At 34.0% G+C, this 72,089-nt stretch overlaps 3 protein-coding genes across 4 annotated transcripts; all 3 read left to right on the top strand.

The window, feature by feature from the left end:
* Nucleotides 1–14,122: 14,122 nt before the first annotated feature.
* Nucleotides 14,123–48,382, top strand: LOC127117865 (uncharacterized). Its single transcript, XM_051047988.1, has 35 exons — nucleotides 14,123–14,507; nucleotides 14,974–15,141; nucleotides 15,402–15,491; nucleotides 16,431–16,567; nucleotides 16,680–16,770; nucleotides 17,167–17,249; nucleotides 17,381–17,487; nucleotides 18,457–18,609; nucleotides 18,903–18,967; nucleotides 20,516–20,603; nucleotides 20,689–20,767; nucleotides 21,827–21,935; nucleotides 22,870–22,929; nucleotides 23,786–23,904; nucleotides 24,680–25,049; nucleotides 25,116–25,303; nucleotides 25,403–25,472; nucleotides 26,557–26,704; nucleotides 26,802–26,971; nucleotides 27,218–27,568; nucleotides 28,166–28,333; nucleotides 28,446–28,739; nucleotides 30,508–30,684; nucleotides 30,926–31,189; nucleotides 32,005–32,103; nucleotides 32,190–32,374; nucleotides 35,252–35,587; nucleotides 37,610–37,763; nucleotides 37,868–37,978; nucleotides 38,090–38,257; nucleotides 41,921–42,026; nucleotides 46,735–46,893; nucleotides 46,980–47,092; nucleotides 47,172–47,231; nucleotides 47,890–48,382. The coding sequence occupies exons 1-35, from the start codon at nucleotides 14,310–14,312 to the stop codon at nucleotides 48,073–48,075; spliced, it is 5,424 nt and encodes a 1,807-aa protein (XP_050903945.1). The 5' UTR covers nucleotides 14,123–14,309; the 3' UTR covers nucleotides 48,076–48,382.
* Nucleotides 48,383–54,963: 6,581 nt separating this feature from the next.
* LOC127117864 (uncharacterized) lies at nucleotides 54,964–57,879 on the top strand. The gene is made up of 6 exons (XM_051047987.1): nucleotides 54,964–55,172; nucleotides 56,527–56,589; nucleotides 56,665–56,734; nucleotides 56,863–56,903; nucleotides 57,097–57,156; nucleotides 57,512–57,879. The coding sequence occupies exons 1-6, from the start codon at nucleotides 55,107–55,109 to the stop codon at nucleotides 57,563–57,565; spliced, it is 354 nt and encodes a 117-aa protein (XP_050903944.1). The 5' UTR covers nucleotides 54,964–55,106; the 3' UTR covers nucleotides 57,566–57,879.
* Nucleotides 57,880–58,422: 543 nt separating this feature from the next.
* Nucleotides 58,423–61,297, top strand: LOC127117863 (hydroxymethylglutaryl-CoA lyase, mitochondrial). Of its 2 annotated transcripts, XM_051047984.1 has the most exons (9): nucleotides 58,423–58,588; nucleotides 58,957–59,151; nucleotides 59,373–59,577; nucleotides 59,701–59,880; nucleotides 59,973–60,053; nucleotides 60,127–60,290; nucleotides 60,359–60,495; nucleotides 60,580–60,695; nucleotides 60,811–61,297. In XM_051047984.1, the coding sequence occupies exons 2-9, from the start codon at nucleotides 58,982–58,984 to the stop codon at nucleotides 61,063–61,065; spliced, it is 1,308 nt and encodes a 435-aa protein (XP_050903941.1). In that variant the 5' UTR covers nucleotides 58,423–58,588; nucleotides 58,957–58,981; the 3' UTR covers nucleotides 61,066–61,297. The 2 variants fall into 2 exon arrangements, with proteins under 2 accessions (XP_050903941.1, XP_050903943.1); XM_051047986.1 differs by lacking the exon at nucleotides 58,423–58,588 and having other exon boundaries at nucleotides 58,839–59,151.
* Nucleotides 61,298–72,089: the final 10,792 nt, after the last annotated feature.

Genomic DNA, 72,089 nt, shown 5'->3' with positions numbered 1-72,089 from the left:
CTGCATGATGTTGATGCTACGCGTGAACCATTGCCATGCTGCTGTGTGTGTATGTTGGAATTTATTTGTAAGATGATGAACTTGCTGGAAATATCATGAAGCTTGCCCTGCTGTATGTAAACCTTAGGGCTTCTAAAACAGAAAACATGAGCTGCCTTTGGCTCGTCACTGTTCCATTGGCTAGTGGCCAATAGGAACATTTCCTGAGGCGCCCTGAAACGACACCGTTTCAATTAGTGAGACAGGAAATTACAGCATTGCCACCCGTTGACTTGTGTTTGACCATTAATCATGCTATGTGTTTCATACTTTGTTCAATTATTCATCAAAGTTCAACAATTCGTTTCTTGCTCATTTTAATTCCAAAAATTATGAAATTTTTTCCATCATGTTCACAAATGAGTCTAATATTTAATTGTGAATTTTAGTTAATTTTTCATGTTCTGGATTTTAAATGATAAATGATTTTCCAACATGTGTGCATAAATGATACCTTGTGCCATTCTCTTTGTGAAATACTTATGACATATCCAATGAGCTTGAAATTTTTTGTGGGGAAACTAGACACATTGACCTTCATTTCCATATAAAGTTTGTGGATTTCTCATTTGTGGTTTGATAGATATGAATTTTTGAATTAGGGTGTGACAATCTGTGTCACACCAATGATATGCAAATGTATGATTTTTGTTCACATGCTTCCTCTTATCCAAATCACTTGAAATTTTGCATGAATGATCCTTTGCATGTCTAGTTTGTGTATGAATTTTGTTGGAATTAATCATGCTGTTTTCCATTTAATTGTGAATGTTTCTTCCACATGTGGTCATTTGTTGACTTTTTGTGCTATGCCTTGCCAAATCTTTTGTGAAATTCTCAAATCATATTGTATGTCCATGAAATTTCATATGTGACAACTAGACTCTTCAAGCTTTGCATTGGTGTAAATTTCATTCATTTATCTTCTGTTTTCAAATTGATATGATTTTTTGAAGTTGACCCATGCTTGTTGACTTTCACCATGCTTACTTGAATTTGATTTGACTTCATGAATTTCATTGACTGCCTTCCTCTCATCCAAATGCCATGAAATTTGACATGTATACCATGTTAGATGTTAGGATTGAGTGTGATTTATTTCATGATTTTTTGAAAATGTTTGAGCTGACTTTTGGATGAAGTCTTTGCTGTTGACTTTTGTATGCCTCCTTTGCTATGCTTTGCATTCTTTGGCTTGTGAAATGACCATGATGCATGATTTGGTTATGAATCCAATTGAGAATGCTTCTTGAATGTTTATACTTGGTTTGGGTTGACTTTTTCTTGCTGCCTTGACTTTTTCTTTCATCTTTGACCCTAGGCTAGTCCTAGTGGTCTTCTGAGCTTATGTTGAGTTCATCTGTTTCAGGTTAAGCATCAATGCCTTGAGGATCATTCTAATGTGCTTGATTTGAATTGTTTATATTGTGCTAACATTTTGTTTTATAGGTGACTCACATGCTTGAGTCTTTGTGCCTTGCACAATTGGTCCCACTGTGTGACTATTGGTTCATTTCCTTTTGGTTTTGACTTTTGACTTGTTTGCTAATAAGTTTGACTTTTGCAGGTACTTTAGTTGCCTAAGTTCTTTGAACTTGATTGCTTGCTTTGCTTTTTAGCATTTGCTTTGAGGTATAAATACTTCTTCTTCATGTAGTCTGGAGACCCGGTCTGTTATTTGACCGGGCAAACTGTCTGAAGTCCTCCTTAAGAGGCAATGCCTGTGTTTGTTTATATTTGTCCTAAGCAGGAAAAGTCCTTCAAGTAAGGCAATTGGTGGAAGGTAGGGATAAGCAATCTATCCCCCACTATTCAGTGTGTCCTCTCTTTGCTCCCAGTACCTGGTTGAAGCAATGAGATAAATACCCAAGATCTAATCGAGTCAATAATGTGGAGAGAGTTCCTACTTTCTGAACTCCCACACTTTCTTTGATGCTCTCTCTGATTTGAGATTGAAGCAATGAGGCACACCCCTCATTTCCTATTCATCTGCTTCACCTGAGCCCCTCAATGGCCAGGTTAAGAGCAACCTTTACCTATTACAGTGGACTTTTAAAGTCAAACCCTCTTGTGTGAGCCCCCATTGTTTGGCTATAGAGTGTGTTGTTTGCTATTCATTGATTGATTGATTGCTTCATATGCATTTGTTTGCCTGTATGCTATGCATTTATCTTCATCATCAATTGCCATTAATGCATGATCATCTCATTTGTTTTGTGATGCTATCATTGTTGTTTGCCCATTGAGGACAATTGTAAGTCCATTGCTTTGGCATTTGTTCCTGTGATATGGAAGGATAGAGTGTAAGGCCTCATTGGTCACTCATATCTTCTGTTTTATCTGTTTGTATGTGAGGATACAGTTGTAAGTCCCTGTAAGTTGGCATCTGTTATCCTGTGATCATGATTTGATCTGTGTGTTTGTATGTGAGGTCGCAGTTATAAGTCCCTGTAAGTTGGCATCTGCTTTCCTGTGATCATAATTTGATCTGTTTGATTTGTATGTGAGGATACAGTTATAAGTCCCTGTAGGTTGGCATCTGTTTTCCTGTGATCATAGCTTGTTCATCTGTTTGTATGAGAGGTTGCAATTATAAGTCCCTGTGAGTTGGCATTTGCATACCTGTGATCATATTGTTGCTTTTGTTCTTGTATGTGAGGATCCATTGTAAGTCCCTGTGATGTGGCATTGGATTTCCTAGGACCATACTGTGGAGTTGACCTAAGTCCAGATAGATTGGCAGTTGACTTTCATATTTCGTCTTTGTTTTTCTTTTGAGGAGATTGGTGTAAGTCCATTGAGTGGCATCTGATATCCATTTCTGTTTTAGGAGACTGGTGTAAATCCATATATTGGTATCCGGTATCCGCTTTTATTTCTTTGCCTGTGGAGATTAGTGTAAGTCCATTGAGTGGCATCTGACATCCCATTCTGTTTTAGGAGATTGGTATAAGACCATTGATTGGCATCCGATATCCGCCTTTGCTTTGTTTGTTTATTATTATTAATTGCTATTCCAAAGGACACACTTGAATCATCTGCTATATGATTTCAAGAAGTGAACCTTCTAAGAAGTTTTACTATCCATCCTTCATCCATTCATCATTCATTACGTCCTAGACTTTTCACACTTTATCTTTTAAACGTGACATAAGTGTTGTGCAAACATCTTCATGTTTTTCTAACTAAAAACCTGGACTCAAGTCCTTGACCTTTTTCCAAACTTCATTTCATAATACTTATTTGAATTGATCTTAATCATATTTTGACTCCATTTTCATAATCATAATCAGTAACTCCAACTCATTCACTTGTTTTGGCTTTGTCCATTAATCTTTTCATACATGAGCTATAGGTTTGATTTATCTTAGTGGTTGATGTTAATCTCACCTTCTGTCTTTAGTGATTGAATTGTAAGTCTTCCTCGCCTATTATAGGGTTAACCCCTCTCTGGCCAGTTGAAGCTGTTCTCACATGGTGGACGTTGTTGTCTGTATAAGGTTGAGTTTTCTCCCGTGGATAACGTAAGACCTGGGGTTTGTGTTTAAAATTGAACCTAACCCACTTTTGGAAATCTTTTAGCCGAACTACGGCGTTTTGATCCTTACCTTTGATGGAAGGTACGTAGGCAGCGGGTTCATCCGTTCGAACACAAAAATAAATAAAACCCAATAACCCAATAATAATAAAAATGTATATTCTTTTCTCATCATCCCAATCATGTTTGCATAATCTTTATGTCATAACAAATAATAATTTTGCATAACAAGTGTGAAAAGGGCTCCCTAGGAGTACCTAGGACGTAGTGGGTGCCTAACACCTTCCCATTGCGTAATTTACCCCTTACCCAGACTCTCTGATCTTTTTATTAGTTTTCTACGTGTAAAACTTCTTAGGCTTTTGTTCGCTTTTTAGCCAATCCTTTGGATAAATAAAAGTGCGGTGGCGACTCGAAATTTTCATGTATCTCTTAGCTTATGATTTAATCGATAGATCATATAGCGACGAATACACCGCTACAATATGGATGAGATATGTCGATCCTTTTGATCTTTTCTTTTAGTATGTGGTATGTTTTATGAGTTTGGTTCATCTTACCAAATCTCTAACAAGCATTAACACCTAAATTTTTATTTCCCGACCTCAGATAGTTGTGACTTCTACATAAGTCCAATTATGATTGCTTAACATATAGCTAAATTTGACCCTAAAGGCATATCATTCTAGTAAGTGAGATTGTAAGTCTCCCATCTTTCATGGTATTATATGGAAACTTGACATTTTTTCCTTCCTTTGGAAGATGTCTTGGTTCAAGGATTCATGTTTGTGAATAAATGGTTGAGTGTTCTCCAAAGAATGACTTAATCAATTGATAAACAAAACTCCACTAACGTCTAATTAACTTTGACTAACACTAATTATTATTAACTTTGCTTTACTTTCAAGTCATTTACTTTATGCAATTCAAAATTCAAGTCATTTACCATTCATTTGTCATTTACATATCATTTTAATTTGTTTATGTTTATGTCATTTTTCACTTTGCTCATTTGATCCATATATTGTGATTGTACATATTTGTTTGTGTATTTTGTTTCTGTTTGTGGCCTTAGGACCTTAAAATACTTAATAAACAACAAAAATCCTAAAAAATGTTTGTGTGTACTATTGGGTTTGATATGAGCTTTTGGACTTAGAATTACGCAGCATTCCATATGCAAAAAGGACTTGGAAAATGTCAACATTTCTGAGACCAAGTTACTGTGATTTGAGATTTCATCTGATGCAAGTATTATGATCCACTTGAGTTCATCTGCTACATGGTCTTGAAGAAACTGTTATTTTGATCTCATGCTACACCTTATTCTGAGTAAAAATCAATAAGTATTTCATCTGATACATGAGAAGACAAAGAAGATTGTTAGTTATGGATTTGTCTGCTTGGATATGGTCATCTTTATTTGATGCCTTGCACTTTATATTGCTAATTGCTTGCTGATTATTGTTTGATTCAAAGTCCAAAAGGAAAGTGGGTTTTCTATATGACATTCTTGTCTGTTGGATTGCATCTCATTGGTTATATCTTTTCAACTCTTAACTTTTAATTTTATGCTTAGGATTAGTCCATTCATCTCCCCACACTTCTTAAATTTCAAAATCTCTTCCCCTTTTCAAAAACTTTCTTTGCTTGTGATTTCAAAACTTAGACTCTTATTGCAAATTAGAAACTTTGACCTTATGCCATTGATTTTTTTAAACTCTTTTCTTAAATCAAACTTATAAATGAACTTAACCATATTGACTTAAAATTTCAAAAGACAAAAAGAACTAACCCTCATTCAAACTTTTGGGCCTTTTGTGCCCCTTTTAAACTTAACTTTTGATTAAAAGCAATCCACTCATTTTGAAATTGCTACCACGAACTACGAGGTTTTGATCCCTCATTTTTATGTTGGTACGTAGGCACAAGTCCGAAGGTCTTGTCAAACACAAAAATATAATTAATGAATTATTTTCTCATCCTCACACTCTCTTTGTTGCAAACATCTTTTATACCAAAAACATATACACACATAAAAAAAGGGCTCCCTAGGAGTACCTAAGACATTTTGGGTGCTAACACCTTCCCTCTGTGTAACCAACCCCCTTACCTGTAATCTCTGGCATTTTATTAGTTTTGATTTGAAAACTTCTTATCTTTGGGTTTTGTTCGTACCTTTCCCTTTTCCTTTGAAAACAATAAAAGCGCGGTGACAACTCTGGTTTTATTGATGTTAAACTTATCCATAGTTTGATGGTCATGAATTTACCGCTACAATATTTCAATATTATATTTGAAGATCTTTAGTGTTATCTATTTCCACCATAATATGATAAAATTTAAATTTCGATGTTCTTATTATCTTCTAAATCTTCATTAATTCATCAATTGTTTATTCATAAGCCTCCATATGATTTATAATATTCACTACCTTTGCAAAGAAACCAATAATAGATATCAACCATTCATTTATAACATCTCATATTTGCACGTCAAAGCTCACATTTTCACTTTCTCAGACCTGTCATCCCATTATATGCTTTCTTGGAAATGTCTCACACACCTTTAACTGATTCTTCTTTAGCGATCATTTCAAAGATGTTAGGATCCACACATTGGCGAGTAATAAAGAAGCCCATTGCATCTTTCTTCTTCAGCTCTTGATGGATAATTTTGTGTGCCTCCGTTGCATTTTTAGCTAATGGAGGAATACCATATCTCACAATTTCAAGTACATGTCAAAATATGAAAAATAACCTTCACTCACACACACCAACAATCATTATTCTCTCATTCAAATTCTAGAAGGTTTGTAAGGAATTATCTATTCGTGATTTGATTTGTCTTGACCATGAATATTATTTTCTAGATAAGAAAACATGCTAGACTGTGCTATACCCGTTTGTTGAATGAATAACACACAAATTGATTTAGTGAGATGTTAAAAGAGATGAATATAACGAATTGATCAACAACTAAGGGAAATAGTAGAAGTTCCACCATAAGAAATAATATGATTGAAGGAATGTTACGGAATTAAGTGGAATCAGTAATTACAAAATGAGATAAATGGCCACTTATAGTCTAAAAAATCGATCAACTAACTAACCATCATAACTACCTCAAATAACAATTGAACCGATTCTAACAAATAAAACAAGGGTTAATACTAATTCTCTCACTTTTGACCTTCATCGGCCCAACTCATCAAAAAAGCTTATGTGACACTACTTTTTTTATAATTTTTTTCCATTTAATGTAATTTCCACATGCGTATTTCAGTGTGTAAAATGACCCAAATGCCCAAACTAAAAAACAAAACCTGAGAGCTGAGAGAGAGTGAATCATTGTAAGGAAAACCCCTAAATTCACTTTCTTCTTCGGCATTCCCTTGTTCATTTTCGTTTCTTGCAGTCGTCCCGAGCGTTGCGTTCCTTTTTCATTTTTGTTTCTCTTCATTTCCTCATCTCAATATTATCGTTAGTTGTCTCCTCAATCTCCCTATTCATTCAACGAAAATCTCGTAATATTCTAAATCTAGCATGTCTTCAAACGGAAGAATCACTCTTAAATATGGACATAATCTTTTTATGAAGATGTTTGTTTCAAAGTCGAATGAAAATCATGAGAGGAAATACTAGAAGTGCAAGTATTGGGGTAAAGAAGATGAATCTCACTTATTCCATTAGGATGATGCATTTTTTGGTGAAAGAAAAATAACTCTAACTAAAGGAGAAATCATAGAACTGGTGAGGAAAATGGGGGAAGAGTTTGAGAAAGAGATTGGTATTGAGTTATGTGTTGGGAAAAAACAAACAAAACATATATAAAAAAAAGAGGAACACAATCACAATACAAGAACATAACGTGGAAATTCCAAAATCGGAGAAAAAACCACGTCCGTTGTCAATAGACAACCAGAGAATAACATTATGTGAAAATTTTACAACATATAATATACCATTAACTAACCCAGACCCCTAGTATACCCACATCCTCCAAATAAAATATTTAACTACATCTCACAATATTCTAATACAAAAGTATAAGAGAACAAAGAAAGTCAAATACAAACTTAAAGTGCTTTTGACTTATGCATCTTGGAATGAAGAACTTGAATGTCATATATAGCCTTGGACTCCCTCTTTGTTCATAAAACTAAGAGATGTGGGGCTTCAAAAAACATGTATCCTATATATAGCCTTGAATTATCTCTTTATTCACAAAACTAGGCGATGCGAGATTTTTTCAACATGTATATTTTCAACCAACCCCAACAATTTCCACCTCAATTGAAAATAATACATAAGCTTTCATTATCTTCATCGACAATCATACTCAACCATAAAGAGTATCATCATGTATATTTTCAACTAACCTCAATAATCTCCACCTTTATTGAAAATAATGCATAAACTTTTATTGTCTTCACTGACAATCATACTCCACCATAAAGAGTATCAACATGTATTTTTCAACCAACCCCAACAATTTCCACCTTGATTTAAAATAACACATAAACTTTCATTGTCTTCACCGACAATCATACTCCACCATAAATAGTATAGTCACTTTAAGCTACACCGCTCCAAGATTTTTCACATTGTCTACACCGAAAATCATAGTTTTAAAAACTATCATACTCTCTCATGAAGAATATATTTCACTTGAAGATAAACCACCTCAAGAATTTCACATCGACATCACCGACAATCATACGTTTTATCATGAAGAATAAATTTCACTTGAAGCTAAACCACTCAGAATTTCACATTGTCTTCACCGACAATCATAGTCTTAAAAACTATCAGACTCTTTCATGAAGAATATATTTCACTTGAAGATAAACCACTTCAAGAATTTCACATTGTCGTCACTAAAAATCATATACTTAATCATGAAGAATAAACTTCACTTGAAGCTAAACCACTTCAAGAATTTCCATTATCTTCACCGACAATCATAGTTTAAAAAACCCATCATACTCCACCTAAAGAAGAGTATACCTCACTTGAAGCTAAACCACTTCAAGAATTTTCACATGTCGAAAACTAGGTTGAAACATTATGGTGCAACTTCCTTGTTGACAGAAATCTCTTCAACCACTTACACAATCTTGCACCTTGTATAATGTTGATTGTATTAACACATCTTTGACTTTAACTTTCTACAAGTAAAAAAAATTCTTCCATCAATTTTCTCTAGCCCAAACTGCACAGAAAAATTTATGACTCTAACTATAGAACATACTAAGAACACTTATTCCCGGATCGAAACCAGACTCTGATACCATTTGTTGGGAACAAACAAATAAATCATAGAGAAAAAAAGGAGGAACACAATCACAACACAGAAACATAACGTGGAAACTCCAAAAATGGAGAAAAAACCATGACTGTTGTCAATAGATAACCAAAGAGTAACACTATGTGAAAATTATTACAACACATAATATAAGAGTATAAGAGAACAAATAAAGTCAAATACAAGTTTAAAGTGCTTTTGACTGGTGCATCTTGAAATGAAGAACTTGAGTCCAAAATATAACATTGGATTCCCTATTCGTTCATAAAACTAAGCAATGTGAGACTTCAAAAAAATTGTATCCTATATATAGCCTTGGACTCTCTTCATTCATAAAATTAAGCAATGTGAGACTTCTTAAATATGTATATTTTCAACCAACCCCAAAATCTCCACCTTGATTGAAAATAATACATAAGATTTCATTATCTTCACCGATAATCATACTCCACCATAAAGAGTATCATCATGTATATTTTTCACCAACCCTAACATTGTATTAAAAAAATATTTAAGATATGAAGAAAAATGTTAACTGCATAAGGAAGAAGATGAAATTTATAATAGTTGTAGTAACTGAAATTGACGTAACTGTGTAGTAAGCTATTATATATATGTTTTGATGTAACTGTTTAGTAAGCTATTATTTGTAATTTGTTTTGAATGAACAAAAACCTATTATATGTAGGCATAATTGGTGTAGTATAATTGAGTAATTGGTGCATATTTGTTGTATAAATGGTTCACATCTGTTATGACATTGGTGCATAATTGACATATTTAGTATAATTGAGTAATTAGTGCAAATTTGGTGCATAAATGGTGCATATCTATTATGATAATTACAACATTAAATACAATATTTGGCTTAAATTTTGACATTTTTGGAACCTATTTTCTAACACAAATGTGCACGAAATTGGAATCTGTTTTTCAACAGAAATGAGCAAAAAATTGGAACATGTTTTTCAACACAAATGAGCATAAAATTGGAACATGTTTTCCCTTACAAATCTGCACAAAATCATATAACAGTAGATGAACACAATGTGAACCAAATCATACAATAGTAGAAATTCTTAAATATATGAGCATTTAATAGTAAATGTTCTTTAATTGTCATTACATATTGATCCAAAATGTGCGCCTAGTGTGCATTACAAAGATGTTCCCAAAAGTAGCACATATTATGCATATCATATATGTTACAAATAAATGTTTCTTAGATTACAATACAAACTACATAATAATAAGCATTATTGAGTCGTTCTCCTTGAAATATCCTCCCATGATCTTATTTTATTCAGACAAGGTTGCTCATCAACTACCAATGGTGCATATGAAGTTGAATCAGACCCAACATTGTTTTTAGATCTCTAAACATATTTCAACCTATCACTACTTCTCTTAGGTGCATTTGTATTCTTCTTATCAATTTTTTTCTTCTTCTCAACTGCTTTGGCAACTTGTTTCTTCTTATCAACAACTTTGGAAACTTTTTTCTTCATCTTAACTACTTTGTCAACTGCTTAGGGAGCCGCTTTGTCAGCTTATTCTTATGTTTGATCAATTTGTGCAACATCAGGTGTGGGATTGCACACTTAAGATTATGAATCTTGGGATGACTGATCTTTAAAAGTTGTCATCATCTCTTCAAGTAGTGCATCTAAATCCAGGTCATTTATTTCATGCACACTTTCAGCAGCATTGCTACCAAGGCTGTGATTAGCAATTTCTTCAGCTTATACATCATCAATGAAATGAATAAACTTTTCATCAAGTCCTTGTATCTTTCACCAAAGTCTAAATCTATCATAACCCCAGTCTTTAACAAAGCTAACTGCCTCGAAAAAAACTCCACTTATTAGAGTCTCGCCCTTCTACAATGGTTTCACTCCCTCCCTTGTAAAACATGTGTTTGTCATAAACAAAGTTTTCCCCATAGTGAAATATCACACAAAATAACCCCATTTCTGCAATTACAAATATACCCGAAGTTAAAATACGACTAAGAAGTTTAACATTCACAATTTAAGGAAACAACCACATTTTACCTACACAATGAAAGGCTAAATTTGAAAACCTAAAATTTACTGAACCATTGCATGGAGGCCACTACAAATTCAAAAAAGTTATTACAATCGTACCATTTTGTCGCACTACAGGACGAAATGGAAACAAGTAACACGTGAAAGATATGCTTGATGTTGACCGTTGAATACTTTAATGTGTTTCAATGGTGGACAACAATGAACGACGAAGACAAAAGAGAAGGGAACTAAATTTAGGGTTTTTTCGTTCAACGAACATTCACTCACTCTCTCTCAGCTCTCATGTTTTGTTTTTAGTTCAGGACATTTGTATCATTTTACACACTGAAATACACATGTAGGAATTACGTTAAATGAAAAAAAATATTACCACATCAGCTATTTTGATGAGTTGACCCGATGAAGGTCAAAAGTGAGAGAATCTTCAAATGTTGGGGGATTTCGTCAAACTTTTTTTATAGGATTTTTTCTTCCGGAATTAACTCATATAGAAGAGTGAGAATATATATTAACCTATAAAACAATTATTTATTACACAAGCTGCCATAAAACTCATGTGCCAACCTACCACGAAATGCATGTCACATTTAGCGTATATAAGGTCATTTATTTGTGTACCATACAATAAGTTTTGAATTCTTAGTATATATTTAAAAAATTTAAGGATTAAGATTCATGATGAATTTTGCTATAATATTTTTGATATTTGCAAAAAGAGTCTCCAACAATAATGAAATTCCATTTATGCAGACATTATTGCTAATAAATTATTACAAATAAAAATATATAATTTCCTTTCATGTCTGGATGCAATGTTCATTATGAGCACAATGACATGATCCCCACAATAATATATTGATTCACAACATTCACATTTGCCTATAAAAATTATGATATAGTTTTGATGATTCCTTTAGATCCTACCACAATGAACACATGATTACAAAACAACACTAATGTTTTGATACTCTACAAATACAATATGGTGTTACAACTCTTGGATCCATTAAATTTATAACAAGAAAATAAATTAATTTAATCTATCTCTATAAATCTAATGGTCAATATAGTTGACCGGAGAGGATCCTTATATAAGAGACAAGTTTTTGGAAACTTAAGACAATTACGAGCTTTATTGTATTTTAAGGGGAAAATGCAATACAATCCCAAATATCAAATAAGTATCAATGACCATGTTATTAACAATTTATTGGCTTAAGATATAATAAAGATTGAAAATATCATGTGCTTCAACAATGATAATTTAGCCAACATTGCTAACATTTAGATTAATTTGTTTATTTTCTCTAAACTTAAATCCTAAACCATAAAAGAGAAGAGATAATAAATTAGATTTATAGATAAAAGATAATAAATTAAACCCTAATTTGACCAACATTGCTAACATTTATTATCTCAAAACAAAAGAAAAACAATAAATTATATAAGAGACCAACAATTAAAATGACTTAAAATTTTTGACAACAATTCACACTACTCAATAATAAAACAATACTTTTTGTCATAACAAGAGAGACTAAAACCTCGTTAATATGAGTTCATAACGCTTTAAAATCTAATTACTATTTATTTTTCTAAAATTTAGTTATTTGAAAAAAGGTCATGTTTCACACATGAGAATAAGAGGATGTTCACGGCGCGGTTTAGACGATTTTAACGTTAAATATCATTCGAACCGCAAGAGAAAAAAACATGCGGTTTGATTTGGTTTGATTGACTTTTAGAAATAAAATCGAACCAGAACAAACCAAAGCAAACCAATGCAGTTTGAGTTGGTTCGATTTTTTTACAAGATTATTATTGAATCATACATACATATAGAGAATAACATAATTTTGTATTTAGTCATTCATACATTATCAAATAACAACAAAATTCATTATATTTAGACAAAAACTTCTCATTCAATATACAATATAAGATTAGAGAAAATTGGAATAAAAAACATAAAATAGTAGAATAAAAGAATATACAAATATTAAAATAAAAACAAAAAAAAACTACAGGAGATGGAAGATTAGAAAAGATGAAAAAAAGAGAGCATAAGAGATGCAAGATTAAAGAAGAAATATATAATAAAAACGTAATTGGAAGAGAAAACAGTAATATAAAAATGAAAAGATAAAAAAAAAGAACACAAGAGATGATAGATTAGAGTATACAAGGTGAGACGTATATGACAAAGATGATGAGAAGAATGAGCTATATTATTAGGAAAAATTTGAAACGGTTGAAATTAAAATTCTAAGCGTGAGTAAGAAAATATTTGTAAGGTTAAGATATAATGGGCCTGTTTGAAATGCATCTTAAAAACTCTTTTTTAGTTTTTAAAAATTTAAATTTTAAAAACTTGTTTGAATATAATGTTTTGCAAAAGTGTTTTTAAAAACTCTTTTCTATTTTTCAGTTTTTAAAAGTAAAAAAGTGAAATAGTTTAGTTGTGTTTTCCTTCTCACTTTTTAGTTTTTAGTATTATAAAACTTGAAGAAAAAACATAAAAAATTTATAATTTTCATTAATAACATTAATGTGATTTTAAAAGATTAGATTATCAAACAAGATTTTTCATTTTCATATTTTTAAAACAGTTTTTAAAAATTACCTCATCAAACAATTTTTTTTTTAATTTTCTTCTTAAAAATAGTTTTTTAAAATAGATTTGAAAAACAAATTTTAAGAATTAAAATTGGAAAGTGTTTCAAACGCGTTTTGGTTTTGTTTATTCAGTTTGCAAAATATAATCGGGCAAATCGAACAAAATCACATAGTTTTGTTAAAAAATGGTCCAAACACATCCGAATTAAATACGATTTTTTACAATTTCGATTTAATTAATTTAGTGTATGATTTTCTAATGAATTGGTTCGGTTTTGAATACCCATACACGAGAACAATAAAACCATACTCATATTTTCGAGTTCCATATTACCATTTTGATTGTTTTTGAATGCTAATTAAATCTGACTATTTTTTAATCTCAAATACTCAAATATATAACAGATTGTTGTGATAAATAAAACCTAGTCGACAATTTTTTAACTAATATTTAATTTCAGATTTTTCCTAATAATTTGTGAACACTTTAGTCTAATAATAAAGTGAAAATCAAATGAATGATGATCAGAAGAGTATAATAACATACAGTAATTGTGTTTTTACTTGAAGGCAAGAACAAAGACTAGTATAGACCCAAAAATTCAGACTCAAACTATCTTAGAGCGCAAGCAGCAAAGCACCGCACGTTTATATAAACCCCAATTAAAGTTTCATTTCTCTCGACTCACACAGCGCAGAAAGAAGAGTTTCACTTTGTTGCTGAACGACGAAAAGAATAATCAAATCGAAAACCAAAAATGGCGGAATCATCATCATCATCTTCAACAGCACCGGCACCGAGAGCGAAGTCCGATACAGAGATAGAAGAAATGCTGGATCGGATGCTAACTCGTTTAGCTCTCTGCGATGATTCCAACCTCGAACCCTTACTCTCTAAGCTTCTCCCTCTCACCATCTCTTCTCTCTCTTCTCAAGCCATCGCAGTTCGTAACAAGGTACTTCGCTGAATTTCAATTCCTCTATCGCTTTTCCTGTACCGGAAAATGTTCATTATACAATTGTTATCAAGTTATCGAATAAATTAGTATCTATTTCTCTTTTCACGTAGCAATTGCTGAATGAAACGGATAGAAACTATACTTGATAGCAAATTAGGTTTACGAGACATTTTGCTTTGTTACAGTAAGGTTAACGAATTGCTTACGTTGAATAAGTTAGTATCTATTTCTCTTTTCACGTTGCAATTGCTGAATGAAATGGATAGAAACTATACTTGATAGCAAATTAGGTTTACTACACATTTTGCTTTGTTACAGTAAGGTTTTATTACACTTTTGAGTGTAACGAATTGTTTAAGTAGCTGTTTATTGGTTTGAACGATTTATTTCATTCGGTTTAGCTGCGATGAAGAAGTGGTTTGGTATAAGTTTAATGGTTTTGGAAATTGTGTGTTTATGACAGGTTCTTGAGATTTTGAGTCACGTGAACAAGAGAGTGAAGCTTCAGTCTGATATTGGTTTGCCTTTGACTGAGTTGTGGAAATTGTATTCGGAACCTGGTGCTGCTCCGATGATAAGGAATTTTTGCATTGTCTATATAGAGATGGCTTTTCAACGGGTTGATGCAAAGGTTTCTCGATCATTCTTTATTTCTTAGTGTCTGTTTGTTACTTTGTTATTAGTGTTACTTATTTGTGGTTATAATGTGAAAATTGAAAATTGAAACTGATAATTTTAGCACTTGGTTAAAAATTGATAGTACGGCTTGGGCTCTTTTGAAACTTATGTTCTTTTAATAAACTAGGCATGTACACACACATTCACTTTCCCTTATTGAATGCTTATCTTGGAGTTTGTGGAGACAATCTAATGCTCATGCATATTGATTAGGTAAAGGAAGATTTGGCACCTGAACTCTTGATGAACATCTCAAAACTTCCTATTCAACACCAGGAAATTATCCTTAGAATCATTGTTAAGGTATCAACCTTTCCGAATATTTCTGTTATATAGCTAAATGTTGTACACACCACTTCGTTAGATACTGAATACTTCTGATTATTTTGAGTTTTTGTAAGTGGGACTATGAGGACAACGTCTGGTATTGAGTTTGGCCATATATTTTTCTTTTGGTCAATGATTTTATTTATCTATATATTATATTTGGTAATAAATTAAGCAGGGCTTACATACTCCTTCTCTTTCACGCTTAACAGATTATTGACAGCTGTTAACAGCTGTCACTAACAACAGCAGCCTATCGTAAGATACTACAATAAGCAGGTTGTTCATAAAAGCATAACCATATACATACAGAAACGTTCTTATACTCTAACAGAGTAACAATGCTTATATTTATGAGTAGCCGTTATGAACACACATACAAGAATTGAAAATTTGAATGATAAATAGAAATAAAAAGAATGAATCTATCATTGGTCGAAGAAGTATGAGCTGAAAAAGGAGACGGTTCTCCTTCCAAGTGTATCCCCTTTGTACTACAAAGCAAATTATCAGTTCCCAAATGCTAAATAGAATAAATCTTCCTTTAACCTATTTAAGCTAATCCCCTGCTCTTAATATAACCACGTACGTATTTCTATAACTACTTGTAACAAATTGTACAACTTCTAGAGCCCTATCAACATGCTACTAAAGTAAGAACTAGCACAAGCAAAAGTGCTCGCTTACATTAAGTTTTCCTATTTTGCTATCTCCCAATAAACCCTCGCATGAGAAGCTGTGAGAACTTGAGTATTGGCATTAGTTGCAATACATTTTGGCTGGTTTGTGAGAAAAGGAGGAAAGTTTCAAGAAAGGACTCAAAATATCTATCTGCACAAGAATGCTGCTTGTCATTATTTGGGAAATGAGTTATGTTATGACTACTACTTCTATTGAATAGCTTCCTAATTTTAGGTAATCGGTGAGTGCCACTCTGGTCAACTTGCTGATGAAGTTGCTGTGAAGTTTAAAGAAGTGAGGAGTTCTCAAGATAGGGAGCTGTTTATTGAGTTTTGTCTTCATACAATGTTGTACCAGAAGGTCTCTCAAAGGTCTGGAATTGGATTTATACAGAATGGAGCTTGTGATATTTGCATTTGTTTTGTCACAAATTATTTTGATTCATTCCCATTTAATCAAATGGTAGTTTCTGTTTTGTTGCAGTGGTGGATTCCCACCTGGTCTTTCTGTTACTCAAGTCAATCGTGTTACAGGGAAACAACAGTTGCAAAGTAATGAACTTCTATTAAGAAAGGTAATCATGTACTAGTTATACCATTATCTTACCATGTAAAGTTCAGATAGTGTCTCCCTTCACATTTGTTCTCATATGAGAAGGAACACTGTCTAATTTGAGAGCGTCTTGTCTCCATAGGATATTCTGTTCATTTTGTTATATCTTTCTGAAATTCAAGAGTATATAACACAGGACCTGATTCATTATAGGATATTATGGTTTTGTTTGATTCTTGTAGCTGAACATCTAGTGGAAAAGGACAATGCTGATTGTTGTTATTGACTTTCATTTGAACAAACATGCAAACCTGTTAGTGGATACATTTGGATGCTTATAAGTTAGAAGCACGTCCAATTGTGCCTTTACGATGAAAGCTAATATAGGCTGTCTGATTTTGTTCTTTTGTTAGTGCAGTTGGGTATTTTGAATGTCATTCAAGCCATGGAGCTTGACCCCGAGCTTGTTTATCCTTTATATATTGCTGCTTCTGTAGATTGGTATGCTGTAGATCTCATTTTACTGATTTTTTAAAAAAAATTCTTTCTTGCTAATTTATCTTTCTGAGTTATATCTTTGTGGTGTTTTATTTGTGAATGATCACATTTGTTGTTTGATCAATTTACTCAAGTGAAGAGCCTGTGGTCAAGAGAGGTGAGGAGCTTTTAAAGAAGAAGGCCAGTGGTGCTAATTTAGATGATTTAAATCTGCTCAAGAGACTATTTTTGCTATTTAATGGTAAGCTATTACAATGTTTGTTGAGATAGGACGTACACTGTCTATTATAGAGTTACAATATTTTCAGTTTTTCCTTTCAATTTGTTCATGCTTATATGTATATGTGTGTAAATTTCATATAAATCATAAATGTGGGCTTTTCCGATTCTTACATAAATTAACTCCTAAAAATATCCACGTGCTTCAGAGTCTGCTTAGTTTAAATTAGGTTGTTCCTAACTACACTTTTTTTATATGAAAGTGGGTATAAAGTAACTAACTGCTTTTGTTCATGGTTATAAATTTCAAAATAATCAAGAGAAGGCACTCGACCACACTTTGCTCCTAATATATATTTGTTCAGTCCAAAAATTTAAAATCAAGAGAATGATTTAAGCATTGTGATTTTTATGGTATTTATTAGCTATTTTCTTCCAAGTCAAAACCTATTGTGTGTCAGTGCTCTCTCTCTCTCTCTCTCTCTATATATATATATATATATATATATATATATATTAGCTTTGATAGCCTAATTAGCTATTATTGAAATTTCAGCCTTAATTGCGGCATTTGACTTGCCTTCATTGCCAGCCCCCAACACCTTCATTGTGTCGGGTTTGAAGGGGTGAATTTAGTCCCACATTACTAAGAGATATGACCTGTGTTGTGTTTATAAGTGGGGGCAATCCTCATCTTACAAACCGGTTTTGTAGGGTTGACTTAGGGCCAACCACACATTTCTTGAGATGGTATCAGTGTTAATAAGGGATGAATTGATATGATTCAATTCCTCTTAATTGTATATATTTTCCATTCCTAGAATAGACTAGAAAATCAAATAGATAAGATTTGTAATTAATGGTTGTAAATGCTCATGTAAAATTATATGTAGAGGTAATACAATGAAGAATGGTATCAGAGCTCTTACTATATCTTGGAAGTGTTTCCAATTTTATGTTCTTAAGTAATTGACCTTGACGGTGAATATAGGTACTGTTGGAGCTGAAAGTGTTGATTCAGAGTCAAGAGTGAGTCCAGGGAGTCATGCTCTAAAGGCAAAGTTGATGTCTATATTCTGCCGGTCTATTGCAGCAGCAAACAGTTTTCCATCCACCTTGCAGTGCATTTTTGGTTGCGTTTATGGTATGGAAGTGTTTATTTATTAATTATGACCTTTAACGTGCTAATAATTTTTGCTTTTGTTAAAATTTGTTGGACTATTTAATTGCTCATGATTTTATATAGTAAAATGACTTGTGCACCTAGAACAAATTACTGCATTCATCTATTGTGCATAGAGTTCATTATCCAAACTTCAAGACACAAATGTGTATGGATTAAAGATCGGGACTTCCGTCCAAACTTTATTGTTTTGTCCATTCTATTAATTTGTTTTCTGTTTTATCTAAACTATTACATATTCTTGAATTTTATAGGTAATGGTACCACATCAAGGTTGAAGCAATTGGGAATGGAATTTACTGTTTGGGTATTTAAGCACGTGAGTATGATATTACTTGGCTTTTGGTTTTTGTTATAAGTTTCACCTGTAGATACAAATTCTCTTTTTCGCCGTAACATATTGAATAGAAATGGTTCAGTGGAATTGAAGATACTGCATGAATTTTTCAATACAAATTCTGGTTTGAACTTTGAAATGAATTGTAGTATGTTTTTATTTCTTTATTTAGATTAGCATTTTGGTATGCAGTAAAGGAAACAGGGAATGCTAACTGAAAGTTTAACCAATAGGTGTCCCAATGTTATAAAACTTAGTTCGATTGACTTGGTTGGGTTGCTGGATTACTTGAATCCATCGTTGAAGTCGAATTGATATTTGATATACATCACATTTGCAAATTTTATACTTACTAAGCCTCGAGGTTTTTAAACAAATCACAAAATATTATCAATATAAATCCATGTGTTTAAAATTATAGTTATTGAATAATTACACATATTTTGAAATTTTAACTGACATAAAATAATAAATTAGTATGCTGATAAATTAATGGTTAGAAAGCAGATGGTGGGTTTGAGTGCAGTCTTCAAGATTTATAGATGAGGGGTTGACAAACATAGGCTATGATGCAAAAATATCTGAGTCAAACTCGAAGTGCAATGGAAGGAAGGGTGGGTGTGCTCGAAGATCCACCAGTGGCAACAACAGTGAAATTTTTGGGGGGATTATTGATAGGCACCATTAGTAAAAAGCTGTATGTGTGAAATTGTAATGAAGGAACCACTTGATAATGTAACCATCAGACGCCCTATAAATTGGCGGGATTTGCGAGTTGGTTGGAAACTGAATGAAAGTTTGTTGAGGAAAGGATACAGGTGCTATCAAATTCACCCTAGAGTTGTATGTTTTTGGTGGGTTATATTGTAGGATCTTAAAAAAAAAGTTCTGGAGCACTCTTTTTGCATCTGTGTCTGCAGAGTTTCTTTATATTCTTCCTAATATCAGTTGAATCTATCAACTGGTAGCATGTTGTGTTGAGGTGGAAGATGGTGATGACTAGACTTCCTGGGTTTGTATGAGAAGATGCTACTGGGTGGATCGGTAGGATAGGAAGTATGAGAAAATAAAGGAAGCTGTTCTGGAGGCTATGGAAGGCAATGCCCTCTTTTGGATGCAGTTTTGGGAATTTCGCACATCAAATCCCATTCGTAATGAGTTTAAGGAAGCCACGATTAAAAGATTTCAGCTAGCATTGGCTCTAAATTCATAAGGTTCTATTAGGTTTGAGATGAGAGGATTTAGTGCATTGTTGCTTCATAGGAGTCATTTGTTGAAAAGATTTTCATGTGAGCACTACACAAAAAAAGAGAAGTCTTTGTTCTAATTGAATTGAATTATCTTTATTTATGGATGTTACCTCGGTGTGATGAGTTCAGTTAAAGATGAATCTCAACATACCTAGTGAGATGCATTGCAAATGATTTGACATCCTTTTTTGTCCCATATACTGTTGTTATATGGATACTGTTGTCCAATACTGAAGCATTGTTCCTTCATCATCTCTAATATTTGTTATTATAAATGCAGGCAAAAATTGATCAGCTTAAGTTAATGGGTCCTGTTATTTTGAGTGGAATTATGAAGTCTCTTGACAATTATTCTATTTCAGAAGCAGGTTTGCTTAACGTTATTAAAGTTATTTTGTATTTGAATGATATTGTGTATTTTATTTCATATTCAATTTTTAAGTATTAACTCAGATGCCAGTGCTCGGGAGGTCAAAACTTATGCTTTTCAAGCAATTGGACTGCTTGCGCAACGCATGCCCCACCTCTTCAGGTGCCAGCCTCTTTATTTCTGGTGGTTATTGACTTAAAGTTTATTTCCCTTTGGAAAATTTGTTTTTTCTGGAATTTATTTGCATTGGCGGGACCAAAATAGGTTTAGATTGCAAAATGTTGTAGCACATTTGAAATAAACAATTTACATTATATATATGAGTAATTGAACTAGAAAATTGCAGTGTTTAATAATCTAATTTTTTTAGTAACATTGATGATGTGAAACTGAGAGTACAAGAGGTATTTAATATTTTTAGATTGTGATGCCGGTCATCCCAGCTCTGTTAGAGTGTTGCAATACCATAGCTGGTAACTACTGCCAGCTATCTGCCTGGTAGTTAAACTTTCAGTTAGCTTCCTCGTTTCCTTTACATCATACCAAACTACTAATCTAACAATATCAAAGTTACACCACAACACAACAACCAAGTCTTACACCACCACCGCACAACACAATAATATCAAACTTACACCACAGCTAATAATTGATGTTGTTATTGTTGTATGTGCTTAATAGGTTTAAAAATGTTTTTTTTTGCATGTTTCTTATGTTCAATGAATTTGTTCACCTTACAAGCCTATCATAGATAGATTAATATAAGAGTAACCTACAAATTTTGAAAAGAAACCCCAAAAAGGTCTTGATTGTTTTCTGTCAATCCATTTAAGTCAGTTAAAATGTCAAAGACTTGGATTTGTTCTTTGTTTTCCTTGGAGTGTCCACAAATATTTTCTTTAGAGAGATTTCTTCTATGGATTTACCAAGGGATTGGATTGCTCGAGATAATTTTGCCTCTCTCTCTCTTGCCCCTTTGTTTTAGGATGATTTTGTGTTGTTTTTCGATGTATTTCTCATTTTTCAGTTGATATATTTTAAGGGGCCAATGATTTGTCTATAAATATGATTTATGATAGAACATTATGATGTTGTTTGATTCATTTAGCCAACTTGGCTTCACATAGTGGATAATGGTGGTTGTTGTTGCAAACAATTGATTTAGGTCCTATTTAAGTTGTAGTTTGTGGTTACTAATGGAGTTATTATCTGTTCTTTCAGTGAAAAGATTGACATGGCTGCTCGACTTTTTCATGCACTGAAAGTTGAATCCCAGTCTCTACGCTTTGTTGTTCAAGAAGCAACAATATCTCTTGCTGCAGCATACAAAGTAAATTAAATGCCTCTTATGTGAATCTAATGTTATTTGTAATGGAATATTTTGTTATGAAGTTTTAATCGCTACTCTATCCGATGTGAAAGTAGTTGTAGAGCTATGATGATCCGATGAACTTCTTTTGTTTTCAGTGTCAATTGGTTTTAGTTTTAATGGGATAATGGGATGGAAATCACCTGTTCTCTTCTTTCTACGCCTATTAAAAACTGATGTCTACCTTAATTGCATATATGATACGAGACATGTGAATTTATAGTATGTAGAGCTATGATGATCCGATGAATTTCTTTTGTTTTAGGCATCATTTAGTTTTAGCTTTTGTTATAATTATGTAAACTTGTAGATATTCTAGATTGTTAGTATTCCTAGAATATACAACTTCCTAGGTTAGTGCTTCTTCATTAACATTCAAATGTATTTATTGTAACACCATTATAAATACAAATAGTGTGATCTGAGTATAGATACAAAATTTACAGAATTCTATAGTTTTAATGGGATAATGGGATGGAAATCACTTGTTCTCTTCTTTCTATCCCTATTAAAAACTTTAGACCTCAGCAAAAGACATTCCCTCTCTTATTTTTTTTTTTTGTGGGTGAGGTGTTTTGTTTTTATTGGAGATGTTAGAATATAAGTACCAAAGAATGTCTAGATATTATGTTAGTGTATCTTGAGTTATCTCATAACTGATCTTAGAATCTATTGGATCATTAAGAGTAATTTCCATATTGCTCAGTTGTCTTTGACTAGTTTCATATCATAAAGTGAAGTTATCTGAACATTTAATATGTTGAGTGTTAGCCAAGAGTTTCTTTTGGACTTTGTTTCAATTTTCAAAACTTTTATTATGCTCTTCTGAGCTTTTGGTTGATTTGAGACTTTACTCTCCATTTACAGTTTTTTAGTGACTTATCTTGTGTATCAGGTAGCCCCATTAGCCGTGTTACAAGATTTGGAGGTGCTTCTGCTAAAAAATTCTCAAGTGGTATGATACTATTCTTCTCCCTATGGGACTGTTTACCTATATATTACTCTGTTTCTTTTTTATTATGACGGACAAAAAAAATATCACCTTAAAACTTTTGAGCATTTCAAACTTTTTTATATAAAACTATTTGAAAAAAAGTTTCAAAACAGCACTTGCCCGTCTTACATTTGACTTATCATGGACTTATAAGTATTACATGTTACAACTAAATTTCATGCGCACCCTGATTTATCATGAAGAGAGAATATTAGGAATAAATAAATTGGTGAAATTATGAGTAATTAATACAGTGGTATTCATGGAATAAATTTAAATTTAGAGCAGTATTAAATGAAATCAACTATTCCTTCGCCTTGATGAATTAGAGTTTTGTTGTTTATTATAAGGACAAGAGGGAGTATTATATAAGCAGTGTGTTACTATAAAAAAACAATTGCATATTTAGTTTTACATTGCTCAGCATTAGTTGCAACTGGAATAGGTTTATTGGAGAAGCAACTTTGTCTTGAGTTATTATGATATTTAATGCTGTCTTTGGCTGGAGTATAATTTTCAGATTTTTCAATTGAAGCCCCTCTGCTGAGATATGCTTTGGGATAAGATTGATTCAATAACTTCTTTTTGGCGCGCACTTCACATGGTTTCTTTCACTTTCTGGGCTTATTTGATTAAGCATGCAGCAAGATGATAAAATATTTGTTATTATTAGTACCATTGATGTTATTGTTATTTTAATTTCAAGCTTGGCTTTGTCACTTTTTGTTCATCCAAGGAAGATGCCTTTTTATCCTCCTTTTATCCAAATAAAATTTGAAAGGGGTTCTTACAGGAACTTGTTTTGTTGTGCTGACAGGAGGAAAGTGAAGTAAGATTTTGTGCTGTAAGATGGGCAACATCTTTGTTTGATTTTCAACATTGTCCCAGTCGTTTTATTTCTATGCTAGGATCAGCAGATGCTAAATTAGATATCAGGTATAACAAATTCCTTCTGCCATGAGCTCACACGCTATGATGAGTTAAAGCACATTTGAAGGGGTTTTGCTTCAAGGGATTGGGTTGCTTTGCTTCAGTGATATTTTTCTTTGTTGTTTATGTTTTCCTTTTACTTTAAGTGAGCTCACTTACATCCCAACTCTTTAATTATCTTCCCTCTGTCTGATTGAATTTCTTCTTTAAACAAAAAATAACCAAGTCTATTATTGTTGTATAATGTATTCTCTTCATTGAAAAGCTGTAAGATGATTACTTGCATATGTCTTTTCCAAAGTAGGTGCATAATGAGAGAATGAACCCTTTAGACAGTGTTTCTTCATTCAATCTGTAATCAAACTAATGTTTGCCTTGCTTTCACTGTACAAATCACAGTTCTAATGATTTTAAAGCATGGACACAACTATAATATACATTTTTGTTCAAGTTTTGAAATACTGCTTCCTCTAGTAGTATTGCTATTACTGATCACAACTCTTAAAACTTAAGCAGAGAAAAGAACATGCTGATGTGTTAAATTTTAACAAAAATCTAAATTGTTTTAACATTTTTAAAAGTAAAACAGCGATTCTTCACCCTGTAATGCATTTTTTGGCGATGGTTTTGGAACTTCATTCATTGGATAACAAGTGATAACTTTGAGTTTTGCTTGTATCATTATTAGGTTTCTGGGGCGATTTAATTATGAAGTTTCTTGTGATCCAGAGTCAGAAATTCATTTAACTGATTATGTAGCTGTTTTCCTTGTTTGAAACAGAGAAATGGCACTCGAAGGCCTCTGCTTGCTTAAAAATGGAAGTCAAATTGATGATTTTAAGTACCCCAAACTTGGTCTGATGTTGGATTACATTATCCGGCAACAGCCAAAGTTATTAGAGTCCACTAATATTAGAGACCAGAACCTGCTTTTTCCTTCAAACACATATGTTGCCATGATCAGATTTTTAATGAAGTGCTTTGAGTCAGAATTGGAAAAGAACAAGACCTTAGAAGGCTCGCCTGAAATTATATCATCAGTGAAGACATTTTGTTTGCTCTTGGAACACTCTATGTCATTTGAAGGCTCTGTTGAGTTGCATGTCACTTCTTCCAAAGCATTGCTTATAATTGGATCGCATATGCCAGAGGTCTGATGTTACTGTTTCTTGATTGTTTTCTTTGTTGTATTCTTTCTGACACAGTTTTTTTTATAGGTGGTAGCATCACATTATGCTCTCAAAGTTTCATGGCTTAAGCAACTACTACTGAATCATGTAGATTGGGACACTCGGGAATCCATTGCATGTTTACTTGGAATCGTGTCTTCTGCTCTTCCTCTGCCTGCAACATCTGATGTTATTTCGGAATTGACTTCAATTTTCAGCCAAACACATAAGCCTAGGTTTGTGAACTGGTGCTGTAACTTTTAGTCCAGTTTCTGAGAATTATCCCCTTTTGAACCTATTTTGTTTATGCTCATGTTGAATTGATTTATTGATAGATTTGAGACTCAGCACGGTGCGCTTTGTGCAATAGGATATATCACTGCAGATTATTTGTCTAGAGCACTTGTAAGTTTTGTTTTACTTTTACTGCATATTTTTTTAATTAATAGTTGAATTAAATTACATACTATATCATATATATACAAGCTTAGCCTTGGGTCAATTGGCGCTAGTTTAAGCTTTTATTTATTTACTTGTGTATTACTCCATCCGTCTCATAAAAGTGTCTCATTTGCACTTTTTCTCTGTCTCAAAGTAATTGTCCATTTACAATATCAATGCAGCATTTATTATTATTTTTACACTACTATATCCCTATTTATTAACTTTCACGTTATTCAACTACTCTATTACCTATAATTAATAAGAGTATTCTAGTAGATGATATTAATTTTATCATTAAAATCAACACATCTAATCATTTTCTTAAGAACCCCGCATTGCTCAAATATGACAATTTTTATGAGACTGATGGAGTATGTTTTCAATACCTTTGCTCAAGTTGTTTGTTTTATCAAAAACTTATGATTTGTGCAGTTGCACTTTTGTCCTTGAACAACAAATGCCATTTGCAAAAGTGTATCTTTTGCAAAACAAAATTATCAAATGAAACTTAAATATCGGTTTTTGGGTGTTAATAATTCTTAAGATTTGGGTTGAGTGATTCGAGTGTATTTAAACCCATACAAAACGGATTGGAAGGTGAGGATTGCCATCACTTGTAAACTCATTCAATGGGATTTCTTAACAATAATCATGTCTTTGTATTTAATATACATATCTTTGCAAGGTGTTAGTGCTCATTACAATACTTCTGTGCAAGGTGTTAGCACTTAGCACCGCTTAGCTTGCAGCTGTTAGCAAAGTTAGTAATCTTTGTAAGGTAGATTTTTTCACAACCGCCATGGCCAATTTGTGAAGTATGGTGGTACCATGGCATTTTATGGTGGTGTCATACGGAGGATTTTTGGCTTTTTGTCTTCGATACATTCATAGTGTCATAGAACTTGATAAATCTTTAGCCTGTTTATAAAGATGATGTAATGTAAACAGTTCAGATCAGATTTGGTGTTATTTTATTCTCTGACTTTTCAGACTCTTAAAATCTCAAAAATAGTTCTCTAATATTCCACATATAACATCTTGGCAGATGCCAGAAATTTTTCTCCGGAAAACACTTAGATGCCTAGTTGATGTGGTTAATTCTGAAACTTCTGCTCTTGCTGCTGTTGCAATGCAAGCATTAGGTCATATTGGACTGCGTATTTCTTTACCTCCACTTGAGGATTCTAATTCAGGTAAAGTTAGTTCATATATGCTGACCAAATTCTTGTTAGACCATTCATACCCGTGCTGTTGGTTTAGAAATTATAGGAATATCTGATTAATCTGCAGATGGAATTCTCATACTTCTGTATGATAAATTGAGTAAGTTTCTCTTGAGTGATGATGTTAAAGCAATACAGAAGATCGTCATATCCATTGGGCATATATGTGTAAAGGAATCATCATCCTCTCATATAGATATGGCCTTAAATTTGATTTTCAGTCTTTGTCGATCTAAGGTAATTCAAATGCCCCATCATCCTCTTTTATATGATTTGCTTGTTATGAATCAATGGCTTATATCAGAGTGAATGTTCAGTTTGCTGTTTTGATTTTCTCTACATATTCAATTTTTCTGCTTTTTCTTTGGAGAAGTAAGATAATGGTTTTCTTGAATTCCTTGATCTTGAACGAGAACAGCTTAAGTTTTTTTGTGTTTTCATTTTGATTTAAAAAGTGTCTCGTGTATGTAACCATAATTTCAGGCTGAGGATGTTCTGTTTGCTGCTGGGGAGGCACTTTCTTTTTTGTGGGGTAGTGTTCCTGTCAGTGCTGATACAATCCTCAGAACTAACTTCACTTCACTATCGACTGCTTCAAATTTTCTGATGGGAGATTTAAACTCTGCTGAGTCAAAGCAGTTCCCAAATGGACAAAGTGAACATAGTGAAGAATACCATGCTTCTGCAAGAGATGCAATTATGAAAAAGCTTTTTGATGAGCTTTTGTATAGTAGCAGGAAAGAAGAGCGATGTGCTGGAACTGTCTGGCTAGTATCACTTACAAAGTACTGCGGCAGTCATCCTACTATTCAGAAAATGCTTCCAGAAATTCAGGTTTAGAATTCCGAAACCAAAGACGCCCTTGTTTTTCACCTACTACATTTTATTAACATTCCAAACTTCTTTTATTGTATTGTCTTTCAAGGTCATATGCACCGGATTCTCAAGGAAATTTTTCCTTTAACTTAGATATATCTGATGGTTCAGTTGGTATAGTTGTCCAATATTTTTTTCCATATTTATATGCTACAAAAGAGTAGAGATTCTCGGAGAATTTAATGTGAATATGGATAGGAAGATGAGCTAGATTCTTGTGGTTTTCCTTTGGCTTTATTCAAACTTGCGGAATATTGTTAAAGATGTTGACACCAATCATTTCAAAGTTTAATCATAGTGATGAGGATACATGGATTATAATGCCCAAGACAAGCGCATGATCAAGGAATAATAGTCTTTGTTATTATATATGACAATACTAAGCTCATATTCCTAAGATTCAAAGTTCAAACAATTCATAATTTGTCAACCAATGTTTTTTTCAATCAATGGTCATAAAACTCATAACTCTAGTCTTTACGTTTTTCCCTAAAGGGAAGGAGTAATTTTTTAGAGGAGTCAGATCCAAGTTTGACGATTTTAACCTAAATGCAGGAGGCTTTCTCTCACCTTCTTGGTGAACAAAATGAACTCACACAAGAGTTGGCTTCTCAAGGCATGAGTATTGTGTATGACCTTGGTGATGAATCTATGAAACAAAATTTGGTGAATGCACTTGTGAATACGTTGACTGGATCAGGCAAACGGAAAAGAGCAATCAAGGTAACTTTCTAGTATATTTTTAAATTGTTGCTTTAGGGATGAGGCTATTTTTCTTTCTCTTTAATTTTCCTTTTCTTTTTTAAACTTGTATTTCTAAAAATAAATTGTGCAGCTTGTTGAAGATTCTGAAGTATTTCAAGATGGATCTCTTGGTGAAACTGCTAGTGGAGGGAAACTGAACACTTACAAGGAGTTATGTAGCTTAGCAAATGAGATGGGACAGCCAGACTTAATTTATAAGTTTATGGATTTAGCAAATCATCAAGCTTCTTTGAATTCTAAGAGAGCAGCTGCTTTTGGCTTCTCAAAAATAGCAAAGCAAGCAGGGGATGCTCTTAAGCCACATTTACGATCTTTGATTCCAAGGCTTGTACGCTACCAGTATGATCCTGATAAAAATGTACAGGTATGTTTTACCACTGGCTGAAAATCTTAGTGGCAGAAAATCACCGGCTCTGCTTGTACACTTGACCTCACAAATCACAATGACACTATATTCCTTGTTAGTTAACTTTGTTAGCTTTTACTGCATAAATATTTTCTTGTTATTTTGCAGACATGGTAATAAAATTCACCACATCTTTCTTTCAAACTAAAATGTTTTTTAGTTAACTTTTAAATCTAATTAGTGTCACCAAGTCATGCCTCTACCATATTGACACTACAAATTCTTAAATTTCCATTCATCCTTACAAAACTGTCTTGTAAGGTAAGATGTGCCACACTTTATAAACTCATTTCGAGCCTTATCTCTTTTTAATGTAAGATTTGATTTTTTCCACAATAAATCTTCTCATGCCCAACATTATTGAGCTTGGTGCGTGAATAATATTGTAGATGGCCTATTGAAGTTATAAGTTTTAGAGAGGAAAAATAGAGGAAAGGAATAATAAGAACTTACAATATTATTGATACTCCCTCCATCTCATATTACGTGTCATACTTGGAATATTATCTAGTCTCATGATTTGTTATTTTAGATTACAATTGAAACATTATTACATTTTTCCAGTAGAATACCCTTATTTTGTATCTCAACTCAAATAATTACTCTTATAATATCAAAGATCTTAGTGTATATTAGTGTATTTCCATTGATCAGTTTATAATCATAGTATCTTTGGTTATTTCTTATGGCTAGTTTTTACATTAATTATTTTTGTTATGCTTTATATCCTCATTTCTCTATTTATTTAGGATTAAGTTCTATGTACTCCTATAATAAGGACTAGTTTTTGTCTTTTGTATCTATTTTTTTTTATTGTTAAGAGCCCTTATTTTGTATCTCAACTCAAATAATTACTTTTATATATCAAAGGTCTTAGTGTATAATAGTGTATTTCTATTGATCAGTTTATAATCTTAGTATCTTAGGTTATTTCCTATGGTTAGTTTTTATATTAATTATTATTGTTATGCTTTATATCCTCATTTACCTATGTATTTAGGATTAAGTCTATGTAGGATTAGTTTTTAGTCTTTTGCATCTATTATTTTTGTTCTTAAGAACCCCACATCAGATAAGATGTGAACATATGTTTATTAGTGGGGGAAATCTTCACGGCTGAACATGTTTATTAGTAGGGAAAATCTTCACCTTACAATTGGGTTAGGTCCGACCCAAATTTTAAGTTAATATTAGGGTCTATCTAAGATCCGTTGGGCCACTTCTATTAGTTTTTTTTTTGCTGTTGGGACATCCACTATATAAATTTATATATGTGCACCAAGCCCATAAGTGTTGGGCATGAGGAGTTGTGTTTAGAGTCCCGCATCAGATGAAAAATGACCTGAACATATGTTTATAAGTAGGAAAAATCTTCACCTTACAAGTTGGTTTTGTATGGTTGAGTTGGACCCGACCTAAATTCTAAGAATTATTAATAATATTCAAATATCTCTCTCTCTCTCTATATATATATATATATAATATTTATATTTATATTTATATTTATATTTATATTTATATTTATATTTATATTTATCGATCGATAGATAAAATCCATAACTTCAACACTTCTAAACTCTCAAGTAAATCATTCAACTTTTTCAATCAACAATTCCTATTCCGTTGCATGACGACATTATGTATGATAGATACTCTATGAATGCATGAATTCTAATATTCACACACCAAGTTTCATTTGCTTACATTTTTTTTTTTTGCTCTTTAGGATGCAATGGTACACATATGGAAGTCACTAGTGGCTGATTCGAAGAAAACCATTGATGAACACTTAGATCTCATTATTGATGATTTACTAGTTCAATGTGGATCTCGGCTTTGGCGGTCACGTGAAGCATCATGTCTCGCCCTTGCAGATATTATTCAAGGACGAAAGTTTTATGAGGTCATTAAGATTACTGTTTATTTTAAATATGAATGTCAAGCTCAGAATAATAGCCATGAAATCCTTAAAAACATAGCAATCACATGTTACAACAAAATCCTCGGCCTTTTCAGTAAAATAGTTCAACAGTGTTGTGCTATTGCTGCTGCTTTGTGATGTTTGTCAGAGGAGATTAGTGTCGGGGTATTTGATCCTGTGTTTTTCATTTGCATGTTTTTCTTGCCTCTTCCACCACCCACAGGTTGGAAAGCATTTAAAAAGATTATGGTCGGGAGCATTTCGTGCCATGGATGACATAAAGGAAACTGTCAGAATTTCTGGCGAAAAACTATGCCGTTCTGTAACATCATTGACGACAAGGCTTTGTGATATCTCTCTAACTGATACGTCAGATGCGCACAAAGCAATGGATATTGTTTTACCTTTTTTGCTTGCAGAAGGTATATTAAGTAAAGTTGACAGTGTTAGGAAGGCATCAATTGGAATTGTTATGAAGCTTACTAAGGTTTGAAATATCTTGCTATGCCATTAACTCTTCAACTTGTGCTCACGTTCTTTCATTTTTTCAGAGTTATATATATTTTTGGTTTTCGAAAACGTAACATTATTTAAATTTTACAAGTAGTTCCTATTTAAAATTAAGGTGAACACTCCGGTACCCTTGGATTTAGTTGGGTACCGGTACCCTCATCCAATAAAACAATCACATTCAGTGTCATGTCACTTTTTATATATATTTTATTTAAAAATAAATTAATATTTTAAATCATTTTCCACTAAAGGTACCGGTACCCAACTACTTATCATGGTACCTAAAAATTTGTCTAAAAGTAATTCATTTATGGTCCATTTAATTTCTGGTGAATGACAATAACCACTACTACAATCAGAAAAAAATTAAATAGGAAATAAAACAATAGATCGTTACATTTGAAATACTTCATTTGCATGATAAGTTGATAACTATTTGTAGAATTTATTTTGCAACAAGCGATATTATTAGTTTTAACTATGCTGAACTATTAAAGTGTTGCTCTAATAAGCATCATCAATGCTGAACTGCACATGCTATACATTAAGACAAGTTTAAATAGTGTGTATAGTTTTATGTATTTGTTTGTTTGTTTTAGCTGGTTTTTACTTTCTACATCCTGAAATTTATTTGTAGTTTGACTTTTTGTCTCTTATTGTTTGTTTTAGCTGTTTTAGCTGAAAAGATTGATTATTAATGATTACGGAATAATAAAGCTCTACTGTTTGGAACATTTCTTCTGCCGTTGAAATAAATCTGAGCAATTCTCTCTTATTGTCTCTTTTCAGCATGCTGGAACTGCAATCCGTCCCCATTTGTCTGATTTAGTGTGCTGCATGCTTGAAAGTTTATCAAGCTTAGAAGATCAAGGGCTCAATTACGTTGAGGTTTTGTTGACTGATATTTAATTGTTCCTTGAATTCGGTTATTAATTTTTGCATATTCTGATGCTTTTATGTTGTCCCTCTTTCAGCTTCACGCAGCAACCGTTGGAATTAAGTCAGAGAAGCTTGAAAGTTTGAGAATTTCCATTGCCAAAGGTTCTCCAATGTGGGAAACTTTAGACTCATGTATTAAAGTTGTTGATGCAGAATCATTGGATTCATTGATCCCACGACTTGCTCATTTAGTGCGTTCTGGTGTGGGTCTTAACACTAGGTTTGTTATTAACTTTTTATGACATCTGATGCATTTTCTGCTTGAACTGTCTCTGTTTTTCTTCTTGCATTTTCCCTTTAAAATCAGTGGAGCCTATATTCATATTCGAAGGGCTTATTACAAAAAGGATCGTAGGATTATATTATCATCCTTTGGATATTGTTGCTTGATGTTTACTGTTTTGATGCACTTCGTTCAGGTGGCCTAACAGATATTGGATAGGCTCTGGTACCATCTTAAGAGTTGGGTTGGGTTGAGTCTAACTCAACCTTACAAAATTGGTTTGTAAAGTAACGGTTGCACTCACTTCATAACCCATGTTCAAGTCTTATCTCACATCCAATGTGAGACTCTTAATAATATTCTGATAGAAACTGATACCAAACAATAAAATTTAATAGTAATTACAATGAGTTTCCAAGAAATTCGAGAGTCTTGGTTCTCTCCCTTCCAAGAATTCGAGAACTTGGTCTCCTTTCCAAATAAACCTCTTTCTAATTTTCAGTCTGCCTAAAACATGGTTCTGTTTCCCTTTTTATTCTGCCTAAGTTTTGTAACCGCTCCTAATAATAATAATAATAATAATAATAACCACCGTTACTCTAATAATACTAATGGCTGCTCTTAGACTCTCTAACTGCTAGAGATAACATTTAATTAGTCTGTTCCTATGCCTGTAATAGATACTTGACAGTATAGAACAGTCACATTCTGTTTTGATTCCTAGTAATTCTTAAGGTCTAACAATACTCTCCCCTAAATTATCACCTTGTCCTCAAGGTGAAAGAAATACACGGTATGAAAAATGTATCCTCCCGGATCCCATAACTTGAAACAAAAAACTACCGTGCCGATGTCGGGTGGTCTTGACAATGGAGGTTGTTGGCCTAAGTCTAACCATTCCGGTAGTGTCCTCTCATTTGGTTCTTCATTCTCTATTGAATCAATTTCTGACAAATATTTCTTGAGAATTGCATCTTTAAAATTTCCCCAAGTGGAATTAGGATCGACCGAAATCTATAATTGGTACCATGTGAGGACTTTACCAGTCATCCACTTTGCAATTTTTGGTATTTGATCTTCTTCTTTACATACACTTCCTGCATCAAAATATTTTTCAACCTTGACCATCCATCCAACAACATCCCTTCCTTCAAAGATTGGTATTTCTAATCGTAACTCTTTGAGTTCTCTTCCAATCTCTAATCTCTTTCAACACTTCATCAACAAGTTTAAGCATTCCTTCCATTCTTGATGGCAACTCCATTTTTTCTCTATTTTTTTTCCTCTACCGGATCAAAAGTGCTCTGATACCAGTTGATAGAAACTAATATCAAACAATAAAATTTAATAGTAATTACAACGAGTTTCCAAGAAATTCGAGAGTCTTGGTTCTCTTCCTTCCAAGAATTCGAGAGCTTGGTCTCTCCCTCCCAAATATAACCTCTTTCTAATTTTCAGCCGGCCTAAAACATGGTTCTGTTTCCCTTTTTATTCTGCCTAACTTTTGTAACTGCTCCTAATAATAATAATAATAATAATAATAATAATAATAACCACCACCACCACCGTTACTCTAGTAATACTAATGGCTGCTCTTAGACTCTCTAACTGCTAGAGATAACATTTAATTAGTCTGATCCTATGCCTGTAATAGATACTTGACAGTATAGAACAGTCACATTCTGTTTTGATTTCTAGTGAGGGGAGAACATATTTTTACAAAACCGGATTATAAGGGGAGAGATATCATTCTTTATAAACTCTTTTTACTTTATCTCTTTTCAATGCCGGGCTTGAGTTTTCCCAATCTTTAGTTTAAGCCTTTCCCATCTTTGTTCCTGTCTCTAGGGTTTCTCTCCCTCTCGTGGCTTATAAAGATGTCTCATTATTTTTCTCTTAATTTGATGTTCCACAAGGTTGGATACTCCAATATAAAGGACCGTTAGTGTCAGTAGAAAAAATGGATAGGAAAAAATAGGCTGGTCTATCATGCCTTTAGTGGTGGATGCATTCGATAGAATGGTCAGTTGAGCTGTTAAGAGTGTATATGTAGTAATCAATCATTGGTGTTACTTCTAAGGGGAGCTCTGTGCTTCTAATGTTGTGGTTAATTGACTTAATTCTTTCTGGTTTGTCCATGTTTTCAGTTTGTATGTGTCTGATTTTTAGGTGTATAGTGACCCATTTAGAATAAATAAGTGTCTCAAAATAAATGATCCATTTCAATTTCCAATGTACATTTTTTAATACTACTCTTTAATTAATATTACTTTTATCATTTCCAATGCATGATAAGGGATACTTTAGTAAAAATATCATTTTCTCTTTTTTCATTCATTCCTTTTTCTTGATATGTGTGAAATGATCAACTGAGTCATTCATTGTGGGACGGAGGTGGGACGAAAGGAGTATAGAATAGGTCTATATGCAATAGACTTCTGAGGTATACACAAATAATTGATGGATTTGGAATTAATTCCAGTCAATCACCATCTGTTCTGCGCCCTTTATGGCAGATCCTAACAGCCAGCTGTTAATTATTCTCTAGTCTCATGAACTGTTGTACTCTTTCTAGGCTATTTATACCGCATATGTAACCGGGATTATCACAAGGTTATTGATACCAGCTTATGAAACTTATTAATATTGACATATTAAAGTGTCAGTGGTGCTTATGCATATATGGTTCAAGAAGCTTACATGTAATTTTTACTATGCAATTATATAATGTATTGTAAAACTTTCTAATTTCTAATCCTTATAAATGCAATCTTGGTATGTTTTGCCACTGGCTCCGACCAAAGCACCTTTGTCATATTCATAGGCTTTAGTACAGATTTGTCTGATATGTACAGATGCTTTTTGTAATTGCAGAGTTGGTGTTGCCAATTTCATTACTCTGTTGCTTGAAAGCGTTGGTGTTGACATCAAACCATATGCTAATATGCTGGTGAGGTTGTTGTTTTCCGTTGTTAAAGAAGAAAAAAGTACTGCTGCAAAACGTGCCTTTGCAGGTGCCTGTGCGAAAGCCTTGAATTATATAGCAGTCTCACAAGCCCAGAAACTTATTGAAGATACTGCAGCTTTAAGTGCCGGTGACAAAAGCTCTCAAATTGCATGTGCATTTCTCTTAAAGAGCTATTCATCCAGGGCAACAGATGTTATTGGTGGATATCATACAGTTATCATTCCTGTTGTTTTCCTTTCAAGGTTAGGAGCATCCTTGCAACACTTTTTCAGATGTCATTCACCATTGAATTTATATGATTATGTTTATTTCAGTTTTTTTTTTTTAAAAGATTTTTGTAGTATTACATATTTTTATTAAAAAAATATTTACAATTTTTTTTTATAAAAGCTTCAAATGAAAATTTGGTTTGAATAATTATTCTTAAAATATTATTTTAAGTATTTCATCATTTTATTGAAATTTTTTCTAGATATTAAAATTGTAATAAATCATTTAATATTGAAGCTATTTTAAATAGTTTTTTTAAAAAATCATTTGAGATATAACTTTTTGAAAAAAAGCGTGATTTTCACTATGTTTGGGTCTTTAATAATATATGTTTACGTTATAGGATCTCAAAATTAGTTTTTCAATTTATAAAAAACAAATTTAAAAAATATTTAATATTTAAAAAAATGTTTTTGTAAAAATTATTTTTGAAAATACAAAAAAAATCTTTTTTTTAAGCTAAAGCAAATAGGTCCTTATTCTTTATGGTATATAAAGAAAGAAATGAATACCCAAAATATTAATATATAGGTCAAGTGATTGGTTGTGTACTATTCCCTCCGTATCAATTTATAAGCAAAAATGTATTAATATTCACACTTATTAAAAAAATTTAATTTTTTGTGTCCTTTTTGAAATATGTTTTATAGAAAGAAGTAAAAACAATTTTGATTGACTGTTGTTTATGGATAAAATGAGAGAGAAATCAAATTAAATGCAATTTCTATTTAATTTTATTTTGAAAAAGATGGATTTTTTAAAATAAAATAATATTGATGTTTTTTTTTTTTGCTTATAAATTGTTACATGAAGAATGTGTTTTTTTCTTATAAATTGATACGGAGGGAGTATTACAAAAGACAAAACCTTACATTAAAAGACAAAACCTTAATCTTTATACTAACATTACTATTCTAATCAAATAATTATATATAAAAAAATATGACAACTAATGCTAACAAATAATCTAAGCTGAACTAAATTCCCCTATAATTCAATTAAAATAGTATGAGATGTTTTCCATATGATATATTCCAACACCAAAAAAATCATATGTATAAGTAGAAGTTCTTGCCATTGGCTGCCAGTCGCTATAATGATTTATTTTTTTCTTGGGAAACATTGACTGTATTATGGTAACACAGTTCTTTGTTAAATTATGTTGATTATGCAAACACTTCCATTGAAAACCATTTGAGTTGCTTTTTAAATTTTTTTTTTCTGCTTATTCAAAAATTGGATGAAACATAGTGAAAATAATATTTTCCAAGCTAAGCAAGCCTTTATAGTAAAATGGTTAAGTGGAGACCTGGGAATAATTTTATGTTTATTTATACCCATAAAAGAAATACTAAAAGTACTGGCCCAGAACATCTTGTTGCTAAATCTCAGTTTAATCTGAAGAATGTGGACACAGTTTCCAAAAGAAGAAAGCATTTCAAGGAGCCTCAACTACTAAAAGCCAAAGCTATTTGGTGGGAGCCACAATGGTATTTATATCTAAAGGTGGTATGATGTATAACCTTATGAGTACACAAGATAGGATTAGAAATGAGAATATTAGAGATGAGAGTGTTGGGGTAGCGTCTATAATAAAAAAGATGAGAGAAAATAGACTTAGGGGGTTTGGATGTAGAGAGAAGATCCTTAGATTTTGTGGTAAGGAGAGTAGATCAGATGGAGAGAAGTCAAACAACTAGAGGAAGACCTAGAAAGACTATAAGAGAAGTTATTAAAAAAGATCTCGATATTAACGATTTGGATAGAAGTATGATCCTGAATAGAACATTATGGCAAAAGTTGATTCATGTAACCGACCCCACTTAGTGGGATAAGGCTTAATTGTTGTTTGTTTGTATTCTAAATTTTAAGTTGGTCAGAACCGCCTGCTAAGGTGTCTGATTTCAAAAGATGCTTATGTAACGAACTAAGTTCTTCATTTTGAGTATTAAATGTATTTCTTATTCTATTGGTACTTAAAAAATCGCATGCAGATTCGAGGATGACACCAATATTTCTAGCCAATTTGAAGAACTATGGGAAGAATATACAAGTGGGGAACGAATCACTCTCCAATTATACTTGGGTGAAATTGTTTCACTGATCTGCGATGGCATGTCATCTTCATCATGGACAAGGAAAAAAAAAGTTAGTTGTGAATTTTGCCTTCTTTTAGCCCGTTCTGTTATGTTGATTTAAGCTTGGTCCGTTGGGTCTAGATTTATGCGTATTTTCTGCTGTTGTACGTGCAGTCTGCACAAGCTATTTGTAAGCTCAGTGATGTTTTGGGTGACTCTCTTTCTTCTCACTATGAAGTTCTGCTTCAGTCTCTTATAAAGGAAATTCCCGGTCGCCTATGGGAGGTAAAAAAACTAGTTTTTATCGAGTATGTTGACACTTGAGTTTTTAACATGACAAGAAAGACTATCTTCAGAATTTAATAGTAGACAAAATGTACTTACTGCATGTGACAGGGAAAAGATGTGTTATTGCTAGCAGTAGGTGCTCTATCTAAATCCTGCCATAAAGCTATTTCTGCTGATGGTTCTGCCTCTTCCATTGCAATTTTGAATTTGGTATCATCGGCATGCACCAAGAAGGAGAAAAAATATCGCGAAGCAGCATTTACCTCTCTTGAACAGGTGAGTTATTAATTGTGGGTGCTACTGCTACAAAGTGATTTTAGAAAATCTTTATCCTTTGGGGGTAAATATTTATTCGGTAGCCAATGAGTGTCCCCGAACTTAGAAAGATAGCTCGTGGCAACTCTATGTCCATGTGAAAAGTGAATATAGTAATTATGCTTATTGTGTATTCATTAATATTTGCATGATTCACATTGTTAATAATCAGTTATGGAATTTTATGGAGGTGTTAACAGCTTTGCTTACTCTGAAACCTTAGTAGAGAGAAGATTATAAATGTATCTTAAAAAATGTGGTTGAGCCTAACTCAACCTTACAAAACGGATTTGTAAGGTGAAGATTGCCCCCACTTATAAGGACATATTCAAACCATATATTATATGATGTGAGATTCTTAATACACCTCCTCGCATACATGACTAAATATCTGGAGTGTGAAAATAAATGGTGGGTGATCCGATAGTGGAAACCTGATAGCAGGTGGCTCACCGGATCTTAAACCAGGCTCTAATACAATGAGTGTAACCGTTAAGGATTTATTTTCATTCGAGTCAGAATCAGACATATCTAACTTTGGCTCGGAATCAGACATATCAAACAGTATCGAACGGGTGATCAGCACTGGATGCCCAGTGCTGGTTACACATTAAAGATTGATGGTTCCACTAGAGGTTTTTTCTTTTTTCTACGATATCTTCTAACTTGTTCAAAGTCTTATTTCGGTGGTTCCACTAGACACTGTTTCTTTTTTCTTAGATATCTTCTAACTTGCTTATGTGTGTCTTCTGGTTCCGGTGCGACGACTGTTAATCGAGGAAGATGTTTTTTCTATTTTGGATTTTTTATAAGTAGAATACTAGCCTACTTTGTTATCGCTGCAGAAGTAGCAATATGCTGCTCAAACACGATTAGTAGCATCAACAACATCATTCTATGTAGAATTTTGCATATCTTCCACTTTATCACTGTAGAAAATGTTAGATAATATATTGGATTAATATCATAACTTTGTTTAGAAAAAGTTTGATCATTCTCGATAGAAGTTTGTATAGTATGTTGCAATTCCTCAATCACTGCAGTTGAAGATTGCGGAAGATTCAAATCAGGAGAATTAACCGCAGTTCTAGGTCCAAATATATGCAATAGTTTCTCAGCAGTTGAAGATTGTGGAAGATTAATAGCAGTAGCAATTCGACTTCGGAATAGATGTGGTATATTAGATGTGTCTGTTGCTGTTTGTCCAGTTGCAGTTGCATTAATTGGACTTGCAGTGGAAAGACAAACTTCAGGCGTGACTGATTCCAAAGCGGTGTTGGCTGATTCCAAAGCTCTGTCGGATGATTCTGAAGCGGTGTCGGCTGATTCTACACGTTGTTTCTTTTTTTTAACATTTCTTCTTACGTGCGCTTTAGATGTTTTTTCAAGGTCGGCCTCCCCAGGTTGTTTCTTTTTCTTAACATTTCTTCTTGCGTGTGTTTCATATTTTTTCACATGGTCTGCCTCCACATGTTGTTTCTTTTTCTTAACATTTCTTCTTACGGGAGTTTTGGAAATATTTTTGTTTCTCAAAAAGCTTCCCTTGTTGTCTGATCAGTGCTTCGGTTGCTTGTATCCTAATTGAATATCAAAATATGAATGAAGTTGTAGAAACGAAACCCCAGAACCATCGCCTTTCTTTCGTCCTCTAATGTTGTGACTGAAGAATGAAATGTTAAGGAAAAGAAACAGTCTGGAGGTAGGCCATGTAGAAAAACTTGAAGACCCGCAAGAAGAAATCCTAAGAAAAAGAAATAGCCTGTGGAGGCTGACCGTGTAGAAAAATTTGAAGACACGTAAGAAGAAATGTTAAGAAAAAGAAACAGTTTGTGGAATCAGTCGACACCGCTTCGGAATCAACCGACACCGCTTTGAAATCAGTCACCCTTGAAATTTTTTCTTTCTACTGTACAACTAGTAGTAACCGACACAAGTTCAACTAATGCAATTGCAATTGGACAAGCAACAACAAACACGTCTAATGTACATCATCTAATCCCTTGTCGAATTGATACTGATAATAGTGTTGAGAAACTACTGCATATTATCGTACCTAGAACTACTGCTAATGCTACTGATTTGAGTCTTCCGCAATCTTCAACGACAACAGTTGAGGAATTGCAACATACTATGCAAACTTTTATCTAGAAGGATCAATTTTTTTTGGAACAAAGTTATGATGCTGATCCAATATATGATCAATTTTTTTTGCCGCAAGTAAGGAAGTGGAAGATATGCAAAATTCTATGGAAAATGATGCTGTTAATGGTAGTAATCATGTGTTTGAGCACCATGCTGCTGCTTCTATTGCGATAACAAAGGATGCTCGTACTCTACTTTAAAAAAAATCTAAAAAAGAAAAAAAACATCTTCCTTATTAACATAACAGTTGCCGCACTGGAACCAAAAGACACACATGTTAGAAGATATCTAAGAAAAAGAAACCGCGTCTAGTGGAACCATCGGAACAAGACTTTGAACAAGTTAGAAGATATCGTAGAAAAAGCCTCTAGCGGAACCATAACCCCTAATGTCGAACCTACAACATTGTTCATCACCCATCTAATATTGTTCATGAGCCTATAACATTGACGTGCCATATAGCGAGCAAGAGCCTGATATGTCCGATTCCGAGCAAGAGCCTGATGTGTCCGATTCCGAGCAGGAGCCTGATGTGTCCGATTCCGAGCAAGACTTTGATATGTTCGATACCATGTTAAGAAATGTTGTTGGACCTAACTCAACCCTACAAAACTGACTTGTAAGATGATGATTGTCCCCATATATGTGGACATGTTCATGCCATATATTATCCTATGTGAGACTTTTAACTTTTCAAAAGGATTTAACTTATAGTAGGAGTTACTTGAAGATTAGAAAAATGATATAGGACCCTTCAGTTTTAACTGCCACCCCTTATTGAATAAATGAATGTAGCTAGGCAGTAGCTTGACCAGGTCGAACCTTTTTTTTTCCTGAATGTTGAGAACGTTATCAGATATTTCAGAAAAAAAAGACGATAAACGGATAAACAAGAGGCTCTACTTGATCAGTAACTTACAAACTAGTAGTGCTGCAAGCTTCAAGTGCTAAACTAATACAGATTGGTGGCATCCTAAATTGAATCTTAGTGAGTTTCATCGCAGAAATTAAATCAAGCTTTAGATGAAAACTGTGGCAATCAACAAATGGTGGGTTATTATTTAATGTCTTCATTCATCATGAGAGATGTTGAAATAAATGGTCTACCTGTAGTTAAGGTACATAACATAACTATATAGCCAACCTGTATTAGTTAGAAAAAGTTTGATCGAAGTGGTTAAGTTTATTAGTTTATTGATAGATGTATCTACCATAGCAAACTTAAGAATCAAATGTTCATTTCCAGTTTAACTTGTTGATTTTGTCTGATTTGTGGGAGAGGAGAAAATTTGTGAAGAACAGCAGACGATAACTATTTTATGTTTACCTTCAGTATAAACAAAATTCATAAAATTGTCAATAATCTCTATGCATCTTTGTCCTTGAATCATGATAAAACTATTGTAAGTTTTCAGCCATTTTTCATATATTTTCTAAATTTAAATATTTAGATGCTTAATCATTTTTCACGCATGATTACAGGTTATCAAAGCCTTTGGCAATCCAGAGTTCTTTAATATGGTTTTTCCCCTGTTGTTTGATCTATGCAATTCAAAGTCACCATCGGCCAGTGATGCTGCTAAAGCAGGTTATGACCAATTCTAGATCTTTATTTTTGTGTTGCAAGAATTTTTTTCCTTGTATGAGGTAGTGTATGGTTAATGTGGTGGATAAGTTGAATTTTCTCTTGCTAAATTGGTTTAGATTGCTGCCACTGATGGCTTGAAAAGAGCAGAAAAAAGTGTGAATATTATTTTTGTGATGATGGTCAAGTGCAGTGGGTACTCACATTATAGGAAAGTCCTCTTTTCTGCGCTCGTGATCACTTCCAATTCTATGAAATTTCCTTGAGGGCATGTTTCCTTTTGGAGATATCAATGCCTTGTATCGAGTAGACAGCCTCTATCCTTTAGGAAGTACTTTAGTTTTTTCCCAGTTTTATACTGAGCCACATGTTTCTCCCTTGTTGAATTGGCTTTTCAACCTATTCATCACCTACTGTTAGATAAGTTAGCTTAGTGTTTTCATGTAAGTTAGGCATGTGCTAGATTTAGAATGCCGGCTTTTCTAACTGCCTAACAGAATTAGCTGATGTGGCATAGAATATAAATAGATGCTACTGCATCATAACTGAACTGTATAAAAAACTTCAGTTCAATAAACAGAATTTAGCTTCCTTCTCTCAATTCACTTTCACTTCAATATGGCATCAAAGAGCTCTGGTTCGATCCATGATGGCTGAGACTGAAAATCATTTTTCTCCTCCACCTTCACCACCACCACCTACTCCGTGACTCTCGTTCCTCCCTCTGATGGTTACTTACCTCACATTAATTTCCAGCTCAAGATCTTTGAAAAACTCAATGGAAAGAATTTTCTGATTTGACGCCAACAAGTCGCGCCAATCATCAATGTTCATAACCTTCAAGATTTCATCTACTTTTCTACAATTCTTTCTCAGTTTATTCAAAGCCCTAACTCTACGGTTTGAATTGAAACCCTGAGTATCGCGTATGGCTTCGTCAAGATCAGTGGCTTTTATCCTGGTTGCAATTGACGTTATCTGGAACGTTCATGTCAAGCGTTCTTGGATGCACCAAATCCTTCGAACTATGGGAGCGAATTCACGCTCATGTCTCGCATTCATGTCTTGTGCTCGTCAGTTGCGGTCTGAGCTTTGCGCCACTCTTCTTGGTGATTCGTTAGTAGACGACTATTTGCTTCGTGTAAAGACTCTAATTGATGAGCTCGTGTCTGTAGGAGATCCGATTCCTTTGCAACAACACATTGATGTTGTGCTTGAAGGTTTGCCTCAGGAATATGGACCAGTTATTTCAGTTATAGAAAACATATTTTAGTCTATTCAACGGGAGGAAGTGGAGGCTCTTATGAATTGCATTCTGAGAGGTTCAAGAAGATCTCAATGGTTGAAAATGCTTCAATCTCACTCAGTCAAAACTTTGACTGTTTCAGATCCTTCCTCTGGTATGCCAGATTTGAATGCATCTACACATGTATCTTCTTATGACTCTTCTTCCACTTCTACATCGTCTAGTTATATTTTGGAAGAGGTGGTCGTGCAGGCTATCGTGGTGGCCGTGGTCGCCATGGTAATATGCATTGCCATGCTTGTTTTAAATTTGGACATATTGCCACTAATTGTTATTGTTAGGAGTCCCACATCGGATAATATATGGCCTGAACATGTGTTTATAAGTGGGGGCAGTCCTCACTCTACCAACCGGTTTTGTCGGGATGGGTTATGCCCAACCACACATTCTTAACATGGTATCAGAGTCTGATTTAAGATCCGGTGGGCCACCTACTATGGTTTTCGCTATCGGGCAACCCACCATTTATTTCCACGTTCCAGATGTCTAGTCCTGGGCGTGAGGGTGTGTGTTAAGAGTTCCACACACGGTTTATTCAAATGTCTCTTAGTCTCTTGTATTTCAACAGTTATCACAGGTTCAATCAACACTTTTATGCACCTGTTCCTTTTGAGTTTATGGGATATTCAGCTTTCCAAAATGCCTATAATAACTCATGCACCTAATAGTTTTTCCCCTATGGAACACCTCAACCTAACATGCACCCTAGACCATCACCATCCTATCCTCCTCATTACACACAGCCCTCCCCACCATCATCTTATTCTCGACCTAATGTTATGCTTACCAGCTCCAATCCCTCAGCAAACAGCTCATGGTTCCCAGACTCTGGAGCATCCTATCATGTCACCAATAACTCTCAAAACATCCAATAATGTGCTCCTTTTGAAGGTCCTTACCAGATCTTCATAGGAAACGTCCAAGGTTTGCCTATTATCTCTTCTGGTTCCTCTACTTTTCTTTCTCCCTCTAATCCCAACACCTCATTTATTCTTGATAAACTCTTACTAGTGCCATCTATTGCCAAAAATCTCATTAGTGTTAGCAAATTTGCTAAAATAACTCTGTTTATTTTGAGTTTCACACTGAGAAATGTTTTGTGAAATCTCAGGATAGTAGCCAAATCTTGCTAGAAGGCTCTGTAGGCAGTGATGGATTGTATGCTTTTTCAAGGCTGTCACTCAAGCCAAAGTTCTCCTTCTTGTTTACTGTCTAGTTCTTCAGATTGTAATACTTTACATTCTGTTCAAAGTACTCCTCATTCCTTGTCTCCCAATTCCCAATTTACTTGGCATTTAAGGTTGGGTCATCCAAATCCCAATACCTTACATCTTGTATTAAAACAATGTAATATTTCAATTAATAATAAATCTGTTTCTGAATTTTGTGCTGCTTACTGTATGGGCAAAGGCCATCGTTTATATGCACCACCATCTATTACTCATTACACTACACCTTTAGAACTTGTTTACAGTGACCTATGGGGTCCTGCTCTTGTCTCTTCTTCTACAAACCATCTATACTACATTACTTTTGTAGATGCAACCACTAGGTTTACATGGATATACCTTATCAAAAGCAAGTCTGATTCTCTTTCCATTTTCAAAGAGTTTAAAGCTATGGTTGAGCTTCAGCTTGGGCTTCCACTGAAGTCTCTTCAAACTGATTGGGGAGGTGAATTCAGACCATTCACCTAGTTTTTGAATGAACTAGGTATCATCATAGACTAATTTGCCCACACACCCAAGTTTTTGAATGAACTAGGTATCATCATAGAATAATTTGCCCACACACCCATCACCATAATGGTGTAGTTGAACGTAAGCATAGACACATTGTTGACCTAGGGCTTACACTATTGAGTCATGCCTCTCTACCATTAAAATATTGGGATCATGCCTTTCTTACAGCTGCCTTTAATCAATAGACTGCCCTCTGCCTCCATTAACCATAATACACCATATTTAAGTCTCAACCTCTGCCTCCATTAACCACAATACACCACATTTTAGTCTTTTTGGTCAACACCATGATTATCAATTCCTCAAAGTTTTGGGGTGTGCTTGTTTTCCTTTATTAAGACCATACAACCCCCATAAGTTTGATTTTAGGTCTCATGAATGTCTTTTCTTGGGGTATTCCAACTCACATAAGGGGTACAAATGTCTCTCTCCTAGTGGTCGTATCTTCATTTCCAAAGATGTCATTTTTAATGAATCTAGGTTTCCCTACAATGACCTATTCTCAAATAAAACTCAGCCACCTAATTCTGTTCCAAAATCAATACCCATCAGTCCCATTCCCATGATATCTCCTCAAGCACCTACCCTTCCCAATCATACTCCGTCACCACAAATCTCTCCATTACAGCCTCCTACACCACCTCCTCTACAGTCCCCTACTCAGTCTTCTACACAGTCCCCTATTCAATCCTCTACCGCACCTACTGTGCATTCTGCCCCTACCTCATCAGCATCACCTCTGTCCACAAATTCATCTCTATCTTCCGCTAATTTCCCCTCTCAATCTAACTCGTCAAACTCCACCACAGTTCCATCACCACCACCACCACCTCCAGCATAAAACACTCATCCTATGCAAACCAGGTCCAAGTCTGGTATACATTTACCTCGTCTGTCTCCCTCAGTGTTTCTAGCTGTTTCTGAACCTAAAACTGCCAAACAGGCCCTTAAAGATCCTAATTGGCTCTCAGCTATGCAGGCTGAATACCAAGCCTTACTCAAAAACCAAACCTGGTCCCTTGTAACTCTACCACCCCATAGGAAAGCTATAGGATGTCAATGGATATTTAGGCTAAAGGAAATTGCTGATGGTTCTATAAACAAGTATAAGGCCAGGTTGGTTGCAAAAGGTTTCCACCAAGTGCATGGTTTTGACTTTCATGAGACATTTTCTCCTGTTATAAAACATGTGACTATTTGCCTAATTCTGACTTTGGCTATTACCAATAAGTGGCCCATTAAGCAACTTGATGTCAATAATGCCTTCTTAAATGGCACTCTAGATAAATAGATGCTACTGCATCATAACTGAACAGTGTGTAAAAAACTTCAGTTCAATAAGCAGAATTTAGCTTCCTTCTCCCAATTCAGTTTAACATCAATACCTACAATGTATATAACATCTATGTAGACTAGAAGTCTGAGTTTTCATTCCTGAAAACGCTTTATACAGAGTGTATGGACACATTGGGTCTGCTTGTATCCCAATTCCCAAGGATACCATTACTCAAGCGAACCGCCTAAACTAACCCACAATAGTGCACTGCTTGAATCCATATAAGGCGTCCTTTAACAGAGAACTGGTGATATGTTGATTCTCTTAGTTAGTATACTGTTAACTGAAAGTTTTAGCATCAGGCAATTTGACATTTTTTTTTTGCAGAATTGGACAGTGTTGAAGAGACTTCTATTCCACATAACAAAATTATAGATTGTTTGACCTCTTGCATCCAAGTAGCACATATAAATGATATTCTTCAAAAGCAAAAGGAACTAATGCACATCTATGCTGCATTCCTATTACCTGAATATAAATGGACAGGTATTCTCGATCCTTCTTATTTTGTTTCAAAGACCTGCCTTAATTTTTTTTTAACATTATCAAATAATAAAATAATTTTTGTGCAGTCAAAACTACCGCATTTTTATCCATCAAAGAACTTTGTTCAAGGCTCCACAATGTCATAAAGGACTCCCAGGGAAGTAATGAACATGCCAGTGTAACTTCCCTTGTTCAGGAGGTAATTAGAGTTCAGTTTCTGTTGGACTTCTAATCACTCCAATTCTTGATTAATCTAAAATCAGTTTATTTTTCATCAGATATTTCATTCTATATCCCCGAAGGTTCTACATTGCATAAGCACAATAAAAATCGCTCAGGTGTGTTATGATCTTGTTTGCTTGAACACTATTTGCAATTGTCCATAGATTCTGTCATTTGTCATGATAAGAGCAATACTTTTATTTATACATTGATTGCTATAATTATCTGTGATTTTAACTTTTACTTGCATTAATCATTTTTAAATAAAAACTTGTCAAGCTCCATGACAATGTATAAGTACATCCAAAATTCATATCAATCTTATTATTTACACTTCATAATTTAGAATTTCATGACAAAGCTAAATATTGTTAATATTTTAAAGGCCTTACGTAAAATTTTGCTTTCAGTCTAAAAGCATGTTGGATCCGCCCTGTGTAAAGCTGATTTTCAAAAGTTTGTTTGGTTGTATATGTAGTTTATTTATTTTTGACAAAATGCACTAGTAATTGGATGCCTATCTTACAAAAGTGGACTTGGGAAGAAAGTTAAGTAAAACTAAATATTTAGGGAAATCTAATAATTTTAAAGTTTAAGGAACAACATTAACACTTGCAGAAATTCAGATCTAAATCTGTAACTTGTTTTTTTTACAAGAAATTTTTAACTTTCTTTAAGTGATAATCTTTAGCTATTGGTAAATGTTTCATTACTCTAATTGGCTGTTGATAATCATATTTTTATTTCATCTTGTGTTTCATATGCCCAAATTAGGTTCATGTTTCTGCCTCAGAATGCCTTCTGGAAATCATGAAACTCTCTGTGGCTGTGCCTTCAGTAATTGCAATTAATGAAGAATTCAAGAAAGAACTCCTTCATCAGTATGAAATAGAGAAGAATGAAGGGGCAAAATCATTATTAAGAATGTGCGTAAACATTCTTCAAGACTGGAGACGATAATTTGTATGAGCTATAATTCAGTTACATCGATAAACTGTTACATTATGAGAGCTTTTTCCATCTCATGATTCTTAAAACCTTTTCCGTCTGAATTTATCCATTTGTACAACAAAAAACACCACTGTCCTAAAATGTATTTACAGAGTGGTGCAGTTTTAAAGAAATAGGCGAGGGTTTAAAAGTAGCTCTTAGATTATACCCGTGCTTGTTGATATGAGTTTGGTGTAATGTCGGCATGTATACAGGTTATTGTATCAATACTAATGAGATATTTAGAATGTAGACATTAACATTAATTTCTTGGTAATTTTGTGTAATACCTGAAAGTAGACTAGAATAATAACATTAATTTCTAGAATAATAACCAGTCTAGAATAATAATCAATTGTATTAATAATTGGTATTTGATACATCAAAGTAAATATGTAAATATCTGAAAGTAGACTAGATGAATTTTTTTACAATAATACAATCAGACAATTTTCAACACAACAATCTTACCAAGTAATTCCTACCGTCTAGTCATGTTCATATCACAGAATGGGTTATTTCACAACATAACACATCAAAGGATCATAAATTCTAGCGTGCATATCATTCTTCAAGATTCTGCACTACCATATGTGGCATTTATATTATAATCACCATCTAAAAGAGGGGAAATCAACATTAATTTGATGATGATGATGATGATTTCCCTTCTTCTACTCACATGCAAGATGGTCAACGATTCTTTCAAAGCTCCATGATCCATTTTAATCATCTTTAAAGTTGCATTCCTCTTACTTCCATTCAATTTGTGTTTTGTTCTCTTAATTCATACACCTTACAGTGTGTTGAATCATCTATTAAGTGCAACCATTTTGATGCATATGACAAGAGTGGAGGAATGGAGACAAGTGCAAGTGAAGAAAACTTGCAACTTATCACATACACACCTTTTCTTTCTTTTCCGACAACGAATATGATAGTGTCTAGAATGATCACATTCATACTACTAAATGTTGGTATTGATACATACAAAAATGGAACACCTGTTGTACGACATAATCACACATATACAACATGTTTGAAAATAAAATACTAAGATTAATTTCACAGTGAAAACAAAACACAAAAAAAATCTTTCAGTTCCTCAAACCATCTTGTTCTGTCGATTATCTTAAACCTGCTCACCTGCTCATCTAAAAAATATTCAACAACATATTCAACAACGGAGGAGGGGGAGATAATACTATCTTAGTGGCGCTCTACTAAATCATAAGACCTATCAATCAAATTATTTCTTAAGACTACTTATAAACTATTAGGTTCTAACACATGCAAGACGTAAAATTAAACACTAGGGTTCAAGGCGTAATCAATCTCATATAATGTAGGAATGTCGCTACACTCACTCTAACATACCTTGTACACTACATAAGACGGTTAGCTTCACGAATTATCAACTATCTACAAACGCTTCTGATGATGCCAAATACATATCCCTGTTTGCTGACTTTGACTCTCTCCATCGGACATGGGGTTATGCAACTTTGACGATACTATAAAGTGCCCTTTGAGAAGCGACTTCCTTTGAGAAGAGACATCTTATTGGTTATATTAGTCTATTTGAAGTATGAATATTTTTTTTCCTTATTATTAATTAAAAATGTCATATATCTAATTATTATTATTATTATTATTATTATTATTATTATTATTATTTACTATAAAGTTGAATATACGAGTATTTTTCGGCCGTTTGTAATATGTTTGATCGTGGTCCTATAACTTATGGCACTCCACTGACCATAATATGGAGTTCCAAACATTCTCATTTAGGAGTTGGAGTACAAGAGGAGGATCAATGCTCTGAACATGGGAGATGTCATATGGACTGCGTATTTACCTGAGAGGTGTCTCCGGTAGTTTAGGTATGTTTAGGGCATTCCTAGACCAGTTCCTACCATGCCATATAGGGACATAAATAGATGGTTTAGGTTTAACATTGTCAGTGGTGCCATTGCTAATAGAGAGTATTTAATGGATATTTCTTTCCCTGGTAGTGTATGGATGATTATCTAGAGTGGTAGTTTAGAGTACCAAACTCTCGCATCTTCCCACACGTTTAGCCTATAGATGATGTTGGACCTTTACATGATGGAGGACCATAATATGACATGCCACATTCTCCGCTTGGTATGACTGATAAACAACATCGAATGTAGATGATAACACTTGTTTATGATAACCTCACGTGTTTGGTAAACTTCGATGATGAGGTTTATATTGGGTTATCTCAGATAACACACATTGCTTGTGGTGGACCAATGTTGATTTTATTTGTTTACTCATTATTTATTGTCGCTGACATTATTATAGATTTGTACTAAATTATTTGTATTTTGTTGACACTTTTTCTTAACATTGCATTATTTAAAAATTAGAAATACATTACTGTTATCCTTTGTGGGATTGTTGTTGCATGTGATTATGAGCACGAGGGTATTCATTGTGTTGCTAGTAATATGATTTGTCTTATCCATATTAACATTTGTAGTTAACAATATATCTTAAATTATATTTAGTAATGTAATAACATCAAAATGATGTATGTGCACCTGTTCGTTGTTGTGTTCCCTAAATGAGTGACTCTGTTAGTCCAAGCAGCAACAAACCTTTCTTTATAAGGTGTCAACCATGTTTCACTCACATACTTAACAAACAAAGGAATATCATACATGATGTTGTTTCATAAATCCATGAAATGTTCATGTCTTTCTGATTTAGCATACTCTTTACATTTCATGTTAATGTTTTTTTTTGAAATATGGAACAAACATAACATGTGAGTTGAATTTCGAAACACAACTTCCATGGTATTCATCAACACAAGCTCCCGATTCGTCACCACAACCTTCAGTAGCAATTTCTTGGAAGAGAACAACTCTTTGAGATTCTCTAGTGCCCATTTGAAGGTATCCTTCCTTTCATGTTCCAAATAGGAAAAGCCTACCGAAAAAGTCAATTTTGTTGACATAACATCAATAATCTCAAGCAGTGGTAGTCAGTACCTGTATGATCATAATGCACATAATAAAATTTTTGATAAATTAAAGTATGTCGAAATATATAAAATTATGATCATGATTCACATTACTTATTTGTATTATATGTACAATGAAAAATCAATACCAAATGAAAAATATTCAATAACTTCGCTAAATTAGGATGTGTCCAGAAGATATCAACAAAAATATTTGAATCTTCCTTATTTCTAGTACTTCACATGTACTTTTCTCTACGAATAAGAGTCAACAAAACTTGCATTTCTGTCAATAGACCTCTCTTGCTCGCATTATACGTAACTCTAGCTTTATATACATGGGTAACATTGGTGCGGTTTTCTAGATTTTTGTGTTTTAAAGCAGCAACTATGTACCGTGGAGCCATGTTGTACTTCGTCATGTCATTCACAAAATGTATTTCATTAACTTTTAGAGAACTCAATATGTCACGATCTTCTAAATCCTTAGATAATTTATGATTGTGCCAGAGTCTGAATATGAATTGTATGATTTCTGTTGGCTTAGATCAAGTTAGGACAATTAGTATTAGTTTTGTTTGTAGGTTTTGAATTTAATTAATTATTAATGTTAGTGAAGTTTGAAAGGACATGGTTGGTTTGATATAATTATGTATGGCTTGTAAGTTGTTAAATCAAGTGAACCTTGCCTTGTTTGTATGTTAAATGAAGAATTGGAAAGTGAAAATGCCTTGCTTATAGGTTGAATGTGGTGTTTGGAAAGGGATGTTGATTGCTATGAGAAGCTCGGAATTGCACCACCCTTATTGTCAATGTTAGGTTGATTGAGTTTGTATAGAAAAATTAAGTGGACTACCATGGAACAAGATCAATCAAATAGTCATGTTTGACTTGTGTTAAGTGTTATGACTTTGACTTTTCTATATTTCTTGAAATACAAGTAAGCCATTCAAACTTAAATCCAAATGATAATCCTTAGATCCAATAAGATGATATCCAAATATATGGTCAAAAATAGATTTGTTCAAAAGTCAAAGTTCTCCCAAATGCTTCCAAATGTCTTCTTATCAATGATCAAGTTCCACTAAAAAAGGCAGCTTCCAAAGCCTGGGTCAAAAGTAAACTATAGGGTTAACTTTGACCAAAAGTCAAACCTGCCTCTGAACCAATTTTCATGTTCACCATGAGAACACCTTGTACCAAAGATAAAACACCTTTAATTCAGATGAAATTTGCACAATAGGAGACTAAATGCCAATGAGCCATAATTTTCTGGTTAAAACCTAATTGAGCCATATAGTCAAAATCCAAGCACCCGTAAACTTTTGAACCAATATATGCTAATGAATGAATGCATGCAGATAAATACATCTTAATGAGAAAAATGAATGCTTTGAGGTAATGTAGATGAAACGAGCCATAAGCTAGACAAAATTGAAAAAAGTAGGACACATTTTGGGATATGACAGTCATGACCTTCTAAATCCTTATATAATTTATGATTGTGCAACCCACACCTAACTATCACTTTCCAACCGCTATCACTCAGGACAAATCCATCCTAAAATGACATTTCACTTTCATACTTTAAATGTCCTATGATGATTTACTGCTTTCAGATGCATTCTTCCTTTTATAATCTCATCCTCTCTCACACCCCATAATCAATTTATCTTTCCTACCTTGCTTGCCTTTTGCAGTATCAGAACGGACAATCACAATAATAATACCATGTTGTTTGCCAATATTTTATGCCCATGCTAATACTTTAGTTCGAGAGTCAACTATCTGCCATTTACATCACATAAAAAGTATACTATCAATATCATATAGAGACGAGAAAATATTTAAATTAAACTTGTTACATAGAAAATATAATGCGTCAGTGGTGAAGAACTGCGTGAAATCTGTGCAAGAATCTGTAGATGACCCTGCTGGCTCCGAACCATACAAATACAACATTTTCCCTATTTTCTGCACTATTACCGAAAATTTGATATATATGTAAAATTTCTGGTATATCGGAAATTTCGAAATTATCGGAAGTTTTTTTGTTTTTCCTCGGAAATTTTGATAGTTTTCGATATGGGTTTAATATTTCACAGAAAAATACCGGATATTTTTTTGAAATTTTCGGTATTTTTCATCGGAAATTTTCAAATGTCAAGTAGGAATGCGTGAATTTTCAAAAATGCAAAAATGTGCGTACCAGAAATTTCGTTTGTACTACCGAAATTTTTGTTTTTAAGATGTTAGTAAGAGTGAAATTTTTTGAAAAAAAGCAAACTTTGGTCGATAAATAATAACAAGGGTAGTTTTGGAGTTTTGAAACTATATGGGGGTGCCAGGTATAAGTGAGGGGTGTTAAGTTAAATTCTCGGCTAGCGTTCTCTCGAGTCAATTTGAGCTTAAAAGTTAAAGGACCCGTTTGTTTTGGCTTTTTTTTAAATGATTTTTATAGTGTAACATATTTCGATGTAAAAAAAATTTACAAAGAAATTTTTCATAAAAGTTTCAAATGAAAGTTTGGTTTGAATAATTATTCTTAAAATTCTATTTTACGTATTTCATCATTTTATCAATTTTTTTTGGATATCAAAATTTTATAGCTTTTCATTAAAATCATTTTTGAAATAGAACTTTTTGAACACACTATGATTTTGACTATACTTTGATCTTCAATAATGTAAGTTTATGTTATAATATATCAAAATTAGTCTTTTAATTTATAAAAAAACAAATTTAGAAAAACTTGTAATATTTTGAAAAACATTTTTTTAAAAATCCATTTTGAAAAATACAAAAAAAAATCAATTTTTTTTAAAGGTAAAACAAACTGATCCAAAATATTTACTTCTCCATATTTAGGCTATCTAAATGAGGAAGATTTAACTTTCACCCCACTTATATCTGACATCCCCCGTATTTTCAAAATTTTAAAAATATATTCGCTATTATTTACCAATCAAAATTTGCTTTTCTACCAAAATTTTCACTCTTACTAACATACAAAAATCAAAATCTCCGGTAGTACAATCGAAATTTTCGATACGCATTCTTTTCGCATTTCTGGAAATTCTTGCATTTATACCGGAAATTAAAAAATTTCCGGTTAAAAATATCAGAAATTTAAAAAAATACTGAAAATTTCAAAAAATCCATAAATAGCGGAAATTTCAAAAGATCTGGTATTTTATTGAAATTTTTTAAATCCGTATCAAAAATTGTCAAAATTTCAGGGGAAAAGAAAAAACTTCCATAAATTAAAAATTTTCTAGTAATTTTGCATACAAAAATTGTAAAATTTCAAAATCTCTAATATTGATTGAAAATTTCTGAAAAAAAACATGTAAATTTTTAAATTTTCTAAAATTTATATCTTTAATTACTCTAAATAGGAGTGCCAAATATAAATGGGAGATGACAAATTACATGCTCATAAACGAGAGGTTTGCGTATAAATAAAAAAAATGCAAATTTAACCAATAAATTAAATAAAATAAATATTATTTTCTCATCTTTATTGGAGTACTTAAAAATATCCACTTTTTAAATATATTAAAAAACAATTAAAAGGTATATGTTCATATATAATAAAAAATAAATTTAATTAATATACTCTGACAGTATAAAGATTTTTTACATTTTCAGTTAATAATAACCACTTATATATTTGAAATGTTTGACTTTTATTTTAAATATTTAAAAAGTAATACAAACAGATGATTATGATGCATTGAGTGTGTAAATTTTTTTATATTTGACCGTGCAAAATAATTAATCTCATAAAAAAATATATTAATTATTTAATATATTTAAAAAATAAATTTTTCTTATAATAAAAATGGAGCAAAGAATGGCTGAAACAAAAGAAAAATTAGAGAATCGTAGAATAGTGTGTGCAGTGTGCTTCGTTTTCCGAAGGTTGTCTGTCAGTGAAGTCATTTCTCTCAAATTCACATCCTCAAAGTGAAACTTGTAGCAGTCAACCATAATCATAACCATGGATGAATCTGAATTTCAACGCCTTCTCCAGCTCTTCCCTACTGTTCGTTCTCGCGATTACACTGTACTTCTCTCTCTATCTCTAGTGTTTGTATTTTTAGGGTTTAGAAGCTTATGTGTTCTTCTTGATTTTGTATTTTTATTACTCACCATCACAAATCTCACTTCTCTGTTGTTTTAAGTTTCGATTTTTAAGATACCCATGTTGTCAATTTCGTTGTTTAGGTGGTGCTTTTTCTGATACCCAATTACCCATTTGCTTATACTTTGTTTTTAAGATAGTTTTATTTAGGTTATCAGGATATTTCAGAGAAAACTGTGATGAGGGAGTATGAGATTGAGATCTTAATTAGGTCCAGACCTGAATTAGGTTTATTTGATATTAAGAAGGTGGTTCCAGTTTTGAAATAGGGGAGAGGGATTCAACTGTTAATTGTTGATGCAAAAGAAATTGTGAAATAGTGTTGTCAGTTTAAACTAGAACTAGGTATTGAAGTTGCAGATCATGTATCACCGATTCGTCTGATTGAATGCGTGCGTCGGGTGTTCGATGCGTACACCTCACCCACATATGCAGTTACATTCAATAACTTTCATTTGCTCAAAATATTATTGTTGTTTACTGTTCTGAACTGGAACAAAAAATTGTTATGGTGGAGTAAGTTTCCGGTACGGCGGAGCGGGGTGGATATCTAAGGTTAACACTCCAGCGTACAAGTCAGTGAATGAGTGAGAAAGTTGTATGAGGGTAGGAATGAGAGAATACCTGAAATGATGCGTGTTAGATTTTATATAGTGCGGGTGGTTAAAACCGTCCCGTGGGATACAGCGCCTCATGCGGGTTGCTGTCCGATCAGATCTAACGGTGTGAGATGCACTGGAGGCCGGAATCACCTGTCTTCGGCTAGGGCAAGGTCCTACCTGTTCCGCGCGTCTTTCCGTGCGATGCCTGTTGTTGGGCCTTCCATCGTGGGCCTGGCGAATGGGCCAGAACATCTACAAATTAGTGTTAGTGTCATTGATATGTCCGGTGTCTGAGTTATGAGCAATGAATCAATTTATAATTATGTGTATATTGCCATATGAATTGTTAGGATTTGTCCAGGGAGTTTTCAGAATAGATAGAATATTATCTCATTTTGCTTTGATTTTCATTTAAGAAAGATATTGGAATGATTTCCCATGTTTTTCCATTTGCATATGTAATATGATGGAAAACATTATCATTTTATAGAATTTTTCAGCCTTAAAAGGCCTTCACACCGGTGAAGGTTTGCATATATTTTAATTTATGAATTTGAAATCCTGTTTCCCACAACATAGTCAGAAACTATTTAAAGCAAAGTTAAAGTTTTGGATTTTTAGCTTAAATTTTGAGAGTACACCGAAGCATCTAACTGACAAGTGTTAAATTTCAGGAAGAAGAATCATCATCCAAACAATTAGCATCTGGGTCTGGATCTCGATCCGCACAGGAAGAGGTAGTAATCCTGAAACTGTGACATATGTATTGATGTTTGTGTAAACATATAATGTTGTCTAACTCATAACTGCAGCTAAATGAATGGCATGATGCATGGAATGAAAAGGATAGGGATTTTGAGAATCAAGGAATCAACAAACACGGTATCACATATAACCTTTATTGTTCGACAAATTTATTCTGAGCAATATAGTTAATTTTGTTACAATAACCAACTGAATTGTGTTTTCTAAATTAATGTTTTGCTTATGTGAATTCTTCAAATAAACAGATTCATTTTGGAGCAAGCTAAAATCAGAGGCTGCAAAAAAGGTATTTTGAATTCTTTGCACAATAAAAAGGAGAGTGGTGTGTGTGTTTTGGACAGGGTATGTTATATCGTTGTATCTGTGTTATAACTGTGACGGCGATGTTACAACGATTTATGTCATTTACCTGTCATTGATGTCAAGAACACTTAGAATGAGACTCGGTTCATGACTCATTGGTTCTAATGTTTCTACAGGTTGGTACAGAAGAAGCCGAGAAATTTTGCCAGGCATTCCAACAAATTCATAAGAGACTGGTATGTGTAAACTGATTATCATTTTGGTCATTGTTTCATAGAAGAAACCATGGAAAGTGTTTTCGGGGAAACATAAAAATATGTTTCAAATTTATGCATATAGAAGCACATTTATTTTCTATAAAAATGTTATAATGTGTTAAACTAAAATTTCTTTTATTGTTTTATGGATTTAATTGAAATACCCTGATTGTTACACCGTCAGTTAATCTTAGACGTTGGATATTAAAATAAATTTGACTTTTATTTTGAAAATCTATGAAGTAATGCAAACGGGTGATGTTGATGAATCGACAGTGTAAATCTTTTTACACTGACAGTGCATAGTAATTAATCCTTTGTTTTATTTCTTCAGGTCAATGAAGAGTTGAGTTTAGATTCCGCTCGAAACTTGGTAAACTCATCCTAATGTTGTGATGGGTTTCATGCATTCTTTCCACATTCCCTGTGATACAAAATTCAGCCATTGTAATTCATTTGCAGTGTATCAAAGTAGTTGTCAATTTACTTATTGTGACATTTTGAGTAAATCTGTTGTGGGAATACTAGACAATGATTGTATTAGAATGGTAGAATGTATCATGCAAATGTGGGAGTTTCTTCACACGCAGGAAATGAGTTGAGTCGAGTCGAACTCATTTCAGTTTGGTTCGATCCGATAAGAATTGGTTCAAGTTCGACACGAACTTTTTTTATGCTCAAATACTATTCATTTTAAGTTTACGAATAACGCGTTCGTTTGTTTCAAGAACTTGAAGTCATTTTTTTAAAATTCATTTTTAAATTTTTTTTTTATAAATTTGACATTTTAAATTAATATTTTTTTAAAAAGAAAAGTATTAAAATAAAATAAAAATTCTAAGATTGAAATTTAGTTAACCTACCTATTGCATAATACTTATGAAAAAAATGTGTGTAAATGTCAGACCATTGTATCTTTGTATATGTGTGGCCGTCCTTTATAGCTGCTTAGTTAAACAAAATTTTAGCTGAACTGCCACATTCTCATTTTTTTTGTTAATAATTATAAATTATTTATTAAATCTAATAGTAATATTTTTATTAAATTTCATTTTATTAAATCTAATAGAAAAAACTTACTGTTTACTGTGATTCCCTTTTTCAAGTTTTTCAAGTTTTAAAGAGATTATTTTTTGGGCGAGACTGATTTATTAAAAAAAAAAAGTCAAATAGATTATTAATTTACTATTATTGGTAGAGTAGTACCAACTTCCAACAGAATTTATAGTTGAAAGTTGGAAAAAGTGATTAATTCAATGAATTGGTTGCACGTTTTCATTCCTACCTTTTTTCCTCATCTACCTTCTTCCATTCTTATTCCTTTTGAATTTCCACCTATTTCTACTTTCCTCACTTTCAACAACGTTTCTCCATTCCCTTCCATCTCTTCAACTCTCTATCTTTTTTTCAGGTCTGTTTTTTCTTCCATTTCTCTCTTTTTCCTTTCACTGCATATTTACTTTTTATTTCACCTATGTCTGTATTGTCATGTCTTAGTGTCTGTGAAAATTGAAGAGTAGGATTTACATTTTCCTTTGGCTATTGATTATATTTCAAGTCAATACCTTTTTCATCATTGTTTGAGTAGGTGGAAATTTGGTAATGAAAACCACTTCACACATGCTTTTGTATTAGCCATTCCTATTGCATGAAAGTGAGTTGAAAGCTGAAACTTGAAAGTGATTTTCTGCCCTTTGGGGCAACAATGAGCTGAGCAAATTAAGTTTGAAATATGTTATTGATCATGTGCGGCACTTACACGTAAATCTTGTTTGGCAGTTCGGTTTGATCATTTCACTTCACCATGTCAAGCTTGGAGGAACCTCTTGGCGTCGACAAGTTGCCGAGCATGAGTACCATTGATAGGATTCAGAGATTCTCGTCTGGCACTTGTCGTCCGAGAGTAGATAATGTCTGCGGCATGGGGAACTTCTGGCTTGAAGGACGGAGTTGCAGTACATCTAACAGCTGCAAGTGAGTCATGAAACATTTCGGCTTGAGTTAGGCCCTTAATTACGTTTGATTCTAATCGGTATTGTAGTATACTCTTTGATTTGTCATCTCTAAGACTAGTGTAGTCAAGATCGAGTGCTGGATCGTAAGATTGTAAGATCTTACGTGTTAAGGATGCCTGAGAGTGCTACGATTAGAGAAAGATTGTTTATCGATGACACAACCTTCTATCTTACTTGCAGTGATGATGATGATGAAGAGTATACAGCAGAGACATTCCCATGGAAAAGGCAAACAAGAAACTTCTCCCAAGATGAATCCTTAAACCAAAAGGCCAGTACCAAAGCGAGGAAGTCGATGAAATTTGGAATGATTGATGATTCGTTCTCTGAATACCATTATAGTCCAAAGTTCAAAAACGAAGGCATTCCAAATTCGACATATAAGGTAATTTCAATGGCCACAGTAGGTTTAAAATTTTCTGTAGTTGGTTTACATTATCATGTTTCTTTGGCTTGTAGTAGTTAGCATTGGTACCGAAGTCTAATAATTCGATAATGGACAATGTAGTTTCTTGAAGGTATACCGAAGTTTGTAAAGATTGTGGAAGTTGGTCCACGAGATGGATTACAGAATGAAAAGAACATTGTACCTACAGCTGTAAAGATTGAATTGATTCATAGATTAGCTTCTTCTGGATTATCTGTTATCGAGGCAACGAGTTTCGTATCTCCGAAATGGGTTCCACAGGTAACAATCATTATGCATAATGTATTGTATATTGATGTTTTTCGAGAATCCTTTCTGTCTGATTTTGTGTCTTTTATTTCTCTGTCTTCCAGTTGGCTGATGCAAAGGAAGTAATGCAAGAAGTTCATCGCTTGAGAGGCGTCAGATTTCCGGTTCTAACGCCTAATTTAAAGGTACGTACATCTCGACGAACCATAAGACGAAAGGGTTTTATTCAGAATGTTGATTGATTGGTTACTTTTATAGGGTTTTGAAGCTGCTATTGCAGCTGGTGCAAAAGAAGTAGCTGTTTTCGCATCAGCTTCTGAATCATTCTCAAAATCAAACATTAACTGCAGCGTTGAAGAGAGTCTTGCTCGTTATCGAACTGTTACTCGTGCTGCTAAAGAACTGTCAGTTCCTGTGAGAGGGTATGGCTTTTGCCTTTACAAAATATTCTTAACATTCCAATTAGTTTATCTAATTTCAAATGTGATAGGTATATATCATGTGTCGTTGGATGCCCGGTGGACGGGCCAACGCCTCCCTCGAAAGTCGCATATGTTGCTAAAGAATTATATGACATGGGCTGCTTTGAAATTTCTCTTGGTGACACAACTGGAGTTGGCACACCAGGTAAGTGATTAGATGAACTTTTATTAGAATTCGTCGGTTCTATGAATAACGATATATCGTTCGATTTCATTATGTCGTGTTCAGGAACCGTTGTCCCTATGCTCGCGGCTGTTATAGCAGTTGTTCCAATAGACAAGCTTGCTGTCCACTTCCATGACACTTATGGCCAATCCCTTTCAAACATTCTTGTTTCCCTCCAAGTAAGTCATTCCTTTTTACTTGCTTGCCTATCGTATACGTCAAAGTTTTTATCGATGCGCCGAGGATTGTTCTAAGTAAATCAATGGAAGCAATCATTAGTTTCTATTTATGTAGATGGGAATTAGTGTAGTGGATTCCTCAGTTGCTGGTCTTGGTGGGTGTCCATATGCCAAGGGAGCAACAGGAAATGTTGCTACTGAAGATGTTGTGTACATGCTGAATGGAATTGGTGTGAAAACCAACATTGATCTTGAAAAGCTCATGCTCGCCGGAGACTTCATCAACAACCATTTACAGCGGCCGTCCGGTTCAAAGACTTCCGTTGCGTTGAACCGATCCACCGCCGATGCCCGCCTTCAAGATTTATGATATATAATGTAAATATTATGGAACATAACAATATATAAATTCATGTGAATGCTTCATGCAGTGACATGATGCTTAGTTCATACTATGACATTACAAATTTGATGATTTGATAGTTAATATTCTGTTTTTTCCTTCCTATTTTTTGTATTTGTCCCAAGCTAATGTTGAGGATTTGTGTTATTTATTAGCAAAATATGAAGAACAAAAAATAAGATGATTGCACTATGTTTTATCTTCGATTTCTTCCTAACCAATGCTTCTATAATCACGATGCATCATGATCTAGTAGAATGACAATATAACCGCAGTTAGAAATACTACAGAATAGAAAGTGTTAAACCTAGAATGAGAATACAGATTTGCAAGCGTAAAAAAATCCGTCGGGAATCCATCCAATAGAAAAACTATTGAATTTTATTATATAAAGGTAACCTTGACGTCCATACCCAAGTGTGTTTAAATACATAAAAGAAGAAATCCTAATGGATTCTTAATCTTAAACAGAAAAAGAAATTCTAATGGAGTTTTAATTTAAATCAGAAAATAAATAAAAAATTATGAAGAAATTAAAATGTTATATTTGGGACTAAAAAAATCTGGATGACTTAAAAGATTCACATGTCATTGCAATTGCAAAGCAGTGGGTTGGACACGTGAGCTGATTCCCTATCCAGAAAGGTATAATAATAGTCATTATGATATTGGAAGGCAAACCTAGAGGTGTATATGAGCCAGTTTGGGTTGGGTTTGCCCAAATTCAATATCCAATCCATATAGGACACTTCGGTTTGGGTGAGATAAAATAACCACCCGCTACACCAATGAGCCGGTTTGAGTAAACCCACTGATTTTTGAGTTGGGCTGGGTTGGATAGTAGGTTGCCCAAATAATATTTTTTGTTTTATTAATATTAAAAGACTAAATTGCGAGTCATCATATTTTTCTATAAAAATTATTCAACGTTTTTATCTTTAAAAAAATTAGATAACATATTTTTACTATTTTTTAGCATCATAAAATAATAAATGATACATCAACTAATAAAAATCGTCATAAAATACTATCAACAAACTAAAGTTGTATGACATAAAATCGTATTAGAATCAAAATAACCAAAGAGTGAAATATCCAAAGTTAGTTAAAGTCATGGTTCACTAAAATAATAAATGTTCAAGTGACTAAAATTGCAACAACTAAGTTAATATTCATCAAAATCATTAAAATTGCAATAATAAATGTATGATTAGTGAGTCAATGAGTTTTTTGGGTTTGGGGTCCGGTTTTACTCGAAACCCAATTTTTTAAATGAATTTTTTTAGTTTTTAAACCCATATCCACCCAATTACCCGATTCAATCTACTTTTATGGATTTTTGGGGTGAGTTTGACCGGATTTTTTGGGTTGACCCAACCCATGTACACCCCTAGCCAAACCTACACAATTCATGTCAAACCTTTCCGACGCGTGACTTCTTCTTTCATACGCGCAACCAGCCTTCCTACATCAGTCTCTTTCACCTCTAAAGAACTCGATCCCGAGTTCTCTTCTTGATAAAGAGCCCCATCTGCTTGATACTCATGAATGACAACAATATTGAAAGTATTAAATATATTCATTAAATTCAGGAGAGCTACCATATAAGCATTATCATTGATCTTTTAGAGCACTTTGAACGAGACATACTTGTGTGACTGCAACTTACTATAAGTACCAACTATAAACCTCTCCTTAATCAGAAACACCATCACATCGTCTCCCACATTGAAAACTTTAACTTTCCTACGTTTATTGTAATACCCCGTATTTCCTTAAATGCCTAAATTCCTATTAATTGAGATCAATTGAGTTCCTATGTGCTCTAAAAGTTGTCGATTGGGATAAAATAGAGTAAATAATGAGTTCAGGTTGACTTAATTAATATTAATTGGGACTGACCTTTTATTAATTGGGACATTTTGGTAACACTAATAATGGGTCAATAGCTCTGGTAGAACAAATATTATGGATAGTACCACTTGAGATATTTGTTTCTACCACTCCACCCACTTACTAACCACACAAATCATGATGACCACTTGCTAGTAACCTTGACCCACTCACCACCACATGTTATAACATACTTGCCTTGTGGATATTTATCAGTAGAACAATCAGAAGGAAAGAAGGAAAGGATAGAAAGAAAGAAGTAGCTCAAGGGAAAGGTAGAAGAAGAGAAAACAAGGCTAGTGGAGAAGAAGAAGAAGGAAAGCTTGGAACCAACACCATCATCTTCATCCTCATCTCATCTTCAACAACTTATCCTCTTCAATTTCTTGAGGTGGGTTCTAGTTAGAAACCCTAGATTTCTAGAGGATTAGGGTTGTAGAATGATAGACAAATCATGAAAATCCATGCTATAAGATGAATATTTTCTTGCTCTTGTTGATTTCCATGAACATGTGCCTTGGTGTGTTCTTCTGATTGCTATGATAACATGATTTGTTATGATTGTGGTTAAATGATTGGTAGTGTTTATGATGTTGAAATCCTTGTGGTTATGGACTTGGAATCCTTGCTATACATGTGTATATGAGCATGTAATATGATGAGTTTTGTTGGAAGAAGAAATGGATGGCGTGTTAGAGAAGAGATAACAAAGAAAATGGTGTTTGTAAAGTGGAAATGTGAAAATGTGAGTGGACCAATCGATTGGTCCCTGTCATCAATCGATTGACAATCCTTTGTTTTGCAGAAAAAAATGAAATTTTAGCAGGACCAATCGATTGACACTGCATTACAATCCATTTTGCACAAACTTTCTGTATATGAACAGTTAAAATTTTTCAGTGAGCCAATCGATTGACACTCAGGATCAATCAATTGATCCTCAGCAAACTTTGAAAAACAGAAATGTGAGAGGAACCAATCGATTGGGCCTCCCCAACCAATCGGTTGACTTAAGTTAAAAACTTCAAAATCCATTTCTTAAGTGTTTCTAAATGCATTCTTCCAACCATTAATCATTTGTGATGCTATGCTTATGTTGAATATATGCCAATGGTGAAAATTACATGATGAATCTAATGAGTTAACCTAGGATTGAAATTAGGTCATGAGTTAGGTTTATAACCTAGATAATATGTGAATACGGTATTCATTCGTTCGACGCTTATGTGGAGGTCGTGGACGAATTGTTGCCATGATTGAGAATGAGACGCATTGTATGGAACATGCCATTTTATTATTTGTGTATTATGGTGAATGAAGTCACCTGTGATTGATGGATTTTGTTATGGTTCGTGGAACCGATGATTTATGAAACCGATCATGTATTCAGAATGTGTATTTTCTGTGATGGTGCACATCTTTATATGGTATGCTTAAATGAGTAAGCATTGGGATGTGAGACCGATGATTCGAGCCTCAATTGGGTTTGAGCCCCAACTACGGCGGACGTGGGGGAAAGGTGGACACCTAAATGGGTTGGATTCCCATATGGTAAAAGAGACCCTAAGTGGGTTAGATTTCCATACGGGTGACAATCACTTGAACTGGGGATTAAGCCTCATAGAGGACCCGATATCCACCGCGAAATTCGAATCATACGAGCATGCATGAACCGGGCTTGGCTTAGACGTAAGTCCGTTCGGAAATTGATGTTTCCTGATCTGAATAATGATCGTGGTTGATTTGTAAGAACTCAGGTGCATGTTGCCATACATTGCGAGTTAGTTTCCCCATCGCTCAAGTCTTTGTTCCCCTGTTGACTTGAGTTAGATATGAGTTGAATATTGATTAGAAAACCCTATAGATCCGAGTGGACCCATAAGATAGGGAACCCACTGAGATTATTATCTCATCCCATGTTGTTGATTATTTTTCAGGTGGTTCTGAGCAGGTGAAAGGTAAGGACAAGATATAGTGATGTCTTGCTTACCTCATGATTGGATGGCTTTTCTTTCCGTTGTGTGGATATTTTTGGGATCATTGTCTAATGATCTAGATCAGTAGTTTTATTTTGGGCACTTTTATGTACATTTTGTGCCATGTTGTATTTATTTTGGGCATGTACTTGCATATATACACTGTGCTGCTAGGCACTTATGTATTTCAGTACCAGTTTTACACTATGTATAATATGTATTCTAGACATATATTATATATGGGTGTTACAGTTGGGTATTCTAGACATATATATATGGGTATTCTAGACATATATATATATTCATAGTATTGAGCCTGATCAACTTAATCCTATTTGCATGACATCCAAGATCATGGTTGACAGACGCAGAGGTCGTGGTAGACCCAGAACCCAGAATTCAGACTCCGACCCGCCAAGTGGCAGTGAAGGTTTTCAATGGCCTTAGTTTGTGCAACAACAACATAACCAATTCATGCAACAAATGGTGCAACAGTGGAATGGTGGTTTTCATCCTCAAGAGGTTCCACAAGAAGTTGCAGGTGGTAATTTTCGAGATTTCTTCCGCATGAGTCCTCCTGAATTCCATGGTGGGTTGAATCCTGTGAAGGCTCAGGAGTAGATAACCAGCATGGAAAGGATTTTTCAGATAATGCATTGTAGTGAAGAGAATAAGGTTGTGTTTTACATGATGAAGGGTCCAACTGTGAGATGGTGGGAGAGTGCTTCAACTTTTATGACCAATCAAGGAGTACCTAGGGATTGGGAGCATTTTAAGACTATTTTTCTGGATAAGTATTTTCCTAGTTCCTTGAGGACTCAGAAAGAGTTTGAATTTCAACAGCTTAGGTAGGGTACTATGTCGGTAGCTGCGTATGCCGAGAAGTTTGAAGATATGGCGCTTTAGTCTAGCAGGCCGCGTACGCACCTGATGATAGGTGGAAGATTGATCAGTTTCTGTTTCGTCTAAGGGGTGAATTTCACATAGTGTATCTCAAAGGGAATTCACTTCTTATGCTGAATTGTTAAGGCAATGTTATGTGTCTAAGAACAGTTTGAAGAAAGTTCAAGAAGAAATGGATCAATATAGGAGTGGACAGAGGGACCAAGGGAGGCCAGGTAGCCAGTTTAGGCCTAGATCTCAGGCTTTTAAAGGAAAACAGGTGCAACATGCAAGACCTAACCAACCTCCTGAATATCAAGTGTGTAAGAAGTCTCATTTTGGAAGATATGCTGGAAGTGGAGTTAGGTGTTTTACTTGTTAGAGGGAGGGACACATGTCTAGGGAATGTCTTCAGAATAAGAATCAGACGCAGGGGAGGAGTACCGGTCGAGTTTATACTTTGGATGCAAGGAAGGCCAAGAGAAACAATGCCTTAATTTACTGGTACGTGTCTCATCAATAATCATCCTTGTTTTGTATTGTTTGATTGTGGGGCAACACACTCTTTTGTATCAATTCAGTGCATGAAGCGTCTTGGCTTGCAAGCAATTCCCTTGTCTCCTCCTATGGTGGTTACTACCTCCATGGATGATGTAGTTGAGACACCGTTGATTTGTGAAAATTGTTCGCTCTTGGTGAATGGTAGAATTTTCCAAATTGATCTTATTTGTTCACCACTCAAGAAGGTTAATGTGGTCTTGTGGATGGATTGGATTTTCGCCAATTCGGTGTTTATTTGATGTGAAGAGAAGTTGGTTATCATTCCATCTAGTGAAGCTGCTCCAAAGGATGTACTAACTACTATCTTGGAAGGTACGGTTGGCATGGTTAATTTCTTATTTAAGAATGAAAAGTCAGTTCTCTTAGTACTTACCAAGGAATCTAGCGATAACCTGAGTGTTACACAAATTCCCGTTGTTTGTGAACTTTTGGAAGTTTTCCCTGAGGATGTCACCTCTCTTCCTCCTGAAAGGGAAGTGGAATTCTCTATTGATCTGATACATGGGACGACTCCAATCTCCATTTCTCCGTATCGCATGGCGCCACTAGAGTTGAGAGAGTTGAAGAATCAATTGGAAGAGTTGTTAACCAAGCATTTCATCTGACCTAGTGTCTCACCATGGCGAGCTCCAGTATTATTAGTAAAGAAGAAGGATGGTAGTACGCAGTTGTATATTGATTATCGCCAGTTGAATAAAGTTACCATCAAGAACAAGTATCCTCTGCCAAGGGTAGACGATTTGCTAGATCAGTTGAAAGGAGCCTGCATGTTCTCGAAGATTGATCTACGATCGGGTTATCATCAAATAAGGGTTAAAAGTTCGGATGTACGAAAGACCGCATTTAGAACCCGATATGGCCATTATGAGTTCCTTGTAATTCCGTTTGGTGTAACGAATGCCCCAGCTGTTTTCATGGACTACATGAACCGGATATTTCAACCTTACTTGGACCAGTTCGTGGTGATCTTTATTGATGACATTCTTATTTATTCTCGTACTCCCCAAGAGGACGGAGAACACCTAAGGATTGTTCTATCTGTACTGCAAGAGAAGCAACTTTTTTCCAAGTTAAGTAAGTGTGAATTTTGGATGAACGAAGTGAAGTTTCTTGGTCATGTAATACCACAAGGAGGAGTATCAGTCAATCCATCTAAAGTTGAGGCAGTTATTAATTGGGAAAGACCGAAGAATGCTTCCGAAGTCATAAGTTTCTTAGGTTTGGCAGGTTACTATCGAAGGTTTATAAATGGCTTTTCACAGATAGCATTACCCATGACTAGGCTTACCTGTCATACCCCAAAATTCATCCTACCCCGATACAATTTTCATCTGATCCATGACCCTACTGCACATGCATACATTCATTATTTCAAAAAAAAAATTGGGTAATCGGTTACCCTAATCATGGTAACCGATTACCCAGACCAAAAATTGATTTTTTGGCCATTTTTGACTGAGTAATCGATTACCCCTATCATGGTAATCGATTACACAGACCAAAAATTGTTTTTTTTGGCCATTTTGGAATGTGTAATCGATTACCCTAATCATGATAACCGATTACACCTGCGTTGGCAGCAATAATGGCTCTGTTTTTTACACAAAGGACCTTTTGGTTCACCCCCTTCAACCCCTTTGCTTCCCCTATAAATAGAGCACTATCCCCACTCATTTTTCAAGCTTGAAAGCCACAAAACCTATGCCCAAATCACCTTCAAGCTCCCTCTCTTCAACCTAAACCCTAACTCACCCAAACCCTCTTTTCTTCTTTGAACCACCCAACCACCATGTAAAAATCCACAATCTCCACACAACAAAAACAATAGCAAACTTGTGACCTTCACTTACATAATCATTCACCACCACCACATAAACATACAACTTTCTTCCCTTCCTTTTTCTACCACAACAACCATAGCCACCCTCTTTCAAGCTTTTTTGCTTCATTCTCAAGCCCAAACACAACAACAACCTAGTTTTGACACCACAATCTTGGTAATATTTTGGACTCAAACTCCTTGACGTTTTTGGTTTTGTTTTGTGTTTGGAAATGAGTTTTTACTCTTGGGTTGTGTTTTGAGAGATATTTGAGTCAACTTTGAGACAAGTGGTTTTTGTTGGGTTTACACCCTTTTGGGGATTTTTTTGCTCTTACTACTTTTTATCCACCATTTTCAATCAAACTTTGTTTCTTGTTATCATTTATATTTATTGGTTGATGAGATCTATTAGATCATGGCTATGGTTGTTTAGAGTTGATAAAACCTTCAATGTTTCAAACCTATTAATGATTGATCAATAGATCCTTCATGATACTTTGAGGCATTGATAGGTTGCCTCTATTTCAACCATGTTTGGGTCATTTGATACATAGATGAAACCATTTTCTTTACATTAACTTGTTATTCTATTTGCTTATTGTTATTCTACTAACCACTAACTACTAACTGTAAGAACAAAATGTGTTCTACAATATAATTCCAGGATTTTGATGATAACAAAGGATGAAACCAAAAATGGCACCCTAACAGAAATTCTCTAAGTGTGCAGGACTCTGAACAGCAACAAAGGAATTTGATCGTTTTATCAGATACAAACTCTGATCAGATACAAAGTACTAGAAGATCAGAAGCATCTGAAGAAGAAGTGCGCTCTAGAAGTTCTGACTCTGAGCAAGACAAGACAGTACAAAGAACCAGAAGCTCTAAACATCCACTGGACGTAGTTCTGATGATCTAGAAGACCAGTACTCTTAGAAGCTCTGATGTAACCTCAACGCAATCTCCTTTTGACACAGAAACTCCGAGATAACAAAGACTCTGATGAAGATTCTCCAAATCCAGAAAGAGTAACGGAAAGAATTTCTTCAAATGGAAAGGAAGTATTTTTAGAAAGAAATTATTCAGGGAGACAAATTGGTTATGGCAAGAAACACAGAAGTAATGACATTGAATGCTCATCAAAGGCCAATATTCTGTCATCACTCCAACGGTCCTCTACACCACTATATAAAGGACAACATACTTCAGTGAGAGAGACACAACAACGCACATAAAATTCTTTACATTCTCTCTTAGTTTTTCACGAGCTGCTGCTCATATGTGAAAACACTTGCCTGTTTATTCTGCTGTAATATTTGCTTACTCTTAGAAGCACTCTCGATTACAATCTATTTTTTGCTAAATTGCTTTTGTTCCTTAAGTGACTATGCGTAGTCTGTATACTTGGGAGGACTAAGAGATCACTCTCTTAGACATTTGGTTGTATTAATCTTTCAATATTAGTGGATTAAGTCCTTTTTGAAGGCGAAATCACCTTAGCCGGGTGGACTGGAGTAGCTTTGTGTTATAAGCGAACCAGTATAAAATTTGTGTGTTCTTACTTTTGAAAAAGCTTTCATTTTCTAAAACAATTCAAACCCCCCTTTCTTGTTTTTCTCACCTTCAGTTGGTATCAGAGCTTCGGCTCTGTTATTGATTTTCTAATCAAACACTTAATAGTGTAGAGAGATCCAGAACGAGAAAAACTATGGCCAACACCAACGAAAGAGACAGCTACAACGCTAAGCCTCCTGTCTTTGATGGAGAGAAATTCGATTACTGGAAAGATAGAATTGAAAGTTTCTTTCTGGGCTATGATGCTGATCTCTGGGACATTGTCACAATTGGATACAAACCTCGTGTAACAGATGTTGGAGTTGTCGTTCCCAGAAGTAAAATGACAGATGATCAGAAGCGCGAATTCAAAAATCATCACAAAGCCAGAACGATACTTCTCAATGCCATATCCTACAATGAGTATGAAAAAATCACCAACAGGGAAACAGCTAAAGATATACTCGACTCCCTAAGGATGACTCATGAAGGAAACTCTCAGGTCAAAGAAACAAAGGCTCTGGCTCTAATCCAGAAATATGAAGCCTTCAAAATGGAGGATGATGAAGCTGTAGAGGTAATGTTTTTTAGATTCCAAACTCTTATTGCAGGTCTCAAAGTGCTAGACAAAGGATACACAACTGCAGACCATGTCAAAAAGATAGTCAGAAGCTTGCCGAAGAAGTGGAGACCCATGGTCACAGCCTTAAAGCTATCAAAGGATCTGAACAACATCAGCCTTGAAGAGCTTGTCAGTTCACTCAGAAGTCATGAGATAGAACTGGAGGAAGATGAGCCTCAGAAGAAAATCAAGTCCGTAGCATTAAAGTCCAGATCTGAAAGGCGCAAGTCTGACAGAAACAAAGCCTTCCAAGCCGAAACAGAGGACGCTGATGACTCTGAACAAGAAGATTCTGATGATGAGGAAGAATTATCCATTCTGACCAGAAGAGTAAAACAACTCTGGAGAAAGAGGAATAATAACTTCAAGAAACCAAGACCCAGAGGGGACCAATCAGAATCAACCTCAATAGGTAAATCTAACAAAGATGTTACGTGTTATGAATGTAAAGAAACATGTCACTACAGAAACGAATGTCCCAAGTTAAAGAAAGACAATTCCAGAAAAGAGAACTTCAAGAAAAATTCCCTAAGAACCAAAAAGGGAGTGATGGCTGCGAATCTGACTCATCAGAATCAGACTCTGATGAACAGGTGAATGTGGCACTCATGGCTACCACATCCAAGAACACTTCAGATGAAGAATCTGAATCAGAAGAGGTATTTTCTGAAATCTCTCGATCTGACCTAGAATCACGTCTGTCTGAAACTCTCAGCTCTTATCAGAAACTCAAACAAAAACTTAAAGCTATAAAAGGCGTTCTTGAAGAAACATTGGAAGAATGTGGCAAACTTGAGATAACAATTTTAGAACTAAAAGATGAAAACAGAACTTTGACATTAGAAAGAGATGCAACAAAGAAAAATTGCTCAAAACTTGAAGAAGCGTTATCTCAAGCTCCACAAACTTCAAACACAATAATTTATAAATATGAAAAATCTTTTCAAAAGTTTCTGAAAAATGGGATAGGGAGGAGTATAATGGCATCCATGATTTATGGAGTCAGTCAGAACAATAGAAGAGGAATTGGGTATGATCCTAGTGAAGATAAAACTTCTACTAATGACCAACCTAAATCTCCATTTTCATATCATTATACACATACACAAGAACAACAATTTAATAATGCTAGAAAACCCAAAGTGTTTAAGGAAAAATGATATAGTTTTTTGAAAAAGTGTATTTCGAAAAATCTCAATATATGTCATTCAACAATCAAACCATACTAGGGTCATAACTTTGGTAAAAATTTCACCTGAAGAAAAAATATAAAGAAAACTTATGGGACACAAACCTAACCTAGAAGCAAAAACTGGAAAAGGAAAAGAAAAAAGTAACAGAAAAACAGGTTTTTGATATTCTATATTGTCGATGAAATGTATCGTTCCATTTTTATTAAAAGAACGTTAGGAAAAAGTTCAAAATGTCCATACCACACAATATTCTAGAAAAATATCAATGTGTTTAACTACTTGTGACTACCTTTAATGCCTTCTAAACTCAAATACTCATTTAAATAGAAAACATAATCCTTGGCCTCTTATAATCAAAGTGGAATGCCATAAATTCTAATCAAGTACGGAAGACTTGTGTTGCCTACCATATATGAGTTGAAATATGGTGTCCAAAAAATAAATGAAATATTAGAAATGAAAACTTTCAGGCCCCCGATAAGAACATT

The sequence above is a fragment of the Lathyrus oleraceus genome, chromosome 2 (assembly GCF_024323335.1).
Source record: "Lathyrus oleraceus cultivar Zhongwan6 chromosome 2, CAAS_Psat_ZW6_1.0, whole genome shotgun sequence".
In the NCBI taxonomy this organism is placed as follows: Eukaryota; Viridiplantae; Streptophyta; class Magnoliopsida; order Fabales; family Fabaceae; genus Lathyrus; species Lathyrus oleraceus.
Note: the sequence above shows the minus strand (reverse complement) of the source record. Positions and strands in the feature narration are given on the sequence as shown.

Coding starts and splice junctions, on each gene's coding strand:
- LOC127117865 (XM_051047988.1), top strand. CDS start 14,310: ATGGCGGAATCATCATCATCATCTTCAACAGCACCGGCACCGAGAGCG. Junction 16,771..17,166: donor ATGAACTTCTATTAAGAAAG/GTAATCATGTAC, acceptor TTGTTAGTGCAG/TTGGGTATTTTGAATGTCAT. Junction 23,905..24,679: donor GATGCTAAATTAGATATCAG/GTATAACAAATT, acceptor TGTTTGAAACAG/AGAAATGGCACTCGAAGGCC.
- LOC127117864 (XM_051047987.1), top strand. CDS start 55,107: ATGGATGAATCTGAATTTCAACGCCTTCTCCAGCTCTTCCCTACTGTT. Junction 56,735..56,862: donor TCAAGGAATCAACAAACACG/GTATCACATATA, acceptor TCAAATAAACAG/ATTCATTTTGGAGCAAGCTA. Junction 57,157..57,511: donor AACAAATTCATAAGAGACTG/GTATGTGTAAAC, acceptor TTATTTCTTCAG/GTCAATGAAGAGTTGAGTTT.
- LOC127117863 (XM_051047984.1), top strand. CDS start 58,982: ATGTCAAGCTTGGAGGAACCTCTTGGCGTCGACAAGTTGCCGAGCATG. Junction 60,291..60,358: donor CTGTCAGTTCCTGTGAGAGG/GTATGGCTTTTG, acceptor CAAATGTGATAG/GTATATATCATGTGTCGTTG. Junction 60,496..60,579: donor AACTGGAGTTGGCACACCAG/GTAAGTGATTAG, acceptor TGTCGTGTTCAG/GAACCGTTGTCCCTATGCTC.